The 72,089-nt window shown below is 38.9% G+C and overlaps 2 protein-coding genes across 4 annotated transcripts in view; one reads left to right on the top strand and one right to left on the bottom strand.

The window, feature by feature from the left end:
* LOC121480376 (cationic amino acid transporter 3-like) overlaps positions 1-7,812 on the top strand; it is a 16,767-nt gene extending 8,955 nt beyond the window's left edge. Inside the window, exon 2 of the mRNA XM_041736881.1 lies at positions 5,491-7,812. Coding sequence (XP_041592815.1) covers positions 5,676-7,472 — 1,797 coding nt within the window. The 5' untranslated portion in view covers positions 5,491-5,675 and the 3' untranslated portion in view covers positions 7,473-7,812. The remainder of the gene's footprint in view (positions 1-5,490) is intronic.
* Positions 7,813-35,830: 28,018 nt separating this feature from the next.
* PYROXD1 (pyridine nucleotide-disulphide oxidoreductase domain 1) lies at positions 35,831-62,978 on the bottom strand. Of its 3 annotated transcripts, XM_041736361.1 has the most exons (12): positions 62,806-62,978; positions 57,952-58,032; positions 52,489-52,608; positions 49,738-49,866; positions 47,145-47,218; positions 44,146-44,306; positions 41,900-42,000; positions 40,748-40,883; positions 39,744-39,856; positions 39,033-39,155; positions 37,199-37,336; positions 35,831-36,529 (listed from the first exon to the last, which is right to left on the bottom strand). In XM_041736361.1, the coding sequence occupies exons 1-12, from the start codon at positions 62,887-62,889 to the stop codon at positions 36,281-36,283; spliced, it is 1,509 nt and encodes a 502-aa protein (XP_041592295.1). In that variant the 5' UTR covers positions 62,890-62,978; the 3' UTR covers positions 35,831-36,280. The 3 variants fall into 3 exon arrangements, with proteins under 3 accessions (XP_041592295.1, XP_041592296.1, XP_041592297.1); XM_041736362.1 differs by lacking the exon at positions 52,489-52,608; XM_041736363.1 differs by lacking the exons at positions 52,489-52,608; positions 57,952-58,032.
* Between the last annotated feature and the right edge of the window lie 9,111 nt (positions 62,979-72,089).

Genomic DNA, 72,089 nt, shown 5'->3' with positions numbered 1-72,089 from the left:
AGCTGAAGGATAAAGAAGAATTGGGAAAAGGGAAATGGGTTCAGAGGGAATTAGCACGAGGGGTGCCCCATCTTCCCTTATTCTTCACCATCTTTCTAGCAGGTGTTCCTTCTTTGCATCCTCCATATCCTGGTGATTACAGGATTCTGGTTCTCCTTCAATTTAAATCTACTGAGTGCCTGTCATTTATCAGGCTCTGTACCAGATCCTCTCACAACATTATCTCCTGAAATCCCTGTGTGGAACCTGCCATGCACAGAATGGGGTCAGTCCCTCCCTCAATCACGGCATGTTCACACCATCGCTTCCTGTCAGGCCCCTTTTCCATTCATTTTATTTTCCCCTTTCACCCTTATTTCTATTCTCATTTCTCCTCCTCAGTGGGGGCACTTGCTTTAGTGTATGTAACAAGTGCTCTTCTAGTCTATGCTCTGTATGTGTAGTTAGATATATTCAACCATTCATCAAATACAGTGCCAACTCTGTCAGGCACAGTTGTAGATGCAGGGAGTCCAGCCAGAAGCAAAACAATTTTTAAAAGTCCTGCTTTCATGGAGCTTATATTCTGATGGAGTGAGAAAAATCATGAAGAAATAAATAAGTAAAACATTCATTACCTTAAATAGTGACAAATGCTAAGAGAAAAAAAAGAAGGGATAGGTAGGTTGTGGGTGATGAGGAGCAGATTGCAGTTGTCTATGAAGGAAGGCCATGCCAACAATCCTGCTATTTCACCAAATGCAGTTCCGAGAGCAGCTGTGTGGATATCTGGGCTAGAAAGGATGCAGGTATAGGGGACAACAAGTACAAAGGCCTTGAGGTAGGTTCTCACATGGTATGTTAGGAGGCCTGCATGGTTAGGAGGCCAGTAGCTAGAGAAACAAGTGGGAAGAGAGAGAAACAGAAGGCTGAGAGGTAGCTGGGTCAGTGGCAAATACTGTAGGACTTTGTAGGTCAATGTAAATGCAGACTTTGGCTTTACTCTGAATGGAAAGGAAAACCAGTAGAAGATTGTGAGCAGAGGAAGGTTGTGACATTTTAAGCAGATATATTTGCATCCTTGACAAATATACAATGTTTTTTGGCTGTCTTTTAAATGAACATAAAAAGCATTGTGCTAGGAGTACCTGGGTGTCTCAGTCCATTAAGCATCTGCCTTCAAATTAGGTTATGATCCCAGGGCCCTGGGATTGAGCCCTAAGTGTCCACTGGGGTCCCTGCTTAGTGGGGAGTCTACTTCTCCCTCTGCCCCTCCCCACTCTCATGCTCTCTCAAATAAATAAATAAATAAAGTCTAAAAAATAAAGGCATTGTGCTGTATACCTCATTCTGCTTTTACTTTTGCCACCTAACATTGTTTTTGAGATCTACCCAAGTTGCTGCCTATAAATCTACTTTATTCTTTCTGACTCTGTGTAATATTTCATTGTTCACACAAAGCACATTTTACCTAAATATTCCTCTAGCAACAGATGCTGGCACAACTCCCACTTCCTGTCACCACAAATAGTCCTGTGATTAACATGCTCACATGGGCTCCTTATGGACTTTAGGAGAGAGTTTCCTGGGGGTGCACACCCAGGAGAGAGATTGTGGAGTGGGAAGGGGTGTGTGTTCTTAATTCCACTGGGATTGTACTTCAGATAGTGTTCCTAGTGTTGCTCCCACCAGCAGTGTATGATGGTTTGTATCTTCTCACTGAATTCTCATGCTGATCCAGTGAGGACCCTTGTAGATGAGGAGACTGAGCCTAAAGAGAGTGAGCAAATTCCCTGAGTTCATGTGGTCACAGGGAAGGGCCAGGGCTCACATCCAGTATTTCTAACATAATGATTGTTGCTTTTTCCTCTATAGTACCCAGCACTGCCTCTTCCATAAATAAGATGAGGCAACCATAGGCAAAAAAAAACCATTATTATTATTATTATTATTATTATTATTATTATATTCCTGGTCTAACCCAGTGAGCCTAGGATCCTCACATGTTTAGCACCAGCATATTATGAGGCTGTGTAGTTAGAGTCCTTGGAGTTTAAGGGCAAATTATATAGAATAAAACTAATTTCATTGTCCCATGAGGGCTAGCTAACAGGATTGAGGTTTTAGTGGACGATTTTGAAACTAGATGTTTATAAAGACCAAGTATCAACGTTTGAGGATTTTATTTTATTTTATTAAAGATTTTATTTATTTAATCATGAGAGACAGAGAGAGAGAGAGAGAGAGAGAGAGAGAGAGAAGCAGAGACACAGGCAGAGGGAGAAGCAGGCTCCATGCAGGGAGCCTGATGTGGGACTTGATCCTGGCACTCCAGGATCACGCCCTGAGCTGAAGGCTGATGCTTAACCGCTGAGCCACCCAGCTCATCCCACATGAGCATTTTAGATCAGATTTCAATATTAAATATTAGGTAGATTATATTAAGTGCAAAAAAAGAGATGATATTAAGTCCATATTGTTAGGCACTGAGCTATGTACTTACAGGCATCATTTCACTTACTCCTCACAACTACACTAGGAGGGATTTACTTTTACTCCCACTTGACTATTGTGGAATCTAAAGTTCTGAGAGGTTAACTAACTTGTCCAGAGTCACCAGCTATAGGTTGAGTTGAGATTTGAACCTGAATCATCTACCTGCAGAGCCTTACTCCTAACTACTCAGCTGTGCTGCCTCTCTGTGAAGGAAGCTTTTAGAAACTCTTCCCTTTGAATTTGAGGACAATGTCTTATCAGTTGGGTGGTTTAGAGCAGCTATGCAAAGTACAAGGTTAATAGACAAGAATCTCCAGAGGGAGAGGATAGGAAGTTTGAAAATGTTCCCCAGGTATCTTTATTATGCCTGACTCTGTTCCCTGAAGTGGGAACCTCTGCATTAGGACATCCTACCTGGATTATAGGGCCTGAGCATGATGCCTTCAAACAGTAGAAATTCTCTAACTGGGCATGAATGATTGATTGCCTATAACCCAAGACATCCTGATATTTTTAAAACAGGTGTCCTCAAAGGCAAACAATTCTTTATCACCTTTGTGTGGCTTATAGCTGCCATGAGTGATGTATGTTCAAGGTTTCATCACGGTTGGTTTTTTCCCTTCACATTTTTCATTTTTCTTGCCTTCTAAAGGAAGGAAATACCATCTATATATTTACCTGATCCAGGTTTATAAAGGTTTCCTGGCTACAAAGTATGTATCTCAAATTCAAGTAGATAGAAATTCTGGATTATGTGCTCTTTCAGGTTTCTCTTCTCAGTCTTGGTCATTTTTCAACAAATATTTTTGAGCACCTAACTCACAGTCTGATGGAGGAGACAAACAGCTGACCTGGAGTTTGAATACATTAGGATAAATGGCACATGGGGGAAGTGCCGGTGCTATGAGAGCACATAGGAAGGGCAGCCTAAGGGTCAGAGGAGGCTTCCTGAGGAAGCACTCTTGAACTGGGAACTGAAAGAGATGTGGGGGACAGGGTAGGTAAGTAAAGTGGTCAAGAGGGCAGTAGAAGCAAGGGAACAGGGTGAGTGCTGAATTTCACAGCTGGAGCAGGAACTGAGCAGAAGGTGAGGCTGGAAGAATGAGCACAGGTCAGATGATGAAGGAAGGAAGGACTATGAAGGAAAAGCAGTGGGAACCACGGAAGGGTCTGAAGCCTGGGGGTCGGTGGGGGACACTTCAATCACATTTATAGTGTAGAAAGATTCCCTGAGTTAAGAACTGACCTTCCTTATCCATTTCACATTTGTTGGTAAATCGTAATATGAGAACTGGTGAATGGCAAATAAAGAGTCTAGATGGATTTGGATTTGTAGACAGAAGGGCTGACCCATAACCCAAGTCTTCCTTTTGATCATCTATAGAAAATATTTTTCAGTGTTTTTTTTTCAGTTTGACTTGATTTCTGTCTTTAGAAACTTCTGACAGCATTTCCTAAAATTATCTCAAACCAAAGCCTAAGCAGGGAGGTGAGTGGGGGTTACATGACTTTGTTTTCTCTGTTCTCCACTACTCATTTCTGGGGCATCACTGTGATTTGTTCTTCTAGAGCCTTTCTTCCCTGAGGAGGGAACCATTTCAGAGTAGGGAGAAGGTGGAACCTCATGCCAGTTCCTTCACTAAGAAAACATTTGGCATATTGAAAGCATGGTTTGAACGAGTTAAAAATAACTCCACATGAATTTTTTTTTATTATGTTCCATTTATTATTAGAACCAACAGTCAACAGTGAATGACGGGCTAACTGCTCTCTCTGTTCACCTGGGACATTAAAGACTGGAATAGGAACACAGTACTGCTCTTCCACTATGGGGGTTACACCTGGATTCTGACCCTCCAGCAGCAGGCAGATGCAGGAATTCATGGCAGTGACAGTGGCCATCATAGGACAAGCCTTCCCTTCTCTCCAGGGTTTTCTGCAGGGGAAGGGTGCATCCACGCTGGGCTAATAGGGAGTTACAAGTGCATGTTTTAATATAGGCTCACAGAGCAGGGAAGATTCTCCAGGCCTGTGGTAGCTGACATCACAGATGGCACAGGGTGTGTATAGAGCATAGTGTGGCCAGTAAGGAGACTGTCTGCAGAAGTGAGCTCACCTTCTCTCCTGTAGCCCAGAGAGGGAGGAGACAGAAGGTACTGTTTAGGTTGTGAGCTACTGAGCTAGATCACTTATTTCTTTCTCCCTATGGTTCACATACTCATAACTGTAAACATAACTATAGTGAATTTTTGTCTGGGTGCTTTGGGTGAGGTGTTTTGAATGTCAGAATTCAAAAAACCACCTTCTTGGCACCTCTCTCTTTTCATCCATAGACCCTGGGTCAGCTGCTACCCCCATTTCTTCAGGGTTTCCTTCCCAGGCAGCCTAGTCTTCTCCTTCTTGCAGGTGGTTATGAAGGCCCTGTCCCCTTTTCCCTCCTCCTCTATGTTCACAGCACCCCTATGGGTCTAGGTGAGTAAAGGGAAGGGGTGGTCTGTACATTCTTGGCCATCAGTACAGCTGAATGCCTGAGGCAAAATGCAGAGAAAGGGGGACAAATTTCCATAGGACTTTGGCTAACTGATATCATGGCTATGAGTTTTAAGACCGAGATACCAATATTTCTATTTTACCCTCAGATGATATTTTGAAAAAGATTCTGCAATTGCAACCATGCCTGTTAGCCCATGAATTAGTGTGTCATTACTCATGCTCAAGCACACCACTGTGCATGTGAATTCTTGCACAATACATTCATGTCCTGTTGTATCTTACAGCTTAATTAGTACATGAAGGTATAGGAGTTGGACGAACTCAAATAGGATTATGTCATGTAGTATGCAAAACAGGAGAATGTAGGAAAGTATCTGACACTTTTCTGGGGGAAAGCCAGTTAATTTCTCTATGATGTCTCTTGGTGTCAGTTTCTGTGATATTTGGGCTGCAACATATGGCTTGTGACTTCTGAGCATTGGTTGAACACAACTGTTCAGTAAATATTTATTGCTTACCTAGGCATTATGGAGAGACAGCACATGCCAGATGGAATATGAAGCAGCAGATGTGAAGCCTGAGCAGTGGAACTCAGCGACCCAACCCAACTCCGCTTAACTCAGCCTCACTGAACCTGATCTGAGACTCTCCACTCCTGCACTTGCTACAGCTCCCTGACCCTGGAATCCTCTTCAATTCCAGCTAGAATGTTGTGTCAGGCCCTTCGCAGATTTGGTCAAAAACTAGTACGCAGACTTACAATGAAGAAAGAGAGGGCTGAGACTGCCCCCGCTGAAAGACTGACCACACTGGATTTAGTGGCCCTTGGTGTGTGCTGCACAATCGGTGTAGTTGCGTATGTCATAGCTAGTGAGGTGGCTCGAGATCAAGCAGGACCATCCATTGTGATCTGCTTTTTGGTGGCAGGCCTATCTTCTATGTTGACTGGGCTGTGCTATGCAGAGTTTGGTGTTCGGGTTCCTCATGCTGGCTCTGCATATCTCTACACCTATATCACTATAGGTGAACTCTGGGCTTTCATCATTGGCTGGATCTTCATCTTCTCCAATGTTGCTGGTACAGCCACTGTGCTCTTTGCCTGGCTCTTAACTTTTGACAACCTCTTTGGGAACCAGATCTCTCAGACCCTGCGTGAAACCATCTTACTGCATATTCCTCAGGTGCTTGCAGAGATTCTAGGCTTCTTTGTTGTGGGCCTTTTGTTGTTACTTGTCAGATTGCTGACCTTGAGGGCTAGGGAGTTGGTAATGTTTACCAAAGTGGTCACATTGGTGAACCTTTTGGTTCTCGGTTTTTTCATCCTCTCTGGTTTCATTAAGGGGGACCTGCACAACTGGAAGCTCACAGAAGAGGACTACATAAAGGCTGGACTCAATGACACCTCTAGCTCGGGCCCTCTGGGCTCTGGAGGATTCATTCCTTTTGGCTTCCAGGGGATTCTCCTTGGATCAGCTAACTGTTTCTATGCTTTTATAGGTTTTGACAACATTGTTACCAGAGTTAAAGAAGCACAGAATCCCCAGCGTTCTATCCCCATGAGCATTGTGATTTCATTGCTCATCTGCATTTTGGTGTATTTTGGTGTCTCTGCATCACTTACACTTATGGTGCCTTACTACCAGCTCCGACCTGGGAGCACCTTGCCTGAGGCATTTTTCTATATTGGCTGGGCCCCTGCCTACTATGTTGTAGCTTTTGGATTCCTATGTAATCTTTCTGCTAGTCTCTTGGGCTATATGTTTCCCATAAGCCAGCTGATATACACGATGGCACAAGATGGCCTCCTCTTCCCTGTCCTTGCCAGGATCCAAACTGGCACATATGTTCCCATCATGGCCCCTGTGATCTTTGGCATTATTGCAGCAATCATGGCATTCTTTTTGGGACTCACTGATCTTCTACACCTCAAGTCAATCGGTACCCTGCTAGCTTACTCCCTAGTGGCTTTTTGTGTTCTTATAGTCAGGTATCAGCCTGAGAGGAAGAATGGGGGAAGTGAAGATCAGATGAAGGAAGAGCATGATGGAAATGGAGCACAGATGCAGGAGGAGAATGGACCTACAGCAGAGAAGCTGACTCTATACCAATTATTTTCCCCAGGCAGCTCCACCCCCACTGCACTTTCTGGGTGGGTTGTCTCTGTTTGCTCCTCACTGCTTGCTCTACTGCTGACTCTGCTCTGCCTGGTGCTGACCCAGTGGCCAGGTCTGCTTTCTCGAGACCCAGGGTGGATCACAGTGGTTGTGCTGCTCCTGGTGCTCATCACTGGGATCACTGGGGTCATCTGGAGACAACCACAGAGCCCCTCTCCCCTTCACTTTAAGGTACCTGGTCTGCCTCTCCTCCCACTCCTGAGCATCTTTCTGAATGTTTACCTTATGATACAGATGAGAGCTAGCACCTGGGCCCTACTTGGTGGCTGGATGCTGATTGGGTTTGTTATCTACTTCACATATGGGATCCATCACAGCCTGGTTGCATAGCCCCGCTGAAATTAGGGCCCAAACTGTAGACCTTGAACTCAGCAGTGTCGGGACATCTTTGGTTTGGCATCATTACTCCTGAAGCACTCTGGTCCCCCTGCACATTAATGGAAAGTACTCTTCAGCAAATGGAAAGCTAAGGCTCTCATGGCATGTTGATGCAGGAACATTAATAGAGCTCTGTATTTATTGTGGAGTGAAGGATGTATTTTAATTTCCTTCTTTTTTTTTCTGTCTCCTTTCAATTCTGTCTGTAGCTGCTTACTGGCTTTACAACATTATTATTCAAATAAATTAGAAAAATTATTTTTGTTTTCTTTGGATAAATAGTAGTGAAAATACTGGATCATATGGTAATCTTATTTTTAATATTTTGAGGAAACTTGATACTCTTTTCACAGTGGCTGCACCAATTTACATTCCCAACAATTGTACATACATAAGGGTTCCTTTTTTATCTTTTTAATTTTAGACATTCTGTCAGGTAATAAGTGGTATCTCATTATAGTTTTAATTTAGATTTTCTTGAAATTTAGTGATGCTGAGCATCTTTTCATGTATCTGTCAGCCATCTGTTTGTCTTTGGAAAAATGTCTATTTAGGTCTTCTGCCTATTTTTAAATTGGATTTGCTTTTCTCAAGTGTTGTGTAAGTTCTTTATATCTTTTGGATGTTTACCCCTTATTGTATATATTATTTGCCAATATCTTCTCCCATTCTATAGGTTCCCTTTGTGTTTTGTCGATGGTTTCCTTTGCTGTGCTAAAGTACTTACACAAATTCAAAAACATATATGCACTTTATATTTATTGTAGAATTATTTACAATTAGAGCTAGAAGCAACCCAAGTGTCTATTGACAGATGAATGGATAAAGAAGAACACAAACATACATACACACACACATACAATGGAATACTACCTAGGCATAAAAAAGAATGAAATCTTACCGTTTATAACACAGAGAGACATAGACAGTATATGTGAAGTGAAATAGATCATATTGATAAAGACAAATGCCATATGATTTCACTCTTATATAAAAAATAAACAAAGAAGAGAGACAAACAAATAAAAAAAACCACACCAGACTCCTAAACACAAGGAACAAACTGGTGGTTGCCAAAGTGGAGGTGGGTAAGGGGATGGGTGAAACAGATTAAGAGAAGTAAGAGTAAACTTATCCCAATGAACTCTGAGAAACGTGGAATTGTTGAATCATCATATTGTACACATCATATTGTACACATTAACACTATGTTAATTATATCTCAATGAAAAATAAAGACAAAAAAGAGAAAAAGACAAAAAAAGGTGAAATATGGCCTCTATCATTAAGGGGTTTATATTCTAATACAATGGGTAAAGCATAGAGTAGCAGAAAGTAGAAAGTGCTTTCATAAGTAATATACAAATAAAGTGTCTTGGGAATTCAAAGTGGAGGATGATCATTTGCTGCTGGCACAGTGGTAAGAGTTGGCTGGTGAAATCAGAGAAGACTTTGTAAAGGAACAGCATTTGAGTTGGCAATCTCCATAGATAGGATTTTGCCACATGTGGGCAGGAGGGAGAGATTATTGGCAGAGAGAAAATCACTACAAAAAGCACAGGAAAAAGAAGCAGTATTCAGAACATACCTAGCAGGCTGTGTAGACTGAGAAATGGCTGTGTGAGGGGACAACAGAACATGCACATGTAGATTGGAGCAGAACTTTCCTTTGGACACAAAGCACTTTGGCCTTGAACCCACTACCAGTGCTGAAAACCTAGGGTTCTTTCTCCTTCTTAGCCATATTTGCATTTTTGGATTTTCAAATTTCTCTGCGGTTGTCTACTTTGGTCCAACTGCTCAGAAAGTGCACAGCTGAGAGCCAGGTGTCCTGGGTTCTGCTCTGGTTTCCACTGTTAACTAGGATTGTGAACTTGAGCAAGCCCCTCAGTTCCTTCCATACTTCGCTTACTTACCTGTAACATGAGAAGTCAGAATTGATTTCTAAAGTTCCATTTACTTGAAAAATTCTGGGAATTCCTCTGGTTCTTCTGTCCTGTTATTCTCTCAACTAGGTCTCTCTACTGTAAGTGATCTGAACCTACATTGTGTCCATTTTTCCCTACAACCCATTGTCAGAGCTGTAGAGGTACAGTAAATAGCACCCATTCCTCCCTCCTATGTTTGGAACAAATTGATATAACCCAGACGTTGAGACAGATGACTAAACCATCAGCTTTAGATATGCAGCCTAATTGGCTTGCTAGTCCCACATCACTAAATTAGACACTTAATCCTCATCACAAGTAGTGCTGACCACCCCTGCCCCCCATCACAGGAGAGTCTGCTTTTATTAGATTTTCTCATAAAATTAGATTTAAAAAGGAATCCAACAATAAACTAGAAGGGGCTGAGCTGGGCATGTCTCTTCAATTCACTAATCAAAGTCACAGTAAGGGGTGGGTGGAAAGAGGCCAGGAATAGTACTCTATCCAGTGGTGCTCACACTTTAGCAAGTGCCACGTCACCTGGAGGACTTGTGAGGCCACAGATTGCTGGTCCTCAGCATTTGGAATTCAGTAGGTCTGGGTGGGGCCCAGAACTTGTCCTTCTAACAAGTTGCCAGGTGATGCTAATACCTGGTCATGCTCCCTAAGAGTCCAGGGATCCCACTTTGAAAACTTTAGCTCTAGCTAAAGCCCCTCCACATGTAAAGATGAAGGGAGGGAAACAAAAGGTACCTTTTGTACACTTACCTTCATTTAATGAAACACTTAGATAAAGATATCATCGTTAATCCTTTTACAGTGGGGAAATCATAATGAATCATTTCACAATGTATATGTATGTCAAATCACCACAATGTACACTTCAAATACCTTAAAATTTTATATGTCAAGTGTACTCAATAAAGCTGAAATTTAAAAAAATAAAATACCACAGTTACCTCTGCATCTTTGTTTTCTGTATTTTGTTCCCTGATTGTAGACATTAGGTAAGGAATGTATCTTGTTCACTCTCCCAGAGCATCCAGCTGGGAGCCAGGTACGTAATGAACATTTAATAAATTCATATTTAGTTGAATTGAACCTTATGCATTTTTTTTTTTTTTGTACAGAAAATTCTCCTTCTAGCACAGTGCTACTCTTTTAAAATTACCTTCTGGGAGACTTTCTTGACAAACAGCATTTCTCTCCACCCAGCATTTCTCTACACCCACAGAGTACTGGGTCCTGTCCCCAGGTTCTAGAATTCATCAGGTCTGGTTGGGGCCCAGAGCTTGTCCTTGTAACAAATTCCCAGGTGATGCCAATACTGCTGGTATCTAGAACTGTATCTAAGTCTGTACCCAGCATCTAGCACTATACCCAAGCACTTCTAGTTTTACCTTTGTGTGGCTACACCTGAATTCTGGTGTGTTCCATCAGACAAGAATCTTGCTCAGGGCAAAGAGTACATTCTCCTCTTCCTCTAGACTCCACAGTAAGAACAGCATTGTTATTCAATGAGCAACAGGGAAAATACGGCCCTGGGGCAGGAGAATGCCTGAAATGACCTCCCCTGGTTCAGCTCCATCTATTCCTATGGGATTTGGGGAGGGGCCAGAAGTATTGAAATTGATAGAAGGCCCAGCCTGTTCTGATTCCAGGGAATCCTTGAAGATGAGACTGACACCAGTGTGGGCAAAACAGGCATTCTTCTTCTTCTTCTTCTTCTTCTTCTTCTTCTTCTTCTTCTTCTTCTTCTTCTTCTTCTTCTTCTTCTTCTTCTTCTTCTTCTTCTTCTTCTTCTTCTTCTTCTTCTTCTTCTTCTTCTTCTTCTCCTCCTCCTCCTCCTCCTCCTTCTCCTCCTCCTCCTCCTTCTTCTTCTTTCTTCTTCTTCTTCTTCTTCTTCTTTTCTTCTTTCTTTTCTTCTCTTCTTCTTCTCTTCTTCTTCTTCTTCTCTTCTTCTCTTCTTCTTCTTCTTCTTCTTCTTCTTCTTCTCCTTCTCCTCCTCCTCCTCTGCCTCCTTCTTCTTTCTTCTTCTTCTTTTCTTCTTTCTTTTCTTCTTTTCTTCTTCTCTTCTCTTCTTCTTCTTCTTCTTCTTCTTTTCTTCTCTTCTTCTTCTCTTCTTTTCTTTTCTTCTTCTTTCTTCTTCTTCTTCTTCTTTCTTCTTCTTCTTCTTCTTTTCTTCTTTTCTTCTTTCTTCTTTTCTTCTCTTCTCTTCTTCTTCTTTCTTCTTCTTCTTCTTCTTCTTCTTTCTTCTTCTTCTTCTTCTTCTTCTTCTTCTTCTTCTTCTTCTTCTTCTTCTTCTTCTTCTTCTTCTTCTTCTTCTTCTTCTTCTTCTTCTTCTTCTTCTCCTCCTCCTCCTCCTCCTCCTCCTCCTCCTCCTTCTTCTTTCTTCTTCTTCTTCTTTTCTTCTTTTCTTCTTTCTTTTCTTCTCTTCTTCTCTTCTTCTTCTTCTCTTCTTTTCTTTTCTTCTTATTTCTTCTTCTTTCTTCTTCTTCTTCTTCTTCTTCTTCTTCTTCTTCTTCTTCTCCTCCTCCTCCTCCTCCTTCTCCTCCTCCTCCTCCTTCTTCTTTTCTTCTTTCTTTTCTTCTTTTCTTCTTTTCTTCTCTCTTCTTCTTCTTCTTCTTTTCTTCTTTCTTTTCTTCTCTTCTTCTTCTTCTCTTTTCTTTTCTTCTTCTTTCTTCTTCTTCTTGCTTCTTCTTTTCTTCTTTTCTTCTTTCTTTTCTTCTTTTCTTCTCTTCTCTTCTTACTCTTCCTTTCTTCTTTCTTTTCTTCTCTTCTTCTCTTCTTCTTCTTCTTCTTCTTCTTTCTTCTTCTTCTTCTTCTTCTTCTTCTTCTTCTTCTTCTTCTTCTTCTTCTTCTTCTTCTTCTTCTTCTTCTCCTCCTCCTCCTCCTCCTCCTTCTTCTTCTTCTTTCTTCTTCTTTCTTCTTCTTCTTTTCTTCTTTCTTTTCTTCTTTTCTTCTCTTCTTCTCCTCTTCTTTTTTTTAATTTCTCTCTTTAAGACTTTATTTATATATTTATATGAGAGAGAGAGTGCACACTCCTGTGCCCAGGAGCTGGGGGGGAGGGTCAGAGGGAGAATGAGGGAGGAAGAATCCCAAGCAGACTCCAAAAAAATTCTTGGAATTCCTCTGGTTCCCAGTGAGGAGCCCAATACAGGGCTAAATCTTATGACCCTGAGATCACGACCTGAGCCCAAAACCAAGAGTCAGATGATTAATGAACTGAGCCACCAAGGCACCTTAACCAGCATTTTTCTTGATACACTCAGAGTCTTATGCTTTGGTATAGAGCTGCCAGTGTTTTTCTTTTTTTTTTTTTTTTTTTTTTTTTTGCCAGTGTTTTTCTATTTTGTTTATGTAGTCCTCTCTAGGGCAGGCCCCTAGGAGGGAAAGGATAGCAAGCTACTTTTTTACTTTTAGAATTTCTCATCTTCTCAACAGGGAGTGTGTGACTCCAGGGAAGCCTGCTAGAGGTAAGATTACCCATAATGTTCTGACTCCCTTAGACACTCTTTGCGTGACTGGGGCAAAAATTTTGTGAAAGCATCTAAGATTATTTAGGGAGAGAGAATTTATACCCCAAATAGGGAGGAAAATGGATGGACATAGTAGTAATTAATAACTGGATATAGATTGAGGCCTTATTTCTTTGGAAGGGAAGATATGAGTAGAAAGTGAGAAAGAGATATGGGTTGAGAGACACTTCCTGGAGGATGCCTATGGAGCAATTTGGGAAATACAAGAAGGACAGGTGAGTTGGAAAATAAATGAGACAGTAATTTTAGGTTACAGGGACCTTTAAGAGTCATGAAAGACGAGATTCTTGTGAGGGATATGTTTTCACATTTGAAGGGAATTTATAATCCAGGTTTGTATTGTGTATTGTGCCATGAAGTAAGATTCCTAAATCAGGAATATGATTCTCACAGCCATCTGAAGGATAGACAGAAGGATGTGGACAGATAGACTGTTTCTGGGAGACACTTGTAGCAACTGTTACAGTTATGTAGATCCTGCTCTTCAAAGTGTGGTCCATGGATCAGCAGTGTGAGTATCACTTTGGGAGCTTGTTAGAAATGCAGTATCTCATGCTCCAACTTAGACCTGTTGATATAGAATCTGCATTTTTAACAGTCTCCCAAATGATTTGTTTGGTCTTTCAAGTTTAAGAAGCACCAGCCTTAGGTGATCCATGATAGGTGTCTGACTTCAGATAAGCACTATGGAAGGTCTGACAACTTTGGAATTCAGAGCACAAGAGGAGGAGCCCAGGCTGGAAATCTAAATTTGGGAAGAGGGAAAAGTGTGGGCTATGGTTGCCCTCTTATCTCCAAGCTTCTCATGCCAGTCACTATGCCAGGGTTTGACATCAGCCCACTTTGGGAAAATGCCTGTTGTGCTCACACTGGAGTCTGATTTATCCTCAGGGGCTCTCTTGCTACAAGTATTGCATGGATCATGACTGCTGCCCATTCTCTTACCCCTTCTTCATATGATTGCTTGAAAGGAACTGGGGAGGTCATGTTAGTCATGTTCCACCTCAGGGTTGTACTGTCCCTTAATCAAATGAATGATAATACTAATTGAGGAGACTATAGAAGTTGGGGGGATTGAAATAGGAGTACTTAACTATCTGTCCTGGAAATTAGGATACTTTCATCTTTCAAAAGCTTTAAGGAGAGACCAGATAAGTGCATAAGGGGTTATACTCTAGTAGGGACTAAATTAATGCTCTTAAGGGATCTTTTGATGATTTTCAATGGGTTAATAACTGAATATATGAATCCTGTAATTCCACAGATCTAGAGTGATAGGCAACGAAATAATATTACCAGGTGAGAATTTTGAAATTTATGAGAATTTTCTTAAGGTTTTGAGGGTTTGGGTACTTCATTCCCAATCAAAATGACTGATGAAGAGAGGCAATACTGAAAGAAAACATATAGACATTAAACAAAAGGAGGAATTTTCTGAGATTAGAAGGTGACAAGGGAGATGATAGCGTGTGGGATCTCTGGCTATGTGCATGGCTGCATATATCTCTTTCAGGGGAATGCCTTTCAGCGTCAAGTCCCTTCCAGAATAGGCTCTGCCACAGCAAAGCAGCGTGTGTTCTGGGGATTTCTCCCTCACACCTGAACCCCTGTTGCTTTCTTACAGAAAACCTGTCTGCCTCCCTCCCCATTCCTCTCCCTTCTTCCTCTTTTCCCTCCTCACCAGGCCTGTTTCTTTCTATTACCACTTAGTGGAATTGAGGATAATGTTTTATACATTTCACTCTCTCTACTCTTGCTTCTTCAGTCTTTTGATTCTCCCTCTGTGAACTCTCCCTTCCTCCCTCCCATCCTTGTTACTCCTCTCCAAACACAGCCTAGTGAGTTCTTCTTGCTTTCTTTGTGCATCATTTCACTTCTCATTTTTCTCTCAACCTTCTTCATTTATGATTCCAACTTTGAAGAGATGGGAAGAGGGATTTTAAGAGAAGCATCTGGGAGAGAGTGGGCTTTGGACCCAACAAGAGGCATGGTAGTCAGACATCAGGAAGAACCTGAAAGCACTGATCAAGTGGCCAAAGTGCCACTTGACCTATCTTCCCTAATAGATGGGGCTGAGATGCAAGTGACAGAGACTTCAATAAAATTGGTTAGTTCAAGGGGTAAAGGAAAAGGGAACTCTTTGGTCCTACAGAACATTTTTTTTCCCCTTCATCTATATGTGGAGTTTTTTCATCTATGGATGATTTTGCCTCTTACTATCTTCCTATCTGCACAGTCAACAAATCATTTCTGATATCAAAGTTCACCTCATTCTACTGAAATTAAAACATTTGATTAGTTATTCAATGCTTTATTCCTTAGTGTTTACTGAGCACCAGCTATGTGCCAGACTCAGGAGCACCATCTATTTATGATACATAACTATTATGTATGTATTATGTATGTTATGTATTACACACATAACTATGTATGTATTATGATCATAACCATCTATTTATGATATATAACTATTATGCACAGAGAGTGGAATAGAAATTAAATAGGGAGTGCTGGTCTCAAATGAGAACAGATATATGAGATATATGAGAGTGCTTTGAAAATTGTGAAGTATGTCATAGTTGTAAGGGCTATTGATAAACAGACTTCAGGACTTGAGATCCTGTATTCCACTAGGGAGAAAAAGGGGTCCTGGAGGGTGGAACCTATTCAAAGCAGGCCATTCCTATTGGGAACAGTGCTCTATTCCAGGGAGCTATGCAGGCCATAGGATTATAGTGGGGACTGGTAGAAGATTGAGATGGGAGCAGAACACCTACCCCTACCCCACTCCACAGCCTCAGGCCTATCTGCTATGCATCTCTTCTATCTGTCTGCTTTCTACTTTCTCTCAAACAGAAGATTTGCTCTTTAGCAAGCCATCTGTCCTATCCTCCAAAGCATTCCTAAGGTTCTTTCATTTCAGGATGTCTTCCAGAATTAGGGGAGAACTAGTGATTTTCTTGGGCTCACTAAGGCAGAATTAGACTCCTGCCTCCAGCCTCATACTACATCCCTCCCCCACTCCATTTTTCAGACTCTGCCCTCCTCTCTCATTTTGCACACATTTTGGTCTCTATTCTCAGTTACACTTCTGATTTCTGTGAGATATTATTTAATATTTCAGTCTTCTGATCTTCTCTTTTTGATTCATTGGGTCATCTTCCCTTCATTTATTATATCATTGTGACCATATTATGAGACTTTAACATGCAGTAAGACCATCTGTGTAATTTCTTTTTGTATAACTTAGCCCAGAAGTATGTGTAGATAGATGATGAAGAAAAGCTTAATGACTATTCTCTTGTGTCAGGTGACTTCTTAGAGCTCAATATCCCATATCCCACCTCCATGATCTTCTACCCATTACTGCTTCTCCCTCCCCAGGTTTCCTACTCTGTTTTTTATAACTCTTTAGCTTCAACTCTTTTTATGCTTCATTCTGAACATAAAACTCTCAAAATTTTTTAAGGGGGAGGAGGCATATCAGAATTCTGAGAAAGGAGGAATTGTGATAGGGAAAGCTTCAGGGAATTGGTAGGATTTTAAGGAAAATTTTAAGGGTAGACAGAATATTCTACATAAATGGAATGGCACAAAGTCATGGGAGCAGGAAAGCAAAAAATATATTCTAGGGATACTAAACAGCTTTCTCTTTGCTTCCTAAGCTCAAGGGTGATATATATTCACATTTGCTTTCTCAACATGACAAAAATACAGTAGCTAGATGTTAAATTCATATTTGTCAAATAAACAAATGAATGAATGATCTATTTATCTGGCACAGAACATTCATGTGCAGATCTTTTAAGACCTATGAATAGTACTGTAGGCTGTAGTGGAGGAGATGAAGTGAAATGCAAAGAGGTTTAAATGAGATTATTCTTGAGACAGTAGGAAGTAAATTTTGAGAATAGACAGAGACTGGTAGACCAGTTAGGATGCTTAATGTGGAAGATGAGATGAGAGGGGATCCCTGTGTGGCTCAGTGGTTTAGCGCCTGCCTTCAGCCCAGGGCATGATCCTGGAGTCCCAGGATGGAGTCCCACATCGGGCTCCCCTGGGGGAGCCTGCTTCTCCCTCTGCCTGTGTCTCTGCCTCTCTCTCTCTCTCTGTGTGTGTCTGTGTGTGTGTGTCTCATGAATAAATGAATGAAATTAAAAAAAAAGAAGAAGATGACGAGAGGAGAGATACCACAAGACTAAGACAATGGAATGGGAATAGACACGAAAGGGTGGAGGTCCATCATTGTGAAAGCATGATGAACAGACCCCAGTCACCAAGGGATTTTGATGGGCTAGTGGTGGTGGTGGGGTGGGTAAGATGGGAAAGGAGGGAAAAAGAAAGAAGAGTCAAAGAAGAAGCTGGAGATTCTCATATCTTGTGATTAGTAGAATAGTGGTGCCTCCGAAAGAAAAAGAACAAGTTAGGAGAGGCTGATTTTGGAGGGAATATGAACTACATTTTAGATTAAATTGGTGGTAGAGCCTCCCACCCTCAGGAAAATTCATCATATATTAGAAGTGGAAGAGTAGAGAGAATGTGGTCATGTCTGGAAGGACAGATGCAGAATTCACCCATATATAAATAATCATTGAAGCTATGAAAATGGATGACATAATTAAGAAATAAGGAATCCACAGGGAAAACTAGAAGGTTGGAAGTTTCTCTGAAAGGAGAGAGTACATTATAGGGCTACTTCTAATGTATTCTGGTGTTGTCATGAGCTCTTTACTTGTCTTGTTCTTGAGAGGTGCGGTTAAGTAACTCTCCAGAAACAGAAGATCCTATGCTTTCCCTAAGAGATTTTTTTCTCCACTGAATTTTGGATCTTGACCAGGATAGCAATAAGCTGGATGTTCCCAGGACATTTTTAGCCCACCTGGCTAAAACAGACAAGAGCCTAAATATATGTGTCTGTTTTCTCAATTTTCAACTCCCTAGAGAAGTAAATCCTTGGGCAATTCTGTTCAGGCTAGCTTGAAGTGCTTATGCTTCAATGCAAAACTCTTTTACATCCATTTATTAAAAGACTAAGCAACTTAGACTGGGAAGTGGGTGGGTGAAGTAGACAGAGATTTGCTCCTGAGCCCCAGATGCTTCAGCTGAGTTTTTCACAATACCCCACTTTTTTTTGTTTTGTTTTGATCCAGAGATCTCAAAGCTCTAAACAAGCCTTGATCCTCTCTGACCCCGTGAGTCATTTTCTACTTCCATTTTCCTCAGTGGGGGTAGGGATGGTGGGATGCCATGTTTGGAGATGGGTGCTTGGTGGGTGAGTGGGGGAGGTGTGGGAACAGTAGTGCCAATCGAGGTGCCCTTCTCAAACACACAGTGGGGCTAGGGGCAGGCTTCAAGGAGATTTTATGTAGTTTAGTTTCAGTTTATCCTTCGGAGGTTGCTTTATGACTGAAGAGATTCATATAAAAATCTGAGCTGGAGAAACTGAAGAACAAATGAAGCCATAAAAGATGTCGATCAAATCCCTGACAACTCAGAATAGTCTTTGGAGACTCTCTGAAGAATCTCAGGGCAATCTAGAAGGCTAACTAAATCTCATAGCCCCCAGTGGGGACCAGGGCTGGACCAAGGCAGCACCAAGATTAGAAGGGAGCACCGAGAGTTCCCTTCTCTCCTTCTTCTCTCAAGGGGTTCTGGTGATCAAACATCCAGGTTGAAGACTGAATGACGACTGAGAGGGAAAAGGGGAATGGATAATGGGAAATATTGATATTTTGTAAGTACCCTTTTCATTAGGGAGTGTTTGAGAACCTGGGGGCAGGATAAGTGATAAGGAATCCGAATTGGAGGACATGAAGAATGGAAGCTCAGGAACATGAAAATAGGGGCTACTACCCATAAGGGTGGTATGAAGAATGGGTCTAGATAGGGGTGAAGGCACCTGGCCTCAGAGGACGGCCACCAGATGGTGAGCAGATCTGCACTGGGGGCTTACAAAGCTAAGGATCTGTATTTGGAAGCAGAACAGGAGTTCTGGATGGGGGAACTGTGTGGGAATAGGGAAAAGGGATCAGAGGGGTAGTGAGGTTGGATGGTGATATGGGACAGTACCTCAACTGAGGCGAGTGGTTAGAAAGCCCCTCCCGCCCCAAACCAGCAATTCTTCTGTTGCTTTGTTCCAAATGAATTGGTGTATTGGCCGTAAAGAAATCTTATGAGCTGATGTGACTTAAAGGTCAAAGGGAGGGAAGTGATGAGAGGAATGTGAAAGGAAGCTAGAAAGACAGCCGGTTTCCATAGTGATGGCCCAAATCTTCATTTCTGTTCTGATTTCTGCAGCAGGTCAGGAGTAGTTGTAAGGGAGAACTGCTACCTTTTCATCTCCTTAAAAGAATCAAGATCTGGGTTGGGCCGGAGAGGTTGGTGAGAGGCTCCCACCAGGGGTCTTGGGTCGGAGTAGAGTCTCTAGTTCTATGATTAGGTTATTTCTTCTGATATCTCTAATTACATTTAAGAAGTATGTGGATGGAAAGATGCCGCAGAAGCAAGAGACTGTTCTTACCAGTGGAGTGGTCTGGGGTTTCAGGGAGTCCTTCAAGAAGTGCCATCCTGATCTGCATAAAGCCTGATGGGCCTCTCCTCTGACACTAGCAACTACGTTTGGGTAGCTACAGTCCAACGTTCCTTCCTGAAATTGCCCTTGCAGCAGTAGAGACCTATTTCTGAGTCTCTCCAGCTCTTCAGGGAGCCTCACAACAGTCTGGCTGCTGTTGGGCCCTGGGCATTTAATCATGGGAAAAGAAGTTGATGACAGTAGGTGGGTGGGAAAGGCCAGCGAAGAAGCTGTTGCTTCTATGGCTCAAGTTTCATATGTGTAACACCTGGATATCGTAAAACTCCTGGCTGCACAACATTGCTCACTTTCCCTGGAAGATAATGAGATAACCTGAGTGACTTACTGAAAGACACTTAGCATGTCAAGGATTCAAACTTGCCTTCTTTACCAGAATACCTTGACTTTTGTTCCCATCATACCCCTTTATAATCAGCTCGGAGTTGAAGTGGGTGCCCAAGTCCCCAGTATAATGAGATCATGTCTTAGGCACAGAAGCTTCCGTGTGCTCCCCATCCTTCCACTTGCCTGACTTGTTTAGGGACTTCAGAGTAAGGCAGCTGTCAAAGCTGGCTCCTTCATCCTCAGGAATTTGGATTTCAAACATTTTTCAGATGTTTGCTGAAAAAACATCTGTCTCCTGCCTGTCCGTCCTGTACTCAGTTTTTCTTAGTCACCATATCCTTAGCACCTAACTTAGCTCCTGACTTACAGGATCCCTGAGAAGGTACCTCCTTCAGTAGTAGGCACCAACTGTGAGGCTATAAGGCAATGCCTCTTGTGCAGAAATTTCCTCATACCTTCTCTACTCCCTACGACCCTGCCCCCATTCTGATTCTACTGGTATCCTGGTGGCCCAGAGTTCATTCTCTCTCCTATGTCCCCCAATGCCTGTTTCTTCTCTGCAGGTATAGTGTAGCTCCTGCACCTTTTCCTGTGTCTCCTATACTGTCTCCCTACAATATCCTCAGCCCTGCTTAGGCTCATTTTCTCTCTCCACCCCCCTTCCATCATCAAATATTGATGGAGCACCTATTATGTACCATGTCCTCTGGATGGTTCTTTTTTTTTTAATTTTTTTAATTTATTTATGATAGTCACAGAGAGAGAGAGAGAGAGAGGCAGAGACACAGGCAGAGGGAGAAGCAGGCTCCATGCACCGGGAGCCTGATGTGGGATTCGATCCCGGGTCTCCAGGATCGCGCCCTGGGCCAAAGGCAGGCGCCAAACCGCTGCGCCTCTGGATGGTTCTAAGGGCACAAAGGCTCTAAGTGATTTGAGGAAGCACAAAGTACTCCAGCAATTTTGATATAATGTAACAGGTGAAGCCCCTAGGCTTTCTTCCAGAGTCCTCTTTTGTCAGTTACAAGTTGGATTGACTCACATCCCTTAGTAGTACATTCCAATGCTTCACAATTCCTCCAGATGGTAAATTCTTCCCAATGCCCAGCCTCAGCTATTCTGTAGGTAAGATCATTCCCTGGGCTTCCAATAACTCACTTATACTTTTTTTTTTTTTAATGAGCATCATAATACCAATGCCTACTTTCCCCATCCCCATACAGATCTTTATAAAGACTGGTTGAAATAAGGGTAGTATAAGTTCTCTAAATAAGTTTTGTGAATGTTAGTGATTCCCTCCTAACTTCTCAGTAGAAAGACAGCCTTTTCTCCCTACAAATGGTATAGCTCAAAGATAATTTTAAATAATTATGAGGTGTATCAAACTTTAATCTTTTCTATTTACTCACTTGCAAATGGCAATTCTTTGACCTTTGTTGCCAGTGAGACCCATGTCTCTTTAAAAAATTTCCCTGAAGAAATCAAATTCTTTTCAATGTAGTAATAGGCATTGAAGGCAGACTTTAAAAAGAAAGTCCACTATCATTACCTTGATCTGAGGACATATATAATAGAAGAATTCCTCCCCAGTCACAACGGAATTCCTTGCATTTCATTGGAGACCAGGGTATTGCTATGATGGCTGGGGAAGAGCCCAATGAATACATGGGTGCTATAAAACTTGATCCCAGATGATGGACTTCCAAAAAGAAATTAAGAGCCAATCTAGGCTGCCCTGAGTCAGAAAATATCATCAAGCTCTGCTCCTGTTACTGACTTAAGAGCAGCTGCTGGATTCACCATCACCTACAGAGGGTGGAGGTAGACAGCAGGGGCAGAAGCTGATCAGGGGCAGAGAGCTTCCCTGGATCCTAGGATGGGAAGCCAACTTCTTCTCAGCTCATTGGAGCCCTTGCTGTCTGGGCTTATCCTTATGGATAGGTTGCAATGGGGTAATACTCTGGTGCTTTCCCATTGGATGGATCGGTGTAACCTGTTTCAGGCAACTGCCTGACTTCTACAAGATTTCCTTTCTCCTCTATCTGCCTCCAGACTGACCCAAAGAAATGTTTTTGATTTTCCCTCTCCCCCAACACACACCCCATAATCCTGTCAGGAATTTCTTCCATTTGACTAGCTTGAGGCTCATCCTTTATTTACAGGCAAGTCTACTTCATAGCCTACGCCTGGTAGAAATGTTTGCACATTGCACTGGTGTTTTGTTGTGTAGCCCCTTCTCTTAGCCAAAGCTATACGCTTCGCCCCCTCCACCCCGCCCCAACACACACACTTTTGGTCTGTGTCTTCCATGCCTCTGACTTTAGGCAGAGTGGTTTCTTTGCTTCTCCGGCCTCTTTTGATAGCCACCACAATTTTCTTCTTGGGAATGTTTCCAATTTTAATGGCTGGTAGGTTCTTTTCACAGTAGTTTTCATTCTCTACTAGTTCAGCTCATCCCTTTTCTCCCCCACCCCCATCCCTTTCCCTTGTGGAAACAAAGAAACACAAAGCACCCCTGTATCCCGTAGGACTCTGAGCCTGGGCATTAGGGCTCTCCTTTCCTCATCGTTGGACGGGTTCTTTCATGCTAGCTGCAGAGCAAGGGGATCCACATATGGCACCTACAGAGCGGGCCCTGGTGACTCAAGCTGAGTGCTTGAGCTCAAAGGCACAACAGAAATCCATCTGTAATGTGGCTGTTTTTCTTTCAAATCCTTAAGAACATAAGTGACCTATCGTATGGTAGAAAAGTGAAATGTGGGGTAGAGGGTTGGGGCTGAGAGGTGGTTCCAAATGTTATTTCTTACTTCGGGAGGCCCATTTTTTCAGCATCTCCTCAGCCTAGAGTGGGCTTGGATCTTAGTCATATTTAGATAGTAGCACCAGCTTGCTTGTTATGGCCTCTGCCTCCACTGTGATTTTTTGTTGTGGTGGTGGAATATACATGACCATGCTAACCATTTTTAGATATCCAGTTCACTGGCATGGAGTACATTCACACTGTTGTGCAACTGCCCTCACCATCCATCTCCAGAATGTTCTTATCTTCCTAAATTCAAACTCTGTCCCTCTAAAACAGTAACTCCCCATTCCTCCATTGCCCCCAGCCCTGGCATACTATCACTATAATTTTACTTTGTTTCTTAAAGCACCTTTCTGACGGAGGCTCCATTTCTTCCATGAAATACCAGCAACTCAGACTGAATTTTAAGACTCTTCTCTACTGGCACTGACAGACTCACTCCAATGAGCTCCTATCATTTCTTGTCCCAGAATCCTGCTCTGAGAGGTGAATCTGGGCTTATGCCCTTTTGTGAATATCCTTCTTTCCCACCTGATCCTCCACATGTGTTGACCGTCTTTCCCTCAGTTCAGTGGGCCCTTACCTTCATATTGTTCGTAATGCCCCTGTTTTAAGACACCTGCCTGGATGTCCTAAGATGGCCCAGGCTCCATGATAGGACTCCTCTTTGCCATCTCCATAGTTTTCTGCCTGGTTGCTTTTACCGTGTCTTGGTTCCTTCTGAGACTGGAGGCCACCTCAAGGCAGGAGGTGAAATCCATTCTGGGTTCATATACTCTGTTCTAGGTCTTCAACACTCACAGCGTGGTCTGGGTTCTAGGGCATCAGCCTCACTCCAGAGCTTGCTAAAAATGCAGAACCTCAGGCTCCATCCCAGACCTACTGAGTCAGAATCCTCATTTTAACAAGATCCAAAGATTGCTGACATGCACATAAAGTGAGAGAAGCACTACTGGAGGAGGGGTGATGAATAATTTATATTGTAACAGCTGGAGGTGAAGCTGCAAGGGCGGGCTCAGCTGCTGGCTTGTGACCACTAACCGCGGGTACTGCCCTGCTGGCTGGACACCCAGTGGGCCTGCTGCCTGCAGCTCTGGGAGCACAGGACTCCCCACACCTGCTGGGAGGAGCAGCTAGCACTGCCGCCACTGGGGGCCCTGCGGGAGCTGAGCCAGAAGGCAGAGCCTGCCCCCAAGGCTGAAGGGCCTCCACGCAGCTGGAGATCCAGCATCATAGGCTCCTGGCCTTCTTGGAGTACCTGCTCACCGGCCACCTACCATGTGCTGGTCACCCACCACGACTCCTTCCAGCAGCAGCGGCAGCTCACGCTGGCCATGCACAACACCTTTATGCTCCACTGGACTCACAAGGTGAGCGGCGACCCTGGGAGGGGGGAGTGTCCACAGGAGTCCAGTCTCCCCAAGCATCTGCTGGCAGAGGCACAGGAGGTCTGAGTAGCGATTGGATGTGAACCCTTGTCTTTCTGCTTGTGACTGTGTTAACGGTTGTCTTAGGCTCATCAAGTGTAAGTCACAGGTAGCCCTTCCTCCCAGGCCTTCATCCCTGTTGCCCTGCTTCAGGTCAACAGGTTCCAGGGCCAACTGTCATTATGGCATCTCTCACTGCATCAACTTCCAGCATTTTTTTTTAAGATTTTATTTATTTATTCATGAGAGACACAGAGAGGCAGAGACACAGGCAGAGGGAGAAGCAGGCTCCATGCAGGGAGCCCAATGTAGGACTCGATCCCTGGTCTCCTGGATCGCGTCCTGGGCTGAAGGCAGTGCTAAACCACTGAGCCACCGGGGCTGCCCTCAACTTCCAGAGTTAACTGGATAGGAGTCTCTACCTCCCTCTCCCTTTCATGTCTGTCCCACTTATAGCAGGTTATTGGAGAAAACAAAAATCGGGAAGTATTTTTCTTTGTTTCTTTGGTTAAAAATGCTTTCTTTGGTTAGACAAGAGCAGTCTTCCCTGCCAAGCTTCCAAACAACCTCCCTTGTTTTTGTTTCTTTGTTTTGCTTTTTAAAATTAATTAATTTACTTTAGAGAACAAGCGAGGGAGTAGGCAGAAAGGCAGAGAATCAATCCCAGACTCATCTTGAATCCGAGCCTTAAGACTACACTTTACAATAGGACATTCTAAATGAGCTTGTTTTCCATAGCTGTTTAATTCTTGAAATCTTAAAAATCAAAGTATGTTAAGCAGAGTAAGCATGGCAGATAAAGCGAAGACAAAAAGACTATCACAACCATTAAGAAGGATAGGACCCACATGGTTGGGTGGATACGTAAATACAAAAATTCTTAAGATTGACAGAATGGTAGAAAAGTAGAAGTGTGTGTGTGTGTGTTTTTTAAGATTTATTTATTTATTCATGAGAGACACACAGAGAGAGGCAGAGACACAGGCAGAGGGAGAAGCAGGCTCCCCCAGGGGAGCCCTATGTGGGACTCGATCCCAGGACCCGGGATCATGACCTGAGCCAAAGGCAGACGCTCAACCGCTGAGCCAGCCACCCAGGAGTCCCAATGTAGAAGATATATTTAGAGTATAAAGCATTGCCAGGTGATTTTATATATATTGTTTTTGCATATTTTAAAATTTTCAAGTAATCATGCAATCTCAAGATTTCTCATACTACAGGTTGAGTTAACATGAAAGTGGGCTGTATTTTGTATTGTGGCTTTGGAGATATATCCAGAATAATTTCAGTGGTGGTGATGGAAAATGTGAGACAACAGAAGCTTTACTAGATGGTGTCATACTGTCAAAATATAAGCAAGTAAGCCACATACCTTTTTACACCTTGTCATTTAAATATAAGCACAATATGAAACTCTATGAAATTACTTTGAGTACTTGCTTAGTAAGTAAATACACTTGGTTGAGTATCAAGTACAAACCTGTAAAAGTAAATGTCAGTACATGAACCCTCAGAATCTGCCTAAATTCAAGAAGATTCTCTCTCTCCCTGATAATCCTCCAAAATTATTTTTATTAGTTTTTTTATTTAAGTAAAACAAATATATTGAGATGATTTATTTTAATTGAAGAATAACTGACATACAATATTGTATTGGTTTCAGGTGTACGACAGTAAATCAGTATTTATATACATCACCATAATAAGCCAAGTGACCCTCTATCACTCTACAGATTTGTTAAAATATGATGGCTCTAATCCCTCTACTGCATATTACATGCCCCAGTCATCTTTATTTTATAACTGGATGATTGTATTTCTAATCCCCTTCAGCTATTTCATCCATCCTCCTTTTATTGAAAGTTTTGATATAAATTGACAGTGAGTCCAAGCCTTTTCTCTCTTGGCACTGACATACAGCTATGCTTTACTAATTTGGGAAGATATGGTAGGCATTTTGAGAGCTGAGCTCAGTAACAGGTACCATTTCACCAGCTCATGGGTTGATGAAATAGTTGAAAGCAGGGTTATGTTTCTCCTTAAGAAATAAATTTAAGGGGATCCCTGCGTGGCTCAGCGGTTTGGCGCCTGTGGTTTGGCGCCTGCCTTTGGCCTGGGGTGCAATCCTGGGGTCCTGTGATTGAGTCCCACGTCGGGCTCCCGGCGTGGAGCCTGCTTCTCCCTCTGCCTGTGTCTCTGTCTCTCTCTCTCTATCATGAATAGATAAATAAAATCTTTATTTAAAAAAAAAAAAGAAATAAATTTAAGGGCACCTGGATGGCTTATTTGATTAAGTGCCTATCTTTGGCTCAGGTCATGATCCCAGGGTCCTGTGATCGAGATCCGGGTTGGGCTTCCTGCTCAATGGGGAGTCTGCCTCTTTCCTACTCCCTGCTCAAGGTCTCTTTCTCTCTCAAATAAAATCTTTAAAAAATGTTTTCCATCTGTTTAGGGTGGTTTTAGACCAATAGGTCCCTGATGGCTTTTCAGTATTAGTCATCTTTATACTCTTACTGCCCATCCTAAAAAGAACTCAAAAATTTTGAACTGATAAGCAATTATTGGACAATGACAGAAATTGTAATTTCTTTTTTATAGTTGGTACAACAATCTAGGTAAAGAAATAAGAAAATGAAGATTTCCTTTGATATCGAATAGACTCCAAAGAAGCATATTTTGGGGTTTTGAGTCAAACTGATGCTGTAAAATACAAGAAAATGCTTTGGTATCAGGAATATTTTCTTAATAGTTGCAAAATATTGAATCTCAAAGTGAATCTCATACAACTTCTAAAAGCAATGTCTATTAGGTACATAGGGAAAAAATTGTATGTGGTAGGCAGAAGAATAGTCCCCCCAAAGCTGTCTATATCCAAATTCCTAGAAACTGTAAGTTACCTTCCATGGCAAAAGGGAATTATGACTGCAAATGGAATTAAGGTTTCTAATCAGTTGACCTTAAAATCAGGATATAACCCGGGTTGTTTGGGTGGGTCCAGTTTATATAAGGGTCCTTAAATGTGGAAGGAAGCAGGAAAGGTCAGAATGATACTTCTTGGCTTTGAGGATGGAGGAAAGGGAAGATGAGCCAAGGAATTCAGGCAGTCTCTAGAAACTGAAAAGGACAAGGAACCTGATCTCCCCTTGAGCCTCCAGAAGAAATCCATCCCTGCTGATACCTATTTTAAGCCAGGGAGACCCATGTCAGATTTCTAACCTATAGAAATTTAAGATAATAAATTTGTGTTGTGTTAAACCACTAAGCTTGTGGTGATGTTATGACAGCAATAGAAAATTAATCTGCAACTCTGTTTTTTGAAATAGGGATTCTTAAAACTTATTAGGTCATTTAATGATTTGTATCTCTAAATGTGTTTACAGTTATCACTGCATATTGATCGCTCAACATTTTGATGATGTATGGAATTCAGAAGCATGCAACAGAATGCGTGATAATTATAAATACTTTTGTGAGTTTACTTTTCTTCTAATTGAAGTATAATTGACACATATTATATTAGTTTCAGGTATACAACATAGTGATTCCCTAAGTCTGTTCACTGTGGTGTGCCCACTATGGGTGTAGCTACCATCTTTCACCATGTAGTGCTGTTACAGTACTGTTGACTATATATCCCTGTGCTGTGCCTTTCATCCCCATTACTTTATTCCATAACTTTTTTCCTGTATTCCCACTCTGCTTCATCATTTTACCCTTCCCCCATCACTCTCCCTTCTGGCAAATATCTGTTTTCTGTATTTATGGGTCAGTTTCTGCTCTTTGTTTATTCCTTTGTTTTGTTTTTTTAGGTTCTACATACAAGTGAAATCCTATGCTGTTTGTCTTTAACTTATTTCACTTAGCATAATACCTTCTAGACCCATTCATATTGTTGTAAATGGCAATATCTGTTTTCTTTATGGCTGAGTAACATTCCATTGTGTATATACCACATCTTCTGTATCTATTCATCTATCAGTGGACACTTGGGTTGCTTCCATATCTTGGCTATAAACATAGGGTTGCATACATCTTTTCAAATTAGTGTTTTTTATTTCTTTGGGTTAATACCCCATTGCAGAATTACTGGATCATATGGTAATTAGATTTTTCATTTTTTGAGGAACATTCATACTGTTTTCCAAAGTTGGCTGTACTAATTACATTCCTACCAATGCTGCATAAAGGTTCACTTTTCTATCCATTCACATCAACACTTGTTGTTTCTTGTCTTTTTGCTTTTAATCTTTCTAACAGGTGTGAAATGGTATCTCATTGTGGTTTTCATTTGCATTTCCCGATGTTTAGTGATGGTAAGCATCTTTTCATGCATCTGTTGGCTATTTGTTTGTCTTCTTTGGAAAAATGTCTACTTAGGTACTTTGACCATTTTTTAACTGGATTATTTCGATTTTTTTTGTGTCGAGTTATATAAGTTCTTTATATATTTTGGATACTAACCCTGTATTGGATATGTGATTTGCAAATATCTTCTCCCATTCAGTAGGTTATCTTTTAGTTTTGTTGATGATTTTCTTCACTGTGCAAAAGCTTTTTATTTTGGTGTGATCCTAATGATTTATTTTTGCTTTTGTTTCTCTTGTGTTAGGAGACATATTGAAAAAAATGTTGCTATGGACAATGTCAAAGAAATTACTGTCTATGTTCTTTTCTGGCATTGTGTGGTTTCAGGTCTCACCTTTAGGCCTTTAATCCATTCGGAGTTTGGGCTTGTGCGTGGTGTAAGAAAGTGGTCTAGTTTCATTCTTTTGCATGTAGCTGCCCAGTCTTCCAGTACCATTTATTGAAGAGACTTCTTTATTACATTTTCTTGCATTGTTTGTCATAGATTACTTGACCATATATGTGTGTGGGTTTATTTCTGGGCCCTCTGTTCTGTTCCACTGATCTGTGTCTATTTTTGTGCCAGTAATATAGTGTTTTGATTATTACACTAGCACATCTTGAAATCTGGGATTTGGGATTTCAAATCCAACTTTGTTCTTTCTCACAATTTCTTTGGGTCTTTGAGGTCTTTTCTGGTTCCACAAAAATTTTAGGATTATTTGCCCTAGAACATTCTATGAAAAATGTTGGTATTTTGATAGATATTGCATTGTATCTGTAGATTGCTTTGTGTAGTAGGCATTTTACCAGTATTCTTCCAATCCATGAGCATTGACTATCTTTCCATTTTCTTGTGTAATCTTCAATTTCTTTCATCAGAGTTTTACAGTTTTCAGAGCATAGGTTCTTTTGTCTCCTTGGTTAAGTTTATGGAATTCAGAAGCATGTTTGGCAAAACTGTAAATGAAATTGTTTTTATTTTTCTGCTACTTCATTATTAGTGTATAGAAACATAGCTGACTTTTGTGTATTAACTTTGTATCCTATAACTTTACTGACTTCATTTATTCTAATACTTTTTGGTGGAGTCTTTAGGGTTTTCTTTGTATAGTATCATATCACCTACCAATATTGGCATTTTAACTTCTTCCTTAGCAATATGGGTTTCTTTTATTTCTTTTTCTTGTCTGATTGCTGTGGCTAATACTTACAGTACTATGTTGAATAAAAGTGGATGACAGTGGATATGCTTATCTTGCTCCTGATTGAAGAGCAAAAGCTCCCAGGTTTTCACTACTGGGTATAAGCTGTGAATTCTTCAGGTATGGCCTTTATTATGTTGAGGTATGTTCCCTCTAAACTCTGGTTTTTATCATGAACAGATATTGAATTTTGTCAAATGCTTTTTCTGCATCTATTGAGATCATATGGTTTTTACCCTATGATAAATGTGTGAGTGATTTGCAAATATTGAACTATTCACGTATCTGCAGAATCAATTCCACTTGATTGTGGTGAATAATCCTTTTAATGTATTGTTGAAAGTGATTTGCTAATATTTTGTTGAGGATTTTTGCATTTATGTGCATCAGGGATATTGGCTTGTAGTTTTCTTTTTGTCTGGTTTTGCTCTCAGGTTAAGTCTGGCTTTGTGGAACATATATGGAAGCCTTACTTTCCTGTTTTTTTTTTTTTTGTTTTCATTTTTGTTTTTTTGTTTTTGTTTTTGTTTTTGTTTTTTGCTAAAGTTTGAGGAGAATAGGTATTAACTCTTTTTTGAGTGTTTGGTAGCATGTGCCTATGAATCCATCTGGTCTTGGACCTTTGTTTATTGGTAGTTTTTGATTATCAATTTCGTTTTGATACTAGTAATTGGTCTATTCAGACTTCTATTTCTCCCTTAATCAGTTTTGGAAAATTATGTTTCTAGGAATTTGTCCATTCTAGGTTGTCCAGTTTGTTGGCATATGATTTTTTCATTAATACTCTTAAAATCCTTTGTATTTCTGTGATGTCAGTTGTTACTTCTTTTTAATTTCTGATTTTATTTGGTTCCTCTCATTTTTTTCTTGGTGAGTCTGGGTAAAGGTTTATCAATTTCATTCATCTTTTCAAAGATCCAGCTCTTGGTTTCCTTGATCACCTTTTTTCTTTAGTCTCTATTTTATTTTCTCCAGATTTGGTCTTCATTATATCCTTCTTCCTACATTCGGTTTTGTTCTTTTTCTAGTTTCTTTGGGTATAAGGTTAGATTGTTTATTTGAGATTTTTCTTGTTGCTTGAGGTAAGTTTATATTGCCATAAATTTACCTGTTATAGAACTGCTTCTACTGTGTCCCAAGGATTTTGGATGATTGTGTTTTCATTTTCATTTGTCTCCATATATATATTTTTTTATTTCTTTGTTGACCCATTGGTTTTATAGTAGCATGTTGTTTAGCCTCCATGTATTTGTGTTTTTTCCAGTTTTTTTCTTGTGATTGATTTCTAGTTTCATATTGTCGTGGTTGGAAAAGGTACATAATATGATCAGTCTTAAATTTATTGAGACTTCTTTTGTCTCTTAATGTGATCTCTTCTAGAGAATGTTCCATGTGTGCTTGAAAAGAATGTAGATTCTGCTACTTTTGGATGGAATATTCTGTATATCTGTGTTGATGTCCATTTTGTCAAATGTGTCATTCAAAGACAGTTTCCTTTATGACTTTCTGCCTGTTTCATGTATCCACTGATGTAAGTGAGGTATTAGAGTTCCCTATCATTATTGTATTGCCATCAATTTCTCCCTTTATCTGGTTATGTTTACTTTATATATTTTTTCCTTAGCATTTTTAAAAGTTTTTATTTAAGTAATCTCAGCACCCAATGTGGTGCTCAAATTCATGACCCTGAGATCAAGATTCACATATTCTTCCTACTGAGCCAGTCCGGCACCTCTGCTTTATGTATTTAGGTGCTCCTGTGTTGGGTGCATAGATGTTTACAATTGTTATATCCTCTTATTGGATTGGTACTTTTATCATTGTTCTTCTTTGATTCTTGTTACAGTCTTTGTTTTAAAGTCTTTTTTGTTGTTGTTGTTTTGATGTAGGTACTGTTACATACATCCAGCTTTTCTTTTTGCTTCCATTTGTTTTTCTATCCCTTCACTTTCAGTCTGTAATGTGTCTTTAGGCCTGAAGTAAGTCTCTTACTGGCAGCATATACATGGTCTTGTTTTTTATTTTTTTATTTTTATTTATTTATTTATTTTTTTTGGTCCTTTTTTTTTGGTCTTTTTTTTTTTTGGTCTTGTTTTTTAAATCCATTCTACAACCCTATGTCTTTTGAGTGGAACATTTTAGACCATTTACATTTAAAGTAAATATTGACAGCTACATACTTACTGCCATGTTGTTGACTGTTTTCTAGTTGTTTTTATTGTTCTTCACCATTCCTTCCCTTGCTCTTTTTCCGTCTGCTGAAAAATCAGCTGATATAGCCTTATGGAGTTTCTCTTGTACAGAACTTTTTGCTTCATTCTCGCTGTTTTTACAATTATTCTTCTTCAGCCTTTGACATTTTTAATTATATGTTGTGGTGTGGACCTTCTTGAGTTCATCTTATTAAGGAGTTGGGCTCTATATGCTTCATGAATCTGAATGTCTATTTCCTTCTGTATGTTAAGGAAGTTTCCAGCTGTAATTCTTCAAATAAATTTTCTGCCTCCTTCTCTCTTTATTCTTCTGGGACCCCCATCATATGAATGTTTGTTCATTTGATGTTGTCCAACCGATTCCTTATCTTCATTTTTTTTTTAAGATTTTATTTATTTATTCATGAGAGACACAGAGGCAGAGACGCACAGGCAAAGGGAGAAGCAGGCTCCCTGCAGAGAGCCCAATGTGGGACTCGATCCCAGGACCCTGGGATCATGCCCTGAGCCGAAGGCAGATGTTCAACTGCTGAGCCACCCAGTTGTCCCCTATTTTTTTTTTCTTTTATTTTTGGGTGGCGCTGGCTGGCTCAGTTGATGGAGCATGTAACTCTTGATCTCAGGGTTGTGAGTTCAAGCCTCATGTTGGGCACAACATGGGACTTTAAGAAAAATAAAAATTTAAGAAAAATAAAAATTGAAATAAAACAATCTTTATTTTTACTGTTCAGCTTGGGTCCTTTCCATTACCCCATCTTTCATTCTTCTGTATCCATTAATCTTGTGATTTCAGCTGTATTCTTCAACTCTGGTTCTTTATATTTTCCACGTTTTTGTGAAGTTCTTACTGAGTTCTACTCTTCTCTCCAGCCCATTGCCCATCTTTACATTTAAAATTTTTCATTTAAAGAATGAAGAAATGCCTTCATTTAAAGGCAAGTTGCGTATCTCCAGTTCATTAATTTCTTTTTATGTAGTTTTGTCTTGTTCTTTTATTTGGGGCACATTCCTGTCTCCCCATTTTGCTTGACACTGTATTTCTATGAATTAGGCAGTTCAGCTACTTCTCCTAAACTTGAAGGAATGGTCTTGGTGTGTGGTTGTCCCCTATGTAAACTGTATATACCTGGTGACTTTTACTAGCTGGGTGGAGCTATGGCTGGCATGGGTTGGGGATTGTAGGGTACCCCATGCTGGGGCTGCCCTGGTGAAATGGTTGGAGATTAGGTGGGTATGGGGCCAGGGGTGGGTCCTGAGGTTTTTTGCAGAGGGTGCCTTGGCAGGAGAGCTGGAGGTTAACTGTGTTCAAGCTGGCGGCTCTCCACACAGGGGATGCTCTGGCTGGCGGGACAGCTAATGCTGAACTGGGTGCCAGCTAGTGTGATTCCTGGGCTCTATACATAGTGGGTACCCTGAAGCTGAAGTAGATGCAAGCAGTGGGTGGTCCCAGGATTCTCTGCAGAGGGTACCCTTGCAGGATGGCTGGAATTCAAGTGAATATAAGCTGGGGTATTCAGGAATGTGTGGAAGGAAGGTACCCTGGTGGAGGCAGCCATAGCCAAGGTGGGTTGTTGGCTGGGTGGGTCCCTGGGTACTTTGTGTTGAGCACAATTGGGAAGAACAGTTATAGCTGAAATGGGCATGGGCTGGGATTGCCCCAGGGCTCTCTGCATAGATGGTGCCCTCAAAGGACAGCTGGCGTGGGTATAAGCCAGGGTTTCCTGGTAGGGCAGCTGGAGCTGAGAAAAGGCGTCAGCTGGGGGTGCCCTAGAAAGCCATCTGAAGCTAAAGCAGTGCAGGTTTGGAGTGTTCTGAGAGGCTTTGTGCCTGCCTCAGTGTGGTGAGAGAGCTGAGGCTGCAGTGAGCACTGACCAGGGGCTGTCCTCACGTGTCCCACGGTGGGGCTACACTGGTGGGACAGTGAGGGCTGGTGTGGTTTGGGGGCCTACAGGGCTCGTCGTGTTGGTAGGCTGGTTAGGGCGCGGACCCGCTCTCCTCTATGCTGTCAAGGTGGTGGGGGAACATAAACTGTGGCACTCACTGGACCCTCCGACCCAGAGCTAGTTGCAGCAGCTTCCCTGCCAATTAGCAGGGTTCAAGAGCTATTTCCTTTAAATTTTGGTTGTTCTTTTAAGCCATAGCTTTTATTTTCTGTGGCCCAGGGTAGACGAATCTGCTCTGGGTACCTCATTACTATCCTCCCCCTGCAGTTTGCAGCATCAGGGGTGGGGGCACCCTTTGTTACCATGGCTCAGTCTCTCCTGCTATTTTCTGTGTGATCTATCTTATACAGAAGCTGTTCAGCCAGCCCTCAGTATCTCTTCAGGAGGAACTGCCTGTAAATAGGTGTAGATTTGGTGTGCCCACGGAGGGGAGGTCAGGATCTTCCTGTGCCACCATCTTGGACTCGAACATTCCCTAGTTGTTTATAAATCTTTATAGGCTAATATATACACAGCTAGGACTACACGGGGCAATATTAGATCCCAAAGTGGATTTAACAAGCTGTGAAGCACATTTTCTAGATTGAAAATTAACTCAAAGTTTTAAAATAAGGTAAGTAAAAGTGATATGTATATGCATCTATTTTATATTGCTATCCTAAGGGCATGTTAGGGAAGGGGTTTAAATTCCTCTGAATGGAAATGCTATTTATTTATATAAGAAAAGGCTAATTTAGAATACTTCATAGTCACTGATAGGGAAGAGAAATTTAATGCAAAAGATTATAGTCATTTTTGAACCATATAATGGGTAACTACTCATAAGACACTAATTTAGCAGTGTTTTGGTGCTGCATTTTAACTTTTTTCATCCTGTGTCTGTGGTATCCGAAGAGCTGGACTAACCAGTTTCCCCTCAGAGTTCTGATGCCGTGGTGGGTGAGGAAGGTCAGTATAATTTTAACTTCGCAGCTAGAGAAACTTGTATATAAGTTTATTATACTGCATTTTACTGACCACATTAACAAGAATCTGATACATATATATAAATCAGGGTGACAGAATCAATAATTAGGAATATCTGACCAGGACATTCTTGTCTCTAAATCAGAGTACTGAGGAAGCCACAGGTTTCAAAATATTGCTCAATGAGTAAAAATCAGGTAAATATGAAGAATAGACTGATTCTCTTATAAGTCTCTCTCAGTCATGTCTGGCAGACACTCTCTGCCTCCTAGAGTACCCAAAGGCCTTCTGCTAACCAGCTTATTTCCTTTACATCACTATGAATTCAACAATGTCTTACAGAGACCATAATCTTTGTTTTCTGTAGAGGTATTAAGTAACAGAATTTAGCCTACCTTTTTAAAATATAGACTAGGGTTTCCAACTTTCATTTTAATTTGTCTAATTTGTGATGCACCCTGCCCTCACAGCGTTGGTTCTGATGAACACTGGTTGAGAAATTGGCCTGTGTAGCAGAGGTCAAGAAACCAGTGACTCTCACACTAAATACTCTCAAGCCTGTGAAAGCATGCCATCCATATACCGCTGTGTTTCTGACAGCATTCTCTTTTGGGATAGGGCTCATATTTGAGTGAAGATAAAAAAAACCACACCACTAGACACTTAACTAATGAGCTGATATGGAAGGACCAATGGGATTATAATGGAACTCCTGAGTTTTGACCAGAGTGTGTGTTTTTAGTTGTAGACTGAATCATCTCAGACTTATCATTCTGAGAAGGCTGATAAAGAGAGGGAAGAAAAAATTCAGGTAACTTTTAGAGGTCTACAAACATGCTTCAGCAATCTAAGAAGTGGATGATGTATGAGATGAGTTTCTATATTTTCCAAGAAAAGTTAATTTTTGTGATTACAGGCTTCAGACAAGTTCAATATGTATGAAATATTAATAAAATTATCTCTGAAGTATTAAAGACTTGAAAATTTCAGATCATGATTTATAAAAACAGTATGAAATGAGAAGAATACTTAAGTTCACATAACTTTTTATTTTTTTTTAATATAACCAACTTTTGATAGCAGTGTTTTATCAGACATAGGCCTATTACAGAAAAGGAGTGATTTCAGCTCATAACAGCTGTAGAAACGTAAACAAAGTATTAATACAAATGATATTAGCAAATAAGATATTGCTATATCTCTCTGTAAAACTATAAACCTCTTGAAACCATATCCCTCTGACATACCAGACCAAGTTGTTGGCTAAGTAGATAACAACCTAGCTAAATCTGCTCCAAAGCTAAATCAGAAAGAGTAACTTAAATCTCTACGTTTACATAAACGGTCAGTTTTGTGTTGTAAAGATCAAAGAATTTACGTATCTTTTTCCAATATTCTATTTTAATACTTCCTCGCAGTCATTTACCTTATTGTGACTTTTGGTATTTGGAATTTTATGTCGTTCTAGAAATGCCTTTTTTAATCAAAATAATCTTCTAAATCAATATTTGGATCTAGTAGGTCTTCTCCATATGATGAAAGATCCGTCTGATTTAAAATTAAGTTTTCAAACGTTTCTTCTAAGTCTGTTTCACCAATTAAGACAGCTCCCATCATTTGCCCATCCTGCATGACAACTTTGACATATTCTTGTCCTTTGGTACATCTCAGCATTAATTCATGATCTGAACCTAAACCTTGGGCATTGTATTTTCCCAGCAACACAACCTAAACGTAGGAATAAAAACATAAAGGAAACACTGTATGTAGTTAAACTGTGTTATGCTAGAGTGGCCAGCAGGAAAATCTATTCATGAAAATTGGGGAGTGTCTCAAAGAAAACATTTGAATGGCACTGCATTTATGTATGGATGACACCACCACACAATCTCCATGAACATTAAAAACATCTAGTGAATTAAATATGTAGGATCTGGACTACATCAGCTTAGAATCATGAAGAAAAAACTTGCCTCAGAGTAAAGAGGAGTAAATAGTACGTATGGCAAAGCAGGTAGTTCATAAATAATAAACAAACATATATTTCTTTATTTTTAGAGAACAGGGTAGAGGACCAGAGTCCCAAGCAAACTCCATGCTAAGCACACAGCCTGATGTGGGGCTCAATCTCATATCTCTGAGATTAGGACCTGAGCTGAAACCAAGAGTAAGTCAGTTAACTGAGTGAACCACCCAGGCACTCCACACCGGATTCATCCTTGAGTGCTATGGGTACAATAGCTTTTGGTTCCTCTCACAAAGCAAGACTGAATCTCAGAATGTACCAGCAGAGAATAAGCCTGGAAGAGACATCTAATTTTCTCATTTGAGTAAGTATTTACATGGTTTTACTTACAAGACTTAATAAAAAGACACTAATTTGCTTATCTTGCTTACCTTATAGTTAAAAAATTTTGTTACATGAGCAAAAAGTTCAAAGCTGAAGTCCAGGTCAATAGGTTCTCCTAAACTAGCTGCGGCCATGCATTTCGCTGCATACCATCCCATCTGTCTAGCCTGGGTCCACAACCTCATCTGGAAAAAAAACATGAGATAAAATTTTTCATTGACCTTGTTTTAAAAATGCTAGCACCTTAACGAACCCTGACAGTCCTCGAGACTGGCTAGGTCTAGCAAGTTTGATGACTAGTTGGGATTTTCTTTGCCATAGAAGCAGTCATCAATCCACACTAACTGAACGATTTTGCTGTTTCATAATTCTATCCAAATTACTGCCTTTAAAATTAAAGGATGCTACCAAATCTGTCTGTTTCAATAAACTATTACAAATAACTAAAACACTTCAGGAGGTATATCAGGTAAGAATACTACTAATTAACCAGTCTCCTTTTTCAGAATAAATTCATCAATGGCATAAGTAGAGATGACGAATTATCACTGGAAATTCATTTCCAATCCTTCGGTAAGCAATATATTAGTTGGCATCCAGCCCTAGGAAATCTTACCATATTTCAGCAACCAGTCCTGGGAATTTGTTTTAAATTCTTCCATTATTAATTTCTTCTTTACTGTATGTTTATTTCTACAAAGTTTTAGGACTACCTGATAGAACACTGGCCTTGAAACTCAAGAGACTTAAATATCAAATCTTCTATATATTTAACTTTTCATTTTCATTTAACTAATAGCCTTAATTTCTTTACCTGAAATGTATATTACCTATTCCATGGCTATTGAGAGACTTAAATAAACTAGCCTATGCCCTGGTAACTAAATTTGTCTTAAAACAAGCTGGCACTTTAGAAACAAGCTGAAAGCACTCTTCCTATGATTGTTATCTCTGCTGTATGTAAAAACAAAGAACTGAAGCTGCCTCTTAAAATACATCTAGCTCTTCTGCTATTTCACACTCCGTAGTTAATCTGAGGAACTAAAACCCCCACCTGTGGAGCTGGTCTCTCACCGAGTGTTGTGTAGTTCTTTTATCTGTAATGTCTACCTGTGTGTCTACTCCTAAGACCACCTCACCTATGGTCATAGTCTGAGTATTGTCCTCAAGGACTTCTGCTCTGCCATGGAGAGGCCAGCAGCACTGAGGGCAGGAGGAAGTGGCCACCCAGTTGGACGGAGCTGTTCAGCTGAGGAAGGGTGTTCACTCTGGGAAGTTTTTTCAGTCATAATTCCCACAGGAACAGAACTGGGTCCTCAGGATCCCATAAGGTCATCATCTATACAGTCAGTTATTCATCTAAAGCTGCACTGTTCGGTCTGGTAGCCACTAAACACATGGAGCTATTGAAACTTACATGTAAATAGAACTCAGTTTCTCAGTCATACTCAGCACATTTTAAGTGCTCAATAGAGATATGTAACTAGTGGCTACCTAACTAGACAGTGCTAATCAAAGTATTTAAAGATGAAAAACAAAGTAATCGCCCATAATTCTTTTTAAATCACAAGACCTTCCAGTCTGTTCCATCACTATAATATCTTACCAAAGGGGAAATTTTTTTTTTTTAAATGTCACAAAAAACTCTGTGATAGTTTCCTACTTAAAGTAGCAAAGTGGGGGCACCTGGGTGGCTCAGTGGTTGAGTGTCTGCCTTCAGCTCAGCATGTGATCCTGGAGTTCTGGGATCAAGTCCCAAATTGGGATCCCTGCATGGAGCCTGCTTCTCCCTCTGCCTATGTCTCTGCTTCTCTCTGTCTCTCATGAATAAATAAAGTCTTAAAGAAAAATAAAAAGGTATGATCATGGATGCTGGCTCACCTGCTGCCAGAATGGGCTGGGTGGCCAGGACGCGGTACAGATATCACCCGCAGCATAGACATCAGAGACAGACGTGTGCATGTGAGCATCCACTTTCAGGCCACCATCTTCTCCTAGATCAAACTAAACAATGTTCCTGATAAGCATATGTGGGAAGAAAAATGAAAGATGTCGTCTTCATTCTCAAGTAAAAGAACAAGTCAAATTTTTACACCTTGGTATGCTGATGTGTAGGGAGAAAGTAAAAAACAGTTGCAAAGTTAAGACCTCTCAGCTGAATCTTCAGGGAACCAAAATCCTACTAGGACAGATCAAGTCAAAAATTCTTACATTTGCATCAAAAACACTCAGTAACCATGTGACTACCCCACTCATAATAATAATAATCCTCAATTAGGTAAGCTTCAAGTGCTAGATAGTTTCTCTAAAGGAATCATTTGTAAGAAGTCGTAGGTATCTGTCTCATCAACCTTTAGACAAATGAGTTGTGCATTATGTCCCATTAATGAAGACCCTTATGCTGGGATGTTAACTGCTTAAGGACTGTAGGCAATACGAAATACTGCAAATCAAAACATGAATGTAAACTAAATTGTTTTCAGCTTCCTTAAAACAGTTTTACACTAAAACAATGAATGGTTATTTAGGCTTGAGAATTAGATATCTCATACTACTTTAAAAATATTCATAGGACAAAAAATTTCACCTTACATTGTTGCCACAGAGAAAAGGTTCTGTATTTGGTATAACTCCTGTAGCACTGACAATGAAATCACAGCCGTATGTCTTTTCATTAGTCAATTCCACATATACAGGCCAGGCTTCTTTAAAAGAAACAAAAAAACCCAACTTTATTTTCAAATGAAATCACCACCAGCTATCATTAGCATTATGTGTAATGTCTAGAACAAAGAGTGAAAGAAAAAGGTAGGAGAGGACTTTAAAACATACACCTTGATAATTCTTATAAAGTACACATTTGCTTAAGCAATTATAAAGCAATCCACACTGCCTCCATATTTTGGGTATACTTAACACAATTATGGTATTCTAAACATTTTCCTTCAAATTCAAAGAACTTCTAACAAAATGAATTTTTAAACTGGTAATCACTTTATAAATTATTTCTTTAAAAGTATTGAACTATTTACTTCACTGAGAGTTTAGTCCAAATAGATTACTTACTTTTCAATCTTTTCCTACATTCATATTCAAACTGTTAACACTACTTTTTTCCATGGAAAAATTCAAAGAATTCAAAAACAGTGGACTATCTCATATGCTAGTTCAGCTGAGTGTATTTCTTCAAATGGTGGTAATTCTCACAGGAAGTGTGGAATAGGGATTAGATTGTCTCTAACTCCCAAATTTATAGGTTTTTACTCTGTTTGATTTGGGGAAGTCACTTCACCTCTGAGATCGTAAAGAATTTTTTTTAGTTTGTATTTGTTTTGATCTGCAAGATACTCTGATTGACTCACAGAACTGTGGTGGTCATTTGCACCACGAAGTCCCATGTAAAATGTAAAACTAAATACAAATTATCAGGAAACTTGAAGACTAAGCAATAAAAATGAAATGACTTATATTAAGTAATGGCTTCATTTTTACTTTTTATGTTTAAATTTCATATGGAAATTAAAAGGTTTTAATACAGTGAGATTAAGTTTTCTTTTTAAATTAGTGGTTATTATAGTTTTTATTTTATTACTTACCTTTATCAGTTGTGACTGACTGATTACAATGGTCTCTGGGAAAAGGTAAGGAATTTTTCTTAGAAATTCTAAATTCTTCTTGAAGGTAAATCTTCTTTACTTCACACATAGTTTCAATGTGGACCTTATGAGAAAACTAAAAGAAATACTGGTCACCATAACAATTCCCCAAAAAATGAAATGGGTTACTAATGAAAAAAAAATTACAATACCTGTAGAAACATAAAGAAAAAAAATCTTACAATATAAATGGAAACACACCAGATGTCCCAAAATAAACCTCGATTTCTGTGCGCGAAGGGAGTGAGCAGGAATCCATTCAGAACTCAAAAGAACTAGTTCCATTGGGAAGTGACATCAAGTGCACAATTTTTAATATAAGCCTCAATGATAATTATAAATACAGTTTTTAAAAATTAACTGCTAGAGACGATAAGCCCATGCCCAATTACTGTTATATCCCAGAACCTTAGTAAAGTGCCAAGTATGTAGGAGATAATATTTACTGAACCAAACTGCTGAAGTTCTCAGGTTAAAAATACTATTAGTCTCAGGATCTGAAGGTGCAGGAAGAAATGATTTTGTATAATTTCTATCACAAAAGTCAGATTTATCATGAAGCCAGCTCCCCTCCAAACTACTCAAGGCTGAAAAGAAATGATACACAGTAATAAGGACTCCATGTATGCTCCCTACATGTAGCATCTCCAATGCTCCTTACAGTATTTAAATATCATAGCCTCTTAACTATTTAAAAACAGAAACATCTAATAAATAAAATGAGTAACAGCAAGTCATCTTATCCAATTAGGGTGTTAAATATATATTTTATTTAGAATTTGCCTAATAACCTTTCAAATATTATGTATCAAGTGACCTTTAAGAAAAGATTAATTTAAAATAGGATAGCTATGCTCACTATAGTCTAGGCCTGGAAATCTCTAGCTGAGGAATTAAAAAGAAGGACAAGAGTTAGATGAATGAGATACTCACTTATCTTTAATAAGGAATTGGGCCAAGTGCCACTGTTTCTGTCTGTCCTAGAGCTTTGGACCTAGCAGTTGTCTGATTTACTTGTAATCAGTCTTTATGAATGGTTCAAGAATTTGAAATTGTATCTTAGGCATATTTAATTAGTATATGAATACATACCTCTTTTGTACCTTTAAGATTCAAGCCTTCATGCCAATCAGGTCCCAAAGCACTGCCCAAATTACCAGCACCAGATTTGGTTTGTGCTTCCTTTTCCCTTCCTAAAAAGATAAACTCAATTAAAGATTCAAATGATCTAAGAATTGCCAGGCAGAAAAGTATACTTGTGTTCTCAAGCTTTTAGGCAATATTAGGATTCTCATACAGCATGGCTAAACTAAGTTACCTGAATTGATCATTATTTTAATGTTTTGTGATATAGAGCTATGAAATGAATTATCTTTCAATCAAGTGCTGAGTATAAACACAATGTGTTTGGGGGATGTTATGTACATGGTTAATATGAAGGGTAGGATCTATGTGATAAGAGGTTGATGATATCCAAAATATATAAAGAACTACAACTTGGTAACAAAAATACAACCAAAATAAAAATGGGCAGAGGACCTGAACAGACAGCTGTTTCCAAAGACATACAGCTGGTTAACAGGGACATGAAATGATCCTTAACATCACTAACCATGAGAGAAGTACAAATCAAAACCACAATGAGTTATCACCCTACACTCGTAGAATGGCTAGAATCAAAAAGATAAGAACAAATAAGTCTTGGTGAGGGTGCGGAGAAACAAGATCCCTCATGCACTGTTGATGGGAATGCAAATTGGTACAGCCATTGTTTTAAAAAAAAAAAGTGTGGAGGTTCCTCAAAAAATTAAAAATAGGGATCCCTGGGTGGCGCAGCGGTTTGGCGCCTGCCTTTGGCCCAGGGGGCGATCCTGGAGACCCGGGATCGAATCCCACGTCGGGCTCCCGGTGCATGGAGCCTGCTTCTCCCTCTGCCTGTGTCTCTGCCTCTCTCTCTCTCTCTCTCTCTCTCTCTCTCTCTCTCTCTCTCTCACTGTGTGCCTATCATAAATAAATAAAAATTAAAAAAAAAAATTAAAAATAGAATTACAAATAAATGAACAGATACACAGAATTACCATATGATCCAGGAAATGAAACACTAATTCAAAAAGATGTACCCCTATGTTAACTGCAGCATTATTCGGAAACAAGCTATGGAAGCAATCCAAGTGTCCATCAACTGATGAATGGATAAAGAAGATGTGGGGTATATATGCAATGGAATATTTTTCGACCATTAAAAAGGAATGAGATCTTGCCATGTACAACATGGATGGAGCTAGAGGGTATTATGCTAAATGAAGTCAGACAGAGAAGACAAGCTCCATATGATTTCACTCAGGTGGAATTTAAGAAACAAAAAACAAACTAAGAACCAGCCTCCCATACAGAAAACTGGTGGTTGCCAGTGGAGAGGTGGGTGGGTGGAAGGGTGAAATAAAGGGGATTAGGAATACACTTATCATGAGGAGCACTGAATAATGTACAAAATTGCTGAACCATTTTATTGTATACCTGAAACTAACATTTTATGTTAACTAAACTTAAGTAAAATTGTTTTAAATAAATGCATGCAAATTAAACTAGAAAAAATATTTTAAAACAACAAAATAAAGCAGAAACAGGCTCAGGTATAGAGAACTGGTGGTTGCCACAAGGGAGGCACTGGTGCGCAGGCAAAACAGGTGAACAAGAGTAAGAAGTACGAACTTCCAGTTATGAATAAATCACAGGGCTGTAAAGTGCAGTGCAGAAAATACAGTCAAAACTGTAATAACTTTGCACCATGATGGAGGGTAATAAGTAAGCCTACTGAGGTGACCATATCGTAATGTATAAAAATACTGAATCACTATTCTTGAACACCCGAAACTAATATATTGTAGTTATAATTCAATAAAATATCAGCCAGTTTTTAAACATTTTGTCAACTTTTAGCACCCTCAAAATTTATATTCTTTTTGAACTGTATAAACCAAAAGTTAAAAAAAAAAAAAAAGATCTTATAATAAAAAAACTAGGTTTGTATCAATGCTTTTTTAACTCACTGCATTTTTTTGTAAAATTACTTGAGGTGCTATCCAGTTGTACCATCTGTCTGCAAAGATGCAGATGGGCTGGTTCATTTATTTCATTTATATTTCCAGTTTTAATTATATATATTTGTCATTAAAAAAATGCTGGAAAATCTGTCATATAAGATACAGAAATAAATATTACCTATATTTTTATTCCCAACTATAATACTTTGCTCAATATTCTTATAGCCTTTTTCTATATAGCTAAGAAACTAGATAGTTTCATCTGTGAATCAATGAATTAGATGCTAGATTTACCTTCAGTTGTATATCTGGCTCTTTTATGTGCAATTCTAGCCTCTGGTTTTTCAGCAATGAGCTTTGAAGTCAAGAATTCAGCTGCTCCTGCATCGAAGAAAGTATTCCCAATAGCTTTATCTTTAATGGCCCAAATGACTTCACAGCCTTCAATTTCATACCTAAACGGAATATTAAAATTATTCGGGCCAATTTCAAAAGTCTGAGAAGAAATCTCTGTATTTGCAAATAATAATTATCTCTGAAGACAAAAGAAAGTAATTTAAGGCGAATTGAGCAAGAATGATTATAACTAGGAATGTAATACTCTTTCAGGATAAAAAGAGTTAAAGTAGAATAAAGAAATTTAATCAGTTCATTGAAAGAACATAAAAATAACAAACATATGTAAGTGAGTATCAGATAAAATTTCATTGCAATGACCATCACTTCTAGAGTTCCAGTTTCCCCAACACAGTTATTATATGGATATTCCCAAGGGTTCCATGAGTGAGCAGTGGTTTGTTGATATGGTTATAGTGTAATCAATAATGGGTGGATGGATGGCATACAGTTACAATACTGAGAATACCTCACTTTTGTAACAAGTCGTATATTCAACTTGTTGTATACTCAAAGCACGATATTATAGAAGGAGATATAAAAAGGAGAGAATAAGAGTCATTAACTAAAATTTTAACTTTGTTATAAAGGAACCATTACCCTGCAATCCTTTCCCTTTGCCCCAGAAATTTCCAGCCATCCAGCCAAAGAAAGATCAGTTCACAGAAAAATCAAGAAAGAAAGGAATGGCCTTGGTGTACATAGGCCATCAGAACTCATGAGATGGCTAGAGTTCCTGCACATCTGCTTTATCTCTAGTTTTGGTCATGGAGAATGTGGTTTGCCTAGTATTTATTTCACCAAGTCCCTGAAGTCCGTTAGATTTTTCTGCTATTAATACTTGTTTTGGTATAACTGATGAACTGGGACAATCCCAGACAAACAGGATACACGGTCATTTTAAATATACTAAGATTTTACTTGAACCCGTAGTGGTACTAAGAGTATCATATGTTAAGAACTTTTAATGCTGACTTCTGGTCAAAGTATTGTCTTCATGTCACAGACGCTATAACATAACACACGGACTTTTCAAGGCTAATCGATAAGCAGATGATACAAAAAAGAAGGTCTGGTACATCTGACTTCAGGTCACCTGACAATCCTGCTTTCTGACAATATGGTAAAGGATCTCCCTGCCACATCTAATGAGTCTTTATTTTTCCTGCTCCCCTATGGCAGAAATAAGTATTTACAGTTACTCAATTTCAGATTCTTTGGAGAATATTCTATTTTATGGTGCCTAGGTCATACAGGATTACTGATGAGCAGAAAACAAAATATACAAATATTCAGTAATATTTTAATTTACATACAGGCACATCATTATTATGAAATACTTTCTTTACCTTTTATAAATTAGAAATTCTACCATTTTCTAAAAATTTTAAAATAATGTAATAGTATAACACATTATCAGTATAGCTTAAAATACCAGTGCTTGACTTATAGGCCACAGTAATAAGTAACAAATCCCGTACATGCCCTACCTCACAGGACCTTGTGTACTCCCCTTAGTCTATAAACTATGCCCTCAGAAAGGCATAATCACAGAGATATCACGCAAAACAGAAACAATTTCATTTTTAAAACCAGTCTTAAAAAAATAAAGTGAGGTACAGTTTTGTGAAATTATTTTTTTAAAAAGTCTGTTTGAAATGGGAAGGATTAACCTACACTAGTAAAGAAGAAAACTATACTGAAGAAAGTCAGCATTAGCCTCAGGGGAATACGAGGGCTACTGAAAAACACATCGTGTTTGTGTATGTCATTTGTCGTCATGAGATGACAAACACTTGATCATCACTGGACCTAAGCTGAGACAACAGCACTATATATGGCTTTTCTTTAGGAATTTTATTTAATTATACAGTCTATCTCCAACCTAAAGAAAATGAGGAACAGAAAGTTGTAAGACTTTGAACATTTCTGAATGTAGGAAAATTTGCCAATATAAACAGTAATAGTATTAAGTTATACTTCTGGTCATCACTGATGGGAGAAGTTTGTCATGTGCCTCCCTCCTTTTGGCCCTGTTTGGGTTTGACTTAGTTTTCTTCTCTGCAGTTCCCCATACAATGCCACATACTTCACAGTTACAAGAATGACTGACATTGCTAGTATTCAGGCAATTTAGGACTCGTTTACAAGCTTCCACTGGGATTCACCATCCTGTAAAAAAAAAGGAGCAAAAACCTAGTCCGAGAATTAGAATGGACAGGGCTTTGGCAAATTCATCATTTTGATACAAATTTGTCCTCTTTGTAGTTGGACTCAACTTTCTAGTCTGAAAATATCTAGACTATTCCAGGTCAGCCATCCATCAGAAGGTAAAATCACAAAGAGAATCAATGCTCTATATATCATAGCAGGATATTTACTCCTCAATGTTCTTTGATCTTGAAATATCATCTTAAAATAGTACTTTATATTAATTTACGTGTTCACATTTTCTAACTTTCAAAAACCCAAGAGCTAGAATACCACGTATCTTGAAATAGGAGTCATGGGCCAGATGGGTAACCATATGAGTGAAGCAGGGTGAGTATAAATAAAAAGTGGTGGGGGCTGTGGCTAGAAATCTCTAAAAGTGAGCACATTTGAATTGTTTTTCAGTACACTACATGCTTACCATCTATGGGTCGTATCTATGTAGTCACCTGTGTGTGACACCTTGAGACATAAAACATTTCCTGAAGTCATGTTTTACAATGACACTTCTGCAACTATAAATTCCATGTAAAACTAAAAAGATAAAGTCGATATTTTCCTTGAAAATATATGAAAAACAATTACATTTATCTTTGAATTTCAAAATACCGAGATGTTTTCCAGTCTGTCAATAATCACATGAATCATCGAACAGTGTTTAAATAGTATTTTAAAATAATACTTACACTAGTTCAAGTGCAATGCCGCCATTCCCTATAATCATTATTCTTTTAGCTTTAGTAAGCTGTTTCTGAAATTCCTGTTTTAAAAACAAAATGAGACAATGTTTCACTAATAGTGGGCAAACCTTGAAGCAAGAGGCTTCGCTGATATTTTTTAAATATAAGAATTTCATCCAATTTACAAAGGAACAGAATAAACCTCACTTTCCAACTCTGCAGGACACATCTTCCCAATATTACAAGTGCTGTTTCACCCAAGCTGCCTTCAGAGCGATGCCTCTGACTTTTCTTGCCTCTTAGGTCATTACATTTAGAATAGTTCCAAATTTCAGCAACAGGCATGACCTCTAGTCCGTCACATTCCCAACTACTTGATCAGATCAATTTACTAACAGGACTGATTTGTATCCTGCATACGGGATTATTCTTTTTCATCTAGTTCTTCAGTTGACACTTTCTGTGGAGTCACTCAACACTAAAAACTTGCAGGAAGAGTCCCTGCTCTAGGAGTTAGTAACTTGGGCAAGTTGCCTTGGATTCTTCAACTATAAATGGAAAAAAAAAAATGACTCAATCTCATTAGGTCTCTGTAAGCATTAAGATAATATAAATAGGGCAGCCTAGGTGGCTCAGCGGTTTAGCGCCACCTTCCGCCCAGGGCACGATCCTGGGGACTTGGTATCGAGTCCCACATGGGGCTCCCCAGAGGGAGCCTGCCTATGTCTTTGCCTCTCTGTGTCTCTCATGAATACATAAAATCTTTAAAAAAAAATTAAGATAATATAAATAAAGCTATTAGAAGAGGGCACAATAATGTCTAACATTTATCAGAAAAAAAATGTTATGTTCTTATAAGACAACTAATTGATGTCTCTCCCACCCTGCTTTTCTGCCCTTTAAAAAAGATCACAATGTGCTTAGGGAAGCCATGGTCATTTTTATGGCACTTCCAAAAGTACAGAATAGTCCCACTGTTTCACGGTGACACCTGAATAGCTAAATTCCTCTTCCTACAATGTCAAGTTACCATTTCTATTAAATTCATCCAAAAACTTACTGTAATAGTCAGTAACCACTGCAACTGACTTGTTTAAAATTCTACAAAAAAAAAAAAAAAAAAAAAAAAAAAAAAAAGCCTGAAGTTAATTTTAGCTTGTGCTACACGGAGCAAAGTAAATAATTTAAGATCCATTAAAAAAACTGGATGTGGAGATGAATGGCATGAGTTTAAACTGTACTTCTGATAACTTTTACTATACGTAAATAACCTCTCCATCAGAGTTTTCTATTTGTAAAGTGGGAGTAATACTGTTACAGGATTATCATAAGCAGCCAGTGAATTCATGTATGTGGAGGAACACAGTTATGAACTCAATCTCTGGTAACAGGAACTTGAAATGTCTACAAGAAGATAATAAAGTTTTTCTAGTAGTCTCAAAATCCCTATTTAATTAAGAACAAGCTGAAAGAAAACATCAGTTTTCAAGAATATAAAACATTATTAATAAATGTAAATTATCACCCTGTGAACAGAACAACAACAATGAGCTTGAGTTGTAAGATAGAATTTTTTTTAAAAAAGATTTTATTTATTTATTCATGAGAGACACGGGGGGGGGGGGGGGCAGAGACACAGGCATAGGGAGAAGCAGGCTCCATGCAGGGAGCCCAATGCAGGACTTGATCCCGGGACCCTGGGATCATGCCCTAAGTCAAAGGCAGACACTCAACCACTGAACCACCCAGGCGTCCCAGTCCCGGTAAGACAGAATATTATGACTGGTGGGGGCAGCCCGGGTGGCTCAGCGGTTTGGCACGACCTTCGGCCTGGGGCCTGATCCTGGAGACTCGGGATCGAGTCCCACATTGGGCTCCCTGCATGAAGCCTGCTTCTCCCTCTGCCTGTGTCTCTGCCTCTCTCTCTCTCTCTCTCTCTGTCTCTTATGAATAAATAAATGAAATCTTTAAACAAACAAACAAAAAGAATATTATGACTGGCAACCAGAAAGAGCTTCTTGGCAAGAAGGGTCAATGAAGCCAGAAGCCCTGAAATCCGTTACCAGAAGCTGTGGAAGGTTCCACCGAGTTTTACCTTTTTGGGATAATTTATTATGGTTCCTAAGCAGAATAATAACCAAATGAATTTTTCCGTTCTGGGATTCCGTCATGATTCTGTACCTCAAATCTTCTGAGTGTTAACTTCTTTGCTAAGGGATAAGTTCAGTAAGTTTGGGATATGCTTTATGTTTTTGGAAAAAGACCATTATTTAGGTTGCAAATCACATATTCCCAAAGTACAATAATAAACGTATGCATAATGTAAGTTAAAACCTTTAGCTTAGTTTTTATATCTGGGACACATCGGACAATGGAAAGAACACAGAGCATCAGCATGAACTAAAAAACAGGGAAAATTATCAGCTACAACCTATTTGAAATTGGCAATAATAAAACATTGTAATTATTTTCTGGTTTATGGATCATTAAAAACTCTTCCAAGATTTAGGAATTTACACTGTGAGTACTTTGATTCAAATACAGAAAAATCTAAGAAATATTCATGTTCCTTTCCTATGACCCAACCCCAGAATGTTACCTGAGCACTGTCTGTATCACGGATTCCTAATACATAAGGATTTCCTTCACATATCAACTTTGGTTTAGCTCCAGCACACAGACAGAGTTTCTTATACACGTGCTGACTGCCATCTCCTGTTAAAATGCACTGTAAAAACACAGAGCAAGGAAGGGGAGGGGAGAAACATTTATCCATGGGTAGGTACAATTTCATTTCAAATAAAAAATTCAAGAAAGCAAAACACACATTAATGTTGCCTCTTGGTGGCACTCAATACTGTGTTACAGCGATTGTTAATCAAAGTAAACTTAAGAATGCAGTCTCCCATCCAGTCAGTGATCTGCCATCATTTTGGGGTCATGAACCATTCTGGGAATCTGGTGAAAACTATTTTTCTCCCTGAAAGGTACATTCACACCAGAATTTTGCATAAAACTTAATCTCATGATATTCGGGGAGGTATGTTGACCTCATGTTAGAAACTAAACATTTAGAATTTTTTAAATTGAACATTCTGTTGTTATACCCAGGGCAGGCCTTAATGTACATTTCTGATCTCAGTGGAAATTACTGTAGGAAGATCTAGTAATTCTAATGGTTTTAAGCCTTAAAACTGGTAATGGGTACAGGGGAGTACAATGTGGCAGAAAAGGTTACAATGTATGTCTTCTTAATCTAAAAACATCAGAAGTGCTCAAAAAGAAAAAAAAAAAAAGAAAGAAAAGAAACCAGTATAGTCTTCTTAGGTACAAATAACAATCACTTTACCAGCAAATAAATGCTCTTTGGGGATATTTTCATATTAAGTGAAAAATATATTAACCTTAAATCTGAACATGTACTAGCTTTAAAGTTATTTATATTAATTTTTGATTGAGTCTGAATTTGAACCTAAAATATATATTTGAAATCCATTGTTTTTGTTCTGTAATATCAAACAAAAACCTACATATAAGTAGTAGCCCTTCGTAAGCATATACACACACACACACACACACACACACACACACACACACACACACACACACGACTATGAGATACCAGACTTTTTTAGAGTGGTTTAGAGATTAAGATTGTGTCCTGTGTGTGATTTATAAAACATGGCAAATCATAACTATAGCACTTGATAGCTACTGAGACTTTGTTACCCATTGTAACTCTCCAACTGCATAGCAAATACATAAAGCTAATATTTCAACACAATATAATGGGTATACAAATTCTGTACAAGTCTTCCTGCAGATAATATAGTTAGAATTTTATCCGACAAACAGCAGTTATACACATTGAGCAAATTTAAAAAATAATTTGCACTTAGCTACTGTAAAAACAAACACATAAACTCTTCATTGGCTACTGTTAAATTTTTGGAAGTAGACATGAAGATAAAACACAATCTGTAATTCATTAAAGAATATAAAGGATAAGAGAATACAAACATGATCTCATTTAGGACACTTTCAACAGTAATGGGAAGCACTCTGATTTATTCACATGCCCAAATATAAATTCCCTCACAATTTATTAGTATACCTTTGAGCACACGTCTATTTGCAAATTAACAGACACAGATGTTATATGGGATATATACTACTGTAAATATTAGGATTCATTCTAGTTTTGGGATTCAGATTTCTTATTTTTTTCTCATAAAATTCAGTACTTTTTCTTATTTATTTTTTTCTATTTGTTTTGAATGTGTCATATGTGTGTTTTCTCCCTAAGGAAGAACTCACGAATTAGAGCTGCTTTAGAGAAACAACTGCAAACTCTACTGCCCATCTTGCCTGAAGCTCATCTGAGGATACTGCTGATCACCTGGCAACACCCTTTCCTGAGCCTGCTGTCTGCATTCCCACGTGCAGTGGGTTACTGGGTCCTGCTGAGTTTATAGCGGAAATGTCACTCATATCTGGGCTGTTCTTTCCCATTACACTGTCCCTGTCTTAGTTCAGGCCTTCTACCATCCTGGATCACTGCAGCCACCTTCTGATCTGGTTGCTGGCCACAAGCCACTCACACCACCTTATCCTTAATACTGCTATCAGATCTGCCTTTCTAGGACAGTATATCATCACTCTGCCTCCACTGATGATAAGTGAATTTCCTGGCATGATGCAAACAGCTCTTTGCAGCCCTATTTGTTTGGCCTCATCTGCCCATCTCCTTTCCTTGTCCCCACCTAGAGTCCTCTGACAGCGTCACTCTTCCATATGCCCCCTTCCTTTGCTTTCAGCCTATGAATAAGCAACCTCCTTTTCTTTCCTACAATGCCCCTAATTAAGAACTCTTACTTCACTCACCTTTTAAACCTGTTCAAACATTACTCCCTCTGTGAAGTCCTCCCAAATCCCTCATATCAGCCCTTTGATAAGAGTTCAGTGACTGTGCTTTGCATGTCCCTAGCATCATATGCGTGCACGTGTATATTCCCCACAACACTGGGAGCTCCCAGGGCAGGTTCACTGTAATGTTCCTGTCATATCCCAGCACTTAACATGGTGCCCAGAACAAAGTAGACACCATACAAACGTTAATGCTCATGTAAAATGTAAAACCTAAAATGCTAAATCAAACTAATTATATAATCCCAATAAACTCACAAGAAGTATAAGTTTTCCCAGTAATAATACAAATCAATGTTACTAAACTTTATATGTTAGGGCCCTTGGCTATGGTGGGGGTACAGATGGGGTCAAAAGAAAGCAGGCGAAAACTCATCAAGATTGAACAATGGATAGTCATTAAGGGAAAAAAAAATCCTCTTACGTGTTCTTTACTTTTCAGTTGCTTTACTTCGGATTGTATAACCTTAATGTTGGGAAAGCGATTTTCTAACATGGTTTTCAGTTGCTCTTCAACATCAAACTCCTCTAATACTTTAGAAACCTGTGTTAAATCCGAAAGGTAAAAATGTATGTTTTTAATGTTTCCTTTTAAAAAATTTAAACAATAAAAATACTGTCACTTCTTCTTATACACTACTTACTTCATGTACTTACTTTCATAAAAGAAAGTCGGCCAGTCACATCACATACAGCATAAAGAGGGCCAATTCCGCATTTTAAGATCTGAACTCAAGTATTAGTCCTAGCACTCAGGCAGGGCAGCCAGGTCACTGCACCTTAGTCTCCTAGCCTGCAAAATGAGGGCTGACTCTACTTACTTCTGCATACTTTCACCACACAGCTTGTCGATTTCCTTATCCTTACAGTTTTCTCTGTCCACTCATTAGCTAACTTTATTGTGATCTGGCCTTCAGACTCTTTCTTATTGTCCACACCTAGTAGCATCCTCTTGGACTCACTTTTCTTCCAGTGCAGCTGTGACTCCACTGTAGATCATAGCATGTTTTGCCCAAACTCTACTTCCTTGCTCTCTTATCTTTAACTATTACCCTGCAAAGCTGCAACCACAGATCCAACTACTGCTTTCTCCAGTCCTATACCTGGTCTGTCGTGGAAGGACCACACCTTGCAGATAGCATGTGACCTCAGCTGCCCCTTAAATACTACTTGGAAATCCTACTACACAGCCCTAGTAGTTTGCAAAACTTTTAGTCTCAAGACTCCTTTACAACACTCCTACAGATAACTGAGGACTCCAAAGACCTATTGTCCATGTGAGTTAAACCCAGTGATATCTGCTATATTACATAAGAAAACTGAGAAAAATTTAAAATATTTAATTCAATTAGAATAAAAAATCCAAAACATGTTAAACATTTTATAATATCCTTTTAATAAAAAATAACAATTTTTCCAAAAGAAATTAAGAAGAATGGTACTGTTTTATGTTTTTGCAAATTTCTTTAATGTCTGACCTTAATAAAAGATCTGCTTCTGCATTCAAACTATTGCAGTATGTTAATTTGACTGAAGTATATGAAGATGGTTCAGCCTCACACAGATATGCAGCCTTTTCAGGCAATTGTTAATTCTTTGATGTTACACTAAAACCCAACAAGCATGGTTTCTTAAAGATTAGTTGCAATGTAGAATTTGAAACCATATCAAAATAATCTTTCATACTCTGTTACCGTGAAGTCCACTGGTCTATCTTGCACTTTGAATGGATCTTGTAACATCACACTCATAATCTGGACAATAGTGGTTTCCTAAGTTATGGAAATCTTCCCAACATTAACACATTTCAAATCACTACAATATCAAAAAATCATTATTATCACCAACAATATCACCAGAGAAGTCTTTAAGTACTATAAGACTCACAGTGAAGACATAAGTTTTCCAAAATTCTAATTCTGGCTTGAAAGCTCTAATTGGCAACAAATACTGTCACTTGTTTTCCTTGAAGGGATAGGCTCACTTCACTCATTTTCCAAATATGAATTACTTTAGTTTGTCAGTTGTTCTTTCAAGTAAAGTTGGTGTTCATAAAAGAGGAATTAGCTCCTCTTGCAACTTGGCAACTGCACAACTGCTTTTCCTTGAGACACTACCACTCCTATGCATAGAACAAGTGCCTATGCCTATACCCCATTCCATCATACATGGTATTAAAAAGATGTGCAGTTAAGAGTCAGGATTTAACAAAGTTAGCATTTTTTTTACTGACTTTAATTCATTTAACTGAGTTTGTGGCAGAGAAGAATAGAGGGACCCCTAGTACACTTTAGCCATGGTTGTTCTTATACAATCGGTGTTTAAGGGTCAATATAGTGAGAAGAGTAACATCTTCCATCCCTCAGTAATTTTTCCAAATGTTCATTGTTCTGTTTCCCAAACACATTCTATCCTCCTCTGCATTCCCAGCAAATAATTTTACTTCTATGTTCAAGGAGACTAAAAACTCTTAGTACTTCTTTCCATCATCTATACATTTCTCCCCTTAGTCTGCCTTCCAATGACCGGTTTTTACCTTTTCAAGGTGAATCCAGCAATCTGTGCTCTATATCCCACTGTCTCTCACCTCCTCAGAACTCTTTCCTTATTCTGTATTCCTTATTTTCCTTTATCTACGGCCTTTCCTACTGATTTCTTAATATCAACAGGTAAACAAACTAAAGTATCTTTCGTCTTAAAAGAATAAAACTCAACTTAATGCTAATCCTCATGTCCTCTATTTGCTGCCACCCGTCTTTTCTACCTTTCCAATTAAATTTCAAAAAAGAAAAGTTATGGTGACTTCATGTTAGAGTTACCTTCACTAACTTCTGAAAACAGTGTAAACTGCCTCAAAGTCACCAAGATTTTACTAGATATAGGCACTTTCTTGAGTCATTGTCTGACCTTACTATTCCTGTAGATCTGACACCACTGACCTCTTTTTTTTTTTTTAATCAACATGAGACAGATTAAGGGGGCACCTTAATCTTTTTTTTTTTTTTTAAAGATTTTATTTATTTATTCATGAGAGGCACAGAGAGAAAGAGGCAGAGACACAGGCAGAGGGAGAAGCAGGCTCCATGCAGGGAGCCCAATGTGGGACTCGATCCTGGATCTCCAGGATCGCACCCTGGGCCGAAGGCGGCACTAAATCGCTGAGCCACCAGGGCTGTCCCTGACCACTTCTCTTAATTAAATTTTTGCCTTCCATGTCTTCAGAGATACTCCTCTTTCATAGTTCTTCTCCTCAATCTAGACTAATAAGAGTGGCTGTTTTCAGGTCTTCCTTTCTCTGTGATCTTCCTTTAAATGTCAGTGTTCCACAGGACCCTGCTGCTGGGCTCTTTCATTGTATAAACTGCATCCCATGCCTATGGCTCAGCTGACACTGAGACAATGATGAATACTAAGTTATCATCTCCAGTGTTCTCACCTACTGAAAATCCTCCAAAAGTTTGGCATCATCTAAATCTGGATAAAATAGAATTCTGTACATAGCATACAAGCCCATAATGGTCTGGTCCCTGCCTACTGGTTCCACCTCACACTTTATACTCTAGCAGCACTGAATTAGTACCTCTTACAGCATACTGCACAGCCACATACTTTCATGCACCTGGCACTTGCCTGCCTCCATTTACCTCTTACAGACATGGGAAAACCTACTACTCTTTCAGTCTCAGTTTCAATGTACCCTTGTAAAGCCTTTCTGGATCCCCAAAAGCAGGCTTTGGCACTCATTCATAATACATTTATAAAAATGATTATGCACATATTGCAATATGACCTCAACTGTTTTTGTTTTTTGCCACAATCAGGACAATTCCCATATTGTATGATAACTATGTCTCACAGATTTGTTGCCCCAGCAGAAAGGAATCATTCTGAGAAAGGTCTACTCATTAACCATGAGGGCCATGGAGCCAAAGGACCTGTATTCAAAACCTATCTATATACACCTCAGACATTTACCCAACCTCACTATGACTCATTTATCTCATCTGTAAGTAGGGTAATAAAAGAACTTACTTCACAGAGTTACTTAAGGATTAAACTAATACATTTAAAACATTTAGAAGAGTGTTTGGTGCATAGTATATGTTCTAGAAGTAATGTGAGTTATTATTAGTAATCTTTTTTCTCCTTTAGAAGTTACACATGCCATGAAAGCAAACAGTACTTAATATAAAATAAAATGTGCTCTTTATCATTCTCTGAATCTCACACTACCCCACCACTACTGCTGTCCCTTGATTCCAGAGATAATCAGTAGTGACTTTTTGTTGTATGTTCTATACTTTCTATCTCTATATTCTGGGTGCCTAGCACACTGGTTGATACATTGTATAAATGCTCAAAAAAATGAGAAAAAAGGATGCAATTTCCTACTCCTGAATATTAAGACTAGCTGATATTTGCATGTTTGTTATTCCAATGCACTTTCACATGTCAGTATATCTTAAACTCTCAACCTTGTTAAGTAAGCAATGAAGGTATTATCCTAATATTATAAGTGAAGCAACTAAGATAGAGATTAGCCAAGGCTAACGAAGCAGCCAGTAAATAAGTTAGGCCTAAAACCTAAGATTTTTTCTCCTTCTACTGTACAAAATTTACAAAATTAGCAAAAACTGAACTCAAGTCTTATAACTACGTAAGAGTTACACCAAATTCATTCTGGAAAACACTTGTAAGGCCCAGCAATACATTCTGATCCTTTAAATGAATATATATGCTTTCTCTTTTAAGAGATTGATAGCCATAATTTATTCTCTTGTTCTCTCAATCCTGCCGTCAGTCCTTTGGCCGTACCTAGGTAGTAAGATCTCTTACATACCTCCAAGCAGGTTATAAAGGATCAACATACTGTATTAAATTACCTTTGGTCTTAGGGGTTTACAACGTGAGAAAGTTTTATTATCAGAATATAAGGGAAAACTTATATTAAAGACTATGGTAGGATTCTTCCCTGAATCATGGGAGCAAAAGATTTACTTATGTAATTTTTTTGCATAGGCATTATAATACTTCAGTATATGCATAATTTATAAATATGTAAATATACGTATATTAGGACATCAGTCAAAGCTTTTTTGATGTGAGGTACACCATATCAAAAATGTTTAGAGATCACTATTCTATGATATCATGATCCAAATGATTTCAGACTCCTAATGTAATGATATGATGCATGTAATGTGAATTCATGGAACTACTAAGTGTTTTGAGATGCTTATTACACATCTGAAACATTATCTGCAAGTGTAAACTTGCCTAGGAAGCACTTTTCTGATTTGCGAAGGCACACATTTATACACATATAGTATATACATATGTATATATACAACTGCACATAAATCTGATATCCAAATGTATTTGTATTCATAGTTACATTTGCATAGCATTTTTCCTCAAAATAGCTTTATTTAAAATTTTCTGAAAAGTAATTCTGAGTGGGAGGAAAAGATGGGAAGAAAAAAAAGGACTACAAATCCAAATCATTTGAGTACTTTTCGTATTCAATTTAATTCTAAACTGAGCTTTGATTTTAAAATGACTATTAAAAGAACATTTGTCTTTTTAAACATCTGAAAACTGTAATTACACTACTATCAAAGTCACTGAAACTTAAAAACATTAATACTGAGATGCCTGGGGTGGCTCAGTGGTTGACTGTCTGCCTTTGTCTCAGGTCCTGATCCCAGAGTCCTGGGATCGAGTCCTGCATCAGGCTCATTGCAGGAGCCTGTTTCTCCTTCTGCTTATGTCTCTGCCTCTCTCTCTCTCTCTCTCTCTGTCTCTCATGAATAAATAAATATTTTTAAAATAAAATAAATAAAAACTAAAAACATGAATACTAAGAAAGTTATAAATAGATTCTTACCTGCTTGAAATTTGTAACCGCTTTAATAACAGGGTGAGCTGTTATCAGGATGATATCTTCTGATGGAAACTGAATAGCCAACTTATATAAAAAAAAAAAAAGTTGGGAGAAAATATATGGTAAATAAGATTAAGTGTTAATATATATATATATCATGGGGGATAATGCAACTTTAATAATGTTACTAACCTGGGAAACTATAAACTCACTTTTCAACATCTAATGGTCTCCATTACTCTGGGGCTTGTTCCTATTTATGGGGTGGTGGTGAGTAATGCTCAACTCTGATATTGACAAAACGAAGGATATATTTATACTAAACACAACAAAGACCTGCTGAACAAGAAACATGATGCAAAGAGGTATTCCTTATTTACTTAAACTACTTTACATACCAATTTAAAGTCATGCAGAGGAAAATATTTTCCTAATTAACAGTTAAACCAGCTTCTATTTATTTTAAAATAATATTTTCACTTCCTTGCACAAGTATAATATTACAGCAAATCCTTACTAATAATAAAAATTCAGACTCTTAGCCTGACTTTTCCCAAATGCTTTGGCATCACTATTCTGCCTCTTCCAAATGTCGAACCAGTATACACCCTGGGAAAACAGAACCATTTTAGTATTAGCTTCAACAGAATTGGGCAGCCCGGGTGGCTCAGCGGTTTAGTGCTGCCTTCAGCCCAGGGTGTGATCCTGGAGACCCAGGATCGAGTCCCACGTCGGGCTCCTGGCATGGAGCCTGCTTCTCCCTCTGCCTGTGTCTCTGCTCCTCCCTCCCTCCCTCTCTCTCTCGAATAAATAAAATCTTAAAAAAAAAAAAAAAAAAAAAAAAAAAGAACAGAATTTAGAGGCTTAACTTGCCATTTTTTCATCATTTTCTTCTGGCTACAACCTCTCTCTTTCCCACTTTAAGCTTCTTGAAAGAATCTTCTTAAACTATACTCCGGTTCCTCAACTCCACCAAGTGGAGAAATAGTTCACTGCAGAAATAGTTCTTTACCTTCTATAACACTGTAACTGAGCATGTTCAACCAAAAAACTATTAGAATAAAATAAATTCAGTAAAATTTCAGGATACAAAATTGATACGCAGAAGTGGTCAAATTTCTATACACTAATAATGATCTATCAGGAAGAGAAATTAAGAAAACAATCCCATTTACAACTGCATCAACAACTGCATCCCATTTGCAACTGCATCAACTAGGAGTAAATTTAAACAAAGAAGTGAAAGACCTATATTCTGAAAAGAAATTTAGGAAGACAAAAATAAATGGAATGATCTACCATGCTCATGGATTAGAAGACTTATGACTTAGTGCTGTTAAAATGTCCATACCACCCAAAGCAATCTACAGATTCAATGCAATTCCCATCAAAATACCAATGGCATTTTTCACAGAACTGGAAAAAGAATCCTAAAATTTGTATGAAACTGCAGAAAATCCCAAATAGCAAGGCAATCTTGAGAAAGCAGAACGAAGCTAGAAGTATTATGCTCCCTGATTGCAAACCATACTACAAAGCTGTATTAACCAAAGTAGAATGGTACTGGCACAAAAATGGACACACAGATCAATGGAATGGAACACATAGCTCAGAAAGAAGCCCATAGATGGTCAATTAATCTCTGATAAAGGAGGCAAGAATGTACAATAGGGGAAAAAGTCTCTTCATAAATAATATTGTGAAAACTGGACAGCTTACATGCCAAAGAATAAAACTGGACCACTACCTTACATCATGTATGAACATACATTCAAAAGGGATTAACGACCTGAATATAAGACTTGAAACCATAACACTAAAAGAAAACACAGGTAATAAGCTCTTTGACACCAGTCTTCGCAATATTTTTTGAACTATTTTCCTCAGGCAAGGTAAAGCAAAAAGCTAAAAAGCTAACACAAGCAAATGAAATTAAATCAAATTAAAAAACTTTTGCAGAGAAGGAAACCATCAACAAAACAAAAAGACAACCTAATGAATGGGAGAGAATATCATACATCTAATTGAGGTTAATAAAATATTACACAATATTAAATTTCTTTTTAAATGGGGAGAACCTGGGATCCCTGGGTGGCGCAGCGGTTTGGCGCCTGCCTTTGGCCCAGGGCGCGATCCTGGAGACCCGGGATCGAATCCCACGTCAGGCTCCCGGTGCATGGAGCCTGCTTCTCCCTCTGCCTGTGTCTCTGCCTCTCTCTCTCTCTCTCTCTCTATCATGAATAAATAAATAAAATCTTTAAAAAAAAAATAAAAAATAAATGGGGAGAACCTGAATAGACATTTTCCCAAAGAAGACATGCAGATGGTCAACACCCTTGAAAACATGCTCAACATCACTAATCAGGGAAACGCAAATCAAAACCACAGTGAGACATCACCTAATACCTGTCCCACTGGCTATTATCAAAGAGACAAGAAATAACAAGAGTTGGTGAGGATACAGAGAAAAGGGAACCATTGTATACTGCTATTGGGAATGTAAACTGGTGCAGCTCCTATGGAAAACAGTATGGAGGCGCCTCAAAAAATTAAAAACAGAACTACCATATGACCCAGCAATTCTACTTCTGGATACTTACCTGAAGAAAACAAAAACAGCAATTCAAAGAGATTACAGGCACTTCTATGCTCACTGCAGCATTATTTACAATAGCCAAGCCAGGGAAGCAACCTAAGCATCCACCCATAGACGAATGGATTAAAAAGATGTGGTATGAAATATTATTATTCAACTATAAGATAAATGAAATCTTGTCATTTGTAACAACATGAATGACCCAGGGAGTATTATGTTGAGTGAAATAAGTCAGAGAAGATAAATACCATATAATTTCACTTATTTGTGGAAACTAAAAAAAAACAAACAAAACAGAGTCATAGATATGAGAAACTGGAAAGAGGTTGGGGGTGGGGGAGGCAGGCAAATTAGGTTAAAGGGATTAAGAAGAACAAACTTCCAGTTATAAAACAAGCCATAGGGATGTAATGTACAGCATACAGAACATAACCAACAATATCGTAATAACTTTCTATAGTGATAGAGAGTAACTAGACCTACTGAGGTGATCACTTCATAATGTATGAAAATATCCAATCACTATGAGAGACAGACACCTATAGGATATTGTACGTCAATACTTCAATAAAGAAAAAAAAGAGCATCTTCAATTCACCTATACATCCTTAAATTCCACCAATTCTTTTTAATATCACTTTATTTGAACTTTCTATAATAACTTGATAATATTACCACTCTCTTTACCTTTCTTTTCTTTGTATTTCTATGATTTATTTCCCTACTTTGTTTTCATTGCTACACCTGGCCCTCAAAATTTCTTTATACTACTAAATTCGCCTTCCAATTGGCCTACCAGTCTCATTTTAACCAGCTGCCCCTGCCCCAAACACACTGGAACTAATCACCTCTCAAAATTTTTCATTTGACCACATTAGGCCACAGCTCCTACTTGCAAGTTCTTATCAAATTCTTAGCAAGACTTACATGATCTGGTCTCTGCCAACCTTTCTGGCTTCATCTCCGCTTCCCTCCCCTCAACACCAGGTACTTTGAACTTTGCTGCTCTCAGGTAGTGCCATGCTTTTCCACCTGACATTATATCCTAGCCTCCCTTCGGACCATCTGATTGTTCATGTCTACTTGGTGAACTTCTGCCCACTGTTCTATACTGAAACGAAAGGATCCCATCAATTCATGCCCTACCAACTCTTCAGGCACCCTAAATTGGAACGATTTATCCACATGTCTCTTCTACTAGACTGTGAGTCCTAAAAAGGAAGTAGCATGCTTTGTTTATAAATAACTAATCAGCTCTTAGTACAGTATCTAGATCTTAAGTGTTTACTTGCTGGGGAAAAAAAAAAAAAAAAAAAGGAAAATACAGACCTGGAGATTAAAAGTTTGCAAACAACTCGAATTTCTTGCACTACTTCTGTGACTTCAAAAATTGCTTATATTTACTTAAAATGTTTACTTAACAACGACAAAAAAAAAATCTAGTCCTTTTTAGAATAAATATCTATCTATCTATATATATAGTCTGATTAGTCACTATAATCAGAAAAGCACTCCCCAGCTACATTTAATCCCTTGCTGGTTGTTTTACAAAACATTACTAAAGATGAAATCTCTTTTAATCTTGGGAGTTCAAAGTATAGGAAACAACGTTAAGGGTTTAATCAGTTATTGACGATGAACTAAGGACCTGGCGTTTACTTGGAAGCTGGAATTCAATCAACTAACTAAGAAAGGAGGCTGAATTTTCTGACCAAGTACTTCTTAGTTTTTTTTTTTTTTTGAAAGGTTTTTTTTTTTTTTTTTTAAAGATTCTATTTATTTATTCATGATAGTCACAGAGAGAGAGAGAGAGAGGCAGAGACACAGGCAGAGGGAGAAGCAGGCTCCATGCACCGGGAGCCCGACGTGGGATTCGATCCCGGGTCTCCAGGATCGCGCCCTGGGCCAAAGGCAGGCGCCAAACCGCTGCGCCACCCAGGGATCCCTACTTCTTAGTTTTAAGGCCTCGTGCTGCTCTGGCATAACTAGGCCCAGAGTCTGATTCCGTCGGCTTCGGGGTCCCCTTCCGAAACACCCGCTCCCCACTCCTCCCTGCGGCTGAGCGAAACGAGAGGTACTAAGAACTTCGTCGAAGGGCCACCTCACAGTCTCTAATACCTGGAGAGCAAGAAGGAGTGGGGGAGGGGGGGAAGGAAGCGGCTAACAGGGACCTAGAAGAAGAACGTTGGGAGACGGGAGAGCGCCCTGAGCGCCACCGCCGCCAGGCCGGGAAGAGGCGGAACTCTGAGGGCCCAGCTTACCTGCTCAGCGCAGGTGACACCCGCGATGCCTCCGCCGACCACCACGAACCTCCCCGCCGTCGAGGGAGGGCGCGCGGCCTCCATGCTCTCAAACTCCGTGGTGGTTCACTAACACCCAGCACGCGAGTCCCGGGAGCGAGTGCTTTGGAGCGGAAGTCAAGCTGGGCGGCCACTTCCGGTGCCCGCGTAGGAGCCTGGGAATCTGAGCTACGGGTGCCCAGCGGCTCACACTTAGTGTCCTTGCGTTTGCGCTGCGGGTTGATGCAGGATCCCGAGGATGTCTCTGACTTCAGGGCTTTGTTGTCCTGTCTCTACCCCTGGATGTGGGTTTTTCCACGCTAAAGAGAAGACACGAAACAAAAGGAAAGGGAATGGGTCTCCACGAGGAACGTGGCAAATTGTCTAAGCCCAGACCAGGGTTCTCACCGGGCGGCGCGTTCTCGGATGCTCGAGCTGCCCCGAGCTTTCACGGCTGCTTCTTGCGAGGACTTTGGCGTGGGCTGAGCCTGCAGACTCTGATGCCGCAGACCGCCCCGTCCTCCCTGCCTTTCGCCCGGCAACCCAGGGGTTTATGTTTGGGACGCGCGTTCGTCATGGTGTATTAAAGCGAAGCAATACTGCTGAATTGTTCTCCAAGAAGTTATTTCCATTTGCAATTTTGACCCCAGCTGAAATTTCTAGTAATAGAGTTGTTCGCCATTTTGCCAAAAATGAATGAACATTCTTCCCAAATTTCTGGTAAATAGCATGTGTGAAGGCTGAATTAAATATCCCCAATCTTAATTTTTACTGCTAATATGTTATTGTGGTATTCATTCTTCTGGGAGGAATGGCTATTTTCTTTTTACTTTTTTTTTTTTTTTTACTATATTCACGTTATTACAGTATTTACTATTTTCATTTTTTTTTTTTGCTATTTACTATTGTCTCCTATAATATTTTCCTTAAGTGTTGTACTATAATATTAAGAAAGTACAATTTCTCTAAGTGGCTCACTTTAAAACTAGTAATTACAATGCCCCCCCCCTTAATTCTTTAAACTCTGGAAATAATCATTCTGTATAAATAGAAAAACCTACCGTGCAATTACAGCTATTTACTGATATCCGTAGTAATTATTGTGTTTTGATTTAATAAATTAAATGGTAGCGAGTACAACAGTGATTCTAATTCGTGTTACTAGCTTAGACAAGAAAACAAAACATTCTAGGAGGAAATAGTACTTTAAACCCATTGAAATCTAGTCCTATTTTCTTCTGTAGCCTCTTATTTTCCCATGATCTCACTCACAATGTGCTCCATCTACATTGAAATACACTGGCAGCATCCAGATTACAGCATGCTCTTTCTTTTCTGAACATTTGCACCTAACTTTTTCTATAATGCTCTTCCTCCAACTGATTTTCCATAGTGCAATTCTCACTAACCTTTGGTTTCAGCCAGCCATCACCTTCCTTAAGAAGCTTTATTGGGGGGATCCCTGGGTGGCTCAGGGGTTTAGCGCCTGCCTTCAGCCCAGGGCATGATCCTAGAGTCCTGGGATCGAGTCCCACGTTGGACTCCCTGCATGGAGCCTACCTCTCCCTCTGCCTGTGTCTCTGCCTCTCTCTCTCCCTGTCTCTCATGAATAAACAAATAAAATCTTTTCTTAAAAAAAGAAGCTTTATTGAATGTCCTTAAAACTGAGCTAAGTGTCCTCTCTATATGTTTCAATAGCACCTTGTCGTCCCCTGAAGTTAGCCTTATATGGCCTTATTTTAAAACTACCTACTATCCCACCTGACTGTCACCCCACCACCATAGCCTCCTTAATCTCTGGGTTTATTACTAGTCTCCCTTTATATCCCCAATCTTCAATTAGTGAGTGCTCAGTGTAGATGTCCCAAGTGAATTAGCAATCAGGTGGAACATGAGACTGCCCCATCCCCTAAGGACCTTTAGATTCATTTTCCAGGATCAACATCCTCCCACATATTATGAAAGCTAGTTCTCCTTTAGGGAAGGCAAGGAGAAGAACATCTTGGAACCCAGAGGAAATGGAAAAAGGCCACTGGAATGGAATTACTGTTTACTTATCTTAATACCTAACTATTTTCCTTTTTTTTTTTTTTTTTTTTTTTTACTATTTTCCATTTTACTGTATAAGGAAACACTTTAACAACAGCTACACTGAAGATAAGAGAAATTCATATTGTTTTATGATAAATAAGTAAAATATTTCCCACAGCTAGTTAATATACTAAGGGAAAAGAAAGGAACAACAGTTTGCATTATTACTTTTTGTTTATTGAAATTGTAGTTCCCATAAAGTAAATGGAAGTATAAAGAAGGTAAAGCATATTCTCTTCCAAATGCAAAAAAATGCTAAATTATGGTATCAAATGGATGTGGCTAGTTTATTTTAGTTGATTTAAAATATTGGCATTAGAAATAGTTGTATCAAAGAATTTTATCTGTTTTAAGAAGAAAAAAATATGTTCTTTCAAATAATACTGTAAATACTACATTATATTCTCTATTAATTTTGTTTTTAAGTTCATATTATGTTTTTTAAAGATTATTTATTTATTCATGAGAGACACACACAGAGAGAGGCAGAGACACAGGCAGAGGGAGAAGCAGGCTCCATGCAGGGAGCCCGACTTGGGACTCAATCCCGGGTCTCCAGGATCTCGCTCTGGGCTGAAAGCGGCGCTAAACCGCTGGGCCACCCAAGCTGCCCTTTAAGTTCATATTAACCCAAGACAAATTTACATGAAAGTTTAAGCAAATTTCTCCTTTATGGTTTTGAAAATAGTTTCAGGTTTACATGAGATTTTGGAACTCTAGCCATCAAAATGATCTTCAATAAAAACATATTTGCTAGCCACAATAATTGACGTTCAACTTGCAAGGAAATTCACGTTTCATCATCAAGCTTGGGAAACACAAGTTTAACCAACTTCAGGTGTGGTTCAGGTGAGGTCATTTATCATATGGGTCACATTTTGAAGAACAGCTGTTTAAAAAAAACATTTTGTATAACACCAAAAAAAAAGTTACTATTGTGGCTGTTAAATTACATCTGTAAAGGAGAAAGATTTTACAAGAAGATGAAACGTGTTTAAAGGGACACATCAACTGGTCGTGCAGTGATTCACTTTTTGACATGTTTGAAGTAATCTAATGTAATACCAGTTATAGAATAGTTACAGCGTCTGGTGTTTGTAAAGAATTGGACACCCATTTACTTCCTCCTTTCTTTTGCCCCAGCCATCTACCCAGGAACCTACACTACTTTTTTTTTTTTTTTGTATTTATCAATGCTCCATTTTAATTTTTTTTAAAGATTTTATTTATTTATTTATTTATTTATGAGAGACAGAGAGAGAGGCAGAGACACAGGCAGAGGGAGAAGCAGGCTCCATGCAGGGAGCTTGACATGAGGTTTGATCCCCAGCAGGGCTGCCCTCAATGCTCCATTTCAAAAGTAATAGTAATGTCAATTATCAGATAGCTATGACATATGGAATCATAATATAATGATTTAAAAGTAATTTAGTAATGTGTCATAACAGTATACAAACCTAATAATTTTGCAAAACTTAGATAAGTCTTTCAACAATATTCTATTTCCCTTTTAAATCTCTAGGCCCTTTTGCTCTCTTTCCTATGATGATCCATTTTCTTTCACCTGCCCCTAAATGTACCTGTTTCTCAAAGTTCTATTCTCTGTTAAATTCTCTTCTCTTTCTTTACTGCCTTTGTAATACATCCGCTTTTTGTTGGTTACTGAATTTGCATTCTTCACCTCTTCCTTACTAAACAGTATCCCGATTTTGACAGTGTGCTACCTAAAAATATTTGTCTTTCCATACCTTTGGCGGCAGAGGTGGCCATGAGACATAGTTCTGGCCACTGAGTAAGTTCAAGTCAGCCAGGAATTTAGGAAACCTTTGTTCTCCTGACACAGGTACTGCTAGTTCCTCCTTTTCTCTTTCTCCTTCTTCCTGTCTGGAATGTGGATCTGAGATTAGGGGTAGAACAACCATCTTGCAACCATGAGATCAGAAGTTTGAAAATGAAGATATATTTGCTAATGATGCGCAGGGGAGAAATGGAAAAACCCCTCTCTAAGGCTTAATTAAGCCTCTTTTAAAACTCTGGATGGCGAACCTCCAGGCGTCTTGTTGCCTGAGATAATCTCTCTATATTTAAACCCTTATGAGTTTTATTTTTTTTAAAGATTTTATTTATTTATTTATGATAGAGAGAGAGAGAGAGAGAGAGAGAGAGAGAGAGAGAGAGGTAGAGACACAGGAGGAGGGAGAAGCAGGCTCCACGCACTGGGAGCCCGACGTGGGATTTGATCCCCGGTCTCCAGGATCGTGCCCTGGGCCAAAGGCAGGCGCCAAACCACTGCGCCACCCAGGGATCCCCCTTATGAGTTTTCTATTCTTATTGCTGAACATAATCCTAACCTAGCACACTTTTATTTAGTTAACTGAAGACAAAGCATTTGGTTCACTCTTGTTTTATCTTGAAAAGCATGTCTTCAAGTTAGATTTATTCATACTACTCATCTCTGATTTCCCTTCAGTGTGGTACTTGAAAATGTACTGAATTGAAGGCAGTATTTTATATTATTTGCAAAGTCAGACAAATTGCTTTTAGCTCAAAGGAGTTCGATGATTTATTGTGGTATTTCTCGCTATGATTTATCTACAACATTTTGCTGTAGGTATGACATGATTTATAATTTGGGGACTCTGCTGATGGTTTTATTTCCTATGCCATTCCTGACCACAGCTGATGTCAATTCATGTTAAACATTCCTACAAATCCAGTCCAAATTAATCTTTCTGTAAATTTACTTTGTGAAAAGGCATGTCATATTTTACTAGACACAGTTTTTAATTTCCTACCCTTCCTATATTGAGGTTGCTTAGCAGTGAGCAAGCAGTAGGTCACTGTGCAAATTTATAATTAATAATTGCACATATCTATATGAATGTTCACATCTAGATCTATATTTGCATATATATATTTAAGATTTGCATATATATATTTAAGATTTATTTATTTATTTGAGAGAGAGAGAGAGAAAGAGAGAATGAGTGGGGGAAGACAGAGGGAGAGAATCTCTAGGCAGCCTCCCCATTGAGCATGCAGTGAGGTAGGGGACTCAGTCCCATGACCCATGAGATCATGACCTGAACCCAAATCAAGAGTCAGATGCTTAACTGATTGAGCCACCCAGGCACCCCTGTATATCTATAATTATGTCTAGATCTGAGGTATCAGGTATGTACTTAAATACGTTTTCCAAGGCAATGGCTTTGTTTTCCTCCCAATCATCATGGATTCTATTTAATGTAGTAAATTTCTAAGTTTGAATATATTTCTTCAGTTTTGTAAAAGTTTGTATTAATCAAAATTAGACAAATATGCTCAATAAGGTCAATAAATTTCACTTTTGTAATGAAGAAAATAATAAAATGAATTAGCAGGTGAGCATGTGGGTTATGCAAATACAAACCAACATAATCATTCTAATGTTATTTAAAAGATTAAAAATCATTACATTTTTTTACTGATTTATTCATTCAACAAATATTTCCTGAGCATCTGCTATGAGCCAGGCATTGTTCCAGACACTTGGAATATATCTGTGAATTAAACAGAACTTTCTGCCCTACCAGGGAAAGACATACTAAAATAAATAAAATATGTAGGGTTGTATGTTTGAAAAATGCTAAATGTATGGAAAATAATTAGAAAAAAGTGGGCTCAATAATACATGTGGAGGTGTGCTATTTACAATTTTCATCAAAGTCAATAGTCATTAAAAAGGTGGTGTTTGAGCTAAGATTTGAAGGCAGTGAAAAAGTCATACCAATGTCTGGGAGAAGAGCATTATAAGTGGTGGAGCAAGGACAATGTGGTGGGAAGTAAGTGCAAAGGCCCCTACATGGGAACATATCTGTCATGAACAAGGCATTGCTAAGAAGCCAATCTGGCTGGAGCAGAGCTCTGAGGAAGAAAGAGTAAGATATGAGGTGAGAAACGATCAGGAAAGAGGTAGATTAAGTAGAGCTTTGTAGGCCATGTGAGAACTTTGGCACTTGTTTAATGAAATGAGGGGTCATTGCAGGGCTTCGAACATGAGTGACATGCTCTGAAGGCAAGGTCAAAATCAGAGACAAAATGCACCAGATAAGAGGAGATGGTGGTTTGCATCAGAAAGAAGCATTTGGATTCTGGGTATATTTTGAAGGAAGAATTAACAGGATTTGGGGAGGTTAATCATATATTATTTGTTATGTATGCTAGACATTTCTAAAACTGAAAAATAATGCCATGAAGTATTCTCCCAGGACAAGTGACATAAAAGTGTCCTGTTCTGGACAAAACTGGACATAAAATCACTAGTCATTAGTGACCTTGAAAGAGCTTCCTCTCCCCTCATCCCATCCCCACTTTGCTGAACAACTTCTCTTTTTTTTTCCTTTCTAGTCAAATTTTGCCCCATAATCCACAAAAATTGATCCATTTTGCAATTGTTTATCCTGGTCAGACCAAATGTCCTCTGCGCAAAATCAGCATTGAATTCTGAAAGATAAAGAAAAGCAAATATTGCTCCAGAGTTTTTGGCGTAAGTGGCCAGAGGATGATGGGATGATATGTCATCTACTGAGATGGAGAAACTAGGGTGGACTAGGGTCTTTCTTTTTTAAAGTGACAGAAGGGAGAAGGGGAAGATCTATTCTATTTTGTGCATGTTAAGTTTGATATGTCCATTAGAGATCCAGTAGAAAGGATGAGTAGACATATGTTTGAAGTTTGGTAGTAATAGACAGGTTGGATATATCTGTTTGTGAATGATCAGCCTGTAGGGAGTGTTTATAAGCTTTTAAACTAGACAAGATCACTGAGGAAGTAAACATATATGAAATAGTCAAGACAACTAAGAACTGAGCCATGAGGTATTCCAGTGTTAGAAGATCATGCAGAAGGGGGTCCATCAGAGGAGACAGAAGTAAATCACCCATAGGTTAGGAGGAAAACCAACAAATGTGTCCTGAAAGCCAAGTGAAGAGAGTTTTCAGGAGAAAGGAATGCTAGACTTGTCAAATGCCACTGATAAGTTAAACAAAAGAAGACTGAAAAATGTCCATTAGATATTGCAATGGAAGGTCTTCAATAGGTTAACCATATAAATTATCATTCAGACTTGACTTTTCAAAAACCAAAAACATTGTACTTTTCTAAAATGTGTGTGCTTCCATTATCCTCCCAAACAATTCAGGAAATTTAGCATGATTTAACTTCTCTTTGATATACACCAGTTCCCATCTTTACATATTATTTTTACCCAATTTTTTTTCTGGCATCATTTCTTTTTTTTTGACTAAGTTACTGGCCTTATACTTTTTATCTATTTCTTCCTATGGAAGATGTAACTCTCAAATAATCCATTATACATACAACTACACATACAATACTGCTTTTGATAGCATCCCAGTATCATTAATTATAATGCTGATTAAATACGTATTCAATGTTTATATAGTTATGACTGTAGAAATATTATTCACAGCTGCTATTACACTATAATTACACTTCTTGTCTTGTACAACCTTTTTGTTTTTCCTGGAGTTAATAGTTGCCTTGCTTTTTTATTTGTTTAGTTTTCTTTGTTCCTATCTCTACTTTCTTCACAAACTATCCAAAAAAATGAAGATACTACAGGAATATAGCAAATCAGTATACTGACAGAAAACTATAGAACACTGATGAAAGAAACTGAGGAAGACACAAAGAAATGGAAAAATGTTCCATGCTCATGGATTGAAAGGACAAATACTGTTAAAATGTCTATGCTACCTAGAGCAATTTATACATTCAATGAAATCCCTATCAAAATTCTAACAATTTACTTCACAGAATTGGAACAAATAATCCTAAAATTTGTATTGAACCAAAAAAGACCCTGAATAGCCAAAGGAATGTTGGAAAGAAAATCAAAACTGGGGGGATCCCTGGGTGGCGCAGCGGTTTGGCGCCTGCCTTTGGCCCAGGGCGCGATCCTGGAGACCCAGGATCGAATCCCACGTCGGGCTCCCGGTGCATGGAGCCTGCTTCTCCCTCTGCCTGTGTCTCTGCCTCTCTCTCTCTCTCTGTGACTATCATAAATAAGTAAATAAAATTATTTTTAAAAAAAGATATTTAAAAAAAGAAAAAGAAAATCAAAACTGGGTTCATCACAATTCTAGACTTTAAGCTCTATTACAAAGCTGTACTCATCAAGACAGTATGGCACTAGCACAAAAACAGACACATAGATTAGTAGAACAGAATAAAGAACCCAGAAATGGACCCTCAACTCTATGGTAATCTTTAACAAGTCAGGAAAGAGTACTCAATGGAAAAAAGACAATCTCTTCAACAAATGCTGTTGGGAAAACTGGACAGCCACATGCAGAAGAATGAAACTGGACCATTTCTCACTCCATACATAAAAATAAACTCAAAATAAATGAAAGACTAAATCTGAGACAGGAATCCATCAAATTCCTAGAGAAGAACACAAGCAGCAGTGAACTTGTGACCTCGGCTGCAACAACTTCTTACTAGACATGTCTCCAAAAACAAAGGAAACAAAAGCAAAAATGAACTATTGGGATTTTATCAATATAAAAACTTTTACATAGCAAAGGAAACAGTCAACAAAATCAAAAGGCAAACTACAGAATAGGAGAAGATATTTGCAAGTGTCTTATCAGATAAAGAGCTAATATCCAAGATTTATAAAGACCTTAACAAACTCAATGCCCCAAAACCAAATGATCCAGTTAAGAAATGGGCAGAAGATATGAACAGATATTTTTCCAAAGAAGATATACAAATGGCCAACAGACACACAAAAAATGCTAACATCACTTGACATCAGGGAAATTCAAATCAAAACCACAATGAGAGAGATGCCTAGGTGGCTCAGCAGTTGAGCATCTGCCTTCAGCTCAAGGCATAACCCCAGGATCCCGGGATCAAGTCCCTCATCGGGCTCCCTGCATGGAGCCCGCTTCTCCCTCTGCCTGTGTCAAGCACTTTATTTTTGGATTGGTTTTATCCTTGCCTCTCTCTCTGTGACTCTTATGAATAAATTAATAAAATATTTTTTTAAAAAAAACACAATGAGCTACTACCTCACACCAATCAGAATGACTAAAATTAACAAGACAGGAAACAACAAATGGTGAAGATGTGGGAAAAAAAAGAAACTCTTGTACACTGCTGGTGGG

Source organism: Vulpes lagopus, chromosome 21 (assembly GCF_018345385.1).
Source record: "Vulpes lagopus strain Blue_001 chromosome 21, ASM1834538v1, whole genome shotgun sequence".
Lineage (NCBI taxonomy): Eukaryota > Metazoa > Chordata > Mammalia > Carnivora > Canidae > Vulpes > Vulpes lagopus.
The sequence above is the reverse complement of the archived record's forward strand: the minus strand, read 5'-3'. Positions and strand labels throughout refer to the sequence as shown.

Excerpts from the sequence above, each read along its gene's own strand:
- PYROXD1 (XM_041736361.1), bottom strand. The coding sequence starts at position 62,889 with ATGGAGGCCGCGCGCCCTCCCTCGACGGCGGGGAGGTTCGTGGTGGTC. Across the intron at positions 49,867-52,488 it reads AACTGAAAAGTAAAGAACAC|TGCATTTTAACAGGAGATGG; the intron begins GTAAGAGGATTT and ends GTGTTTTTACAG. Across the intron at positions 36,530-37,198 it reads CAAAATTTTTTAACTATAAG|GTTGTGTTGCTGGGAAAATA; the intron begins GTAAGCAAGATA and ends TCCTACGTTTAG.